This window comes from Fukomys damarensis, unplaced genomic scaffold (assembly GCF_012274545.1).
Source record: "Fukomys damarensis isolate Sample0158 unplaced genomic scaffold, DMR_v1.0_HiC HiC_scaffold_5, whole genome shotgun sequence".
Classification (NCBI taxonomy): domain Eukaryota; kingdom Metazoa; phylum Chordata; class Mammalia; order Rodentia; family Bathyergidae; genus Fukomys; species Fukomys damarensis.
In genome coordinates, this window is record NW_022900917.1 from 36,674,853 (window position 1) to 36,740,222 (window position 65,370).

The window sequence follows — 65,370 nt, forward strand, 5'->3', positions numbered from 1 at the left end:
TGAGAGGATAAGGAAGGTTAGGGAGCTCCCTCTCAAGTGGTACAAGTCCTGAGGATGTTAGGCAACTTGCTTTCTCTGCCCACCTCTCAGAAACTACCTATGCTTCATTTCCTTCATTCTGGAAATTTTAGTTGGAAGGAACTGGTCCTAAGAGGAATGGGGCTTTTTTATCTTGGCAGAAATGGAAGCCCCTTCTCCCTGAACTTTTAAGGATGCAATCTTAACAAACATCTCAACACTTTAACTTATGAAGTACTTAGTGAAGCCTACCACGAAGACGTCTGTCTACCTTTCAATCTCTAATCTCTAGAATCTGTGAACATGTTACCCATCACCAGCAATAGGAATGTAGTAGGCCTAGTATATTTCTTGCAGAATTATCTTGTAATAGTTTCTCCTCTCAAACTGGGTATACAGCTAAGGATGTTTTGCATTTTTATCATATTGCCATGTTTGGATTTAATTTGCTTAACTGAAAAGTTCTAAAATTCTAAGTTTTTTATTCTCAACACTTAAAACATATGAGACCCAAGACCTGTCATGTAAAGGTACAAGATCTCAATAATGAATGTAACTGTACTGTATACCTAGAATGTACCCATAAACTCAATGAGGAAAAATAAATAAATAAATAAAACTAATAAAAAACAACATATAATTATCCCTTTGATACCCATGTCCAGATGTGCTGCTGAAATCCATCTGAATCCTGCTCTTTTGTAGGTCTCTGAAACACTCAGAATTTTCCTTTTGACTCTGATATTCTTAAATTTCACTATAGTAAGCATAAATTTGCCACTCTTGCCTTTTGAACTTCCTTTTTTTTTTTTTGCAGTACTGAGCATTTTTACATTCACTTTTTTTATTTTGAAGATATTTATTTTATAATTTTATTTATCTCTTTCTGGAGCTTCTTATGGATTTATATGCTTCTATTTCTGATGTCACCATCTCTTAGCATTTCTTTCATGTTTTCTATAATATTATACAACCTTGTTTCTGGGGAAACTTCCTTAACTGAATCTCTCAACTCATTCTCCAATGCCACCCCTTCTATTGTTAGTGCTCAGGAATACATTGACTTCCTGGCTACTATATCTCAGGCCAAGATCTTTAACTCCTAACACCTCTGCCATTGCTCTTATTTTTTCTACATCTGTCCTGCCTACAGGACTCACCTACCCCATGGGTCTCCGTTCATTTTATGCCTTACTCTCTTACTCCTCATCTCTTCGTGTTGTATTCTGTCTTGCATAATCTTTCACATGATAACCCCCAGCAATTCAGAAAATATAAACCATTTTTTAAGTTTCAGAATTTATTTATTTACATTATCCATAACAAGAAGGTTTTAAAGTATTTATTACATCTGATTTTAGAAATTGCAGACAATAAAAATTAGTAGTTAGGTCACACAACTTTAGAAGGTAGTTTTATACTTTCACACCAGAGACACTGCATACAATGCTGATGGACACCTAAGCAGAGAATATAAACCTTTCATTGAACAATTGATATGTATGAAAAATGTATATATATGTCTTCTCTTATTTAACATCTTTATGGAAAATTTTGGATTAAAAGTTATCAGTATTTGATTTCTTCTTTCATAAGTGTTTAGACATCCACAGATATTGCAAGTGGAGTGGATTCTTTTATCCTTACACAAATTTAATTACCTGTATATGTTTTACCTATAGAAGTGGTTTGCTTAAAAATGGCTATAGGTCACAAAGTCTGAGAGTATTATTTTAAATATTTTAATATTTACCCGTAGCCATTTTCAATGGTCTTTGTGAAAATACACTTATCTTGCAAAGCACTTAATTCTTTGCTAGATATCATGACAATCCTCTTTCCAAAAATTAAAGATTTCATCTATTTTGAAAAATCACATATATATGTATGTAGAATAATAAATATTCCTTAAACTTTATTTATTGTAATTTTTGTTTTGTTTTAGTCATGGTATTCTTCGTAATTGTTATGTTTTTCTACATTATTACACTATAATTAAATGTTCTCAGTGCAGACAAATTTGAATACTTATTTTTCAATAAATATTTTTCTTTTCTATGACTATTGGGGTTAAAAAAATATGTATTCTCCAATATTACTTGAACCATTAAATCTTGTTAGTGTATCACTTTTTAACAAAGTTAAATAAGTTAACATGATTCTCAGTATAGAAACAAATGGAAATGATAGTATTCAATAATCTATAGACAACAGAAACATATCCTTTAAACTCTGGGTCAAAAACAAAACAATATGAACAAAGATGGCAAGCAAAGTGTTATGATTTCTCAGAAGTAAACCTTTGTCTTTTCCTTGCATTAAGAACTGTTTCTTCTAAGTATAAAGAATTTATAAGCAGTCTCTAATGATATTTTTATCTAAACACTTTCTTCATTGTTTTTCTTTGTTTGAAAAATCCGTGAGAGCAGGAGTTGGGGGTTATAAATCATTTATGAACAATTATCACTTCAGTTCATCTTTCTAAAAATCCATTCTTTTGCTATTTTTAAGGAAATGAATTCTTAAATCTTTTCTTCTTATTTTTTTCCTGAACTTTTCCATTCCTTCCCCTTCACCTAAGCTCAAGTTTTCACATCTGTATCTGTTTCTCCTTTCCAGTCAAGCACTCCAGCCAGTGGGTAAGCCTGCCAGTAAGCAAAGATTTACTCAGAGTGTGAAGACGTAGAGGAGTCCTTGGCTGGTGCATGCCCAGCTCAGCTTTCTCTGGCAGTGCTACACTGAAAGCTACTGTCCAACAAAACGTCAAGTTGACCAGAGGTGCTGGGGAAGAGCCATAGAACCAGCAAAAATTATCTGTGGTTTGTTCTACTTGTTTTTCCCTATGAAAGAATATTCCTTCTTTCCTTTTAGGATTGTTATATTTCTCTAATTGTCATAATAAAATGTGTAAATGGTTTAAACAAGGTAACTTGTATAAAATAGGAAAGACAATATAATATATGCAATAAAGTTTATATTTGGTATTACTTATTAATGAAGCACACAGAGGATTTCCTATTTCACATTCTACCTTCTTGCTGATCTGCATAATCCTCTTATTTATTCTATTACATACCATATAATACTGTAAGAGAATAGCATATGTGCAAATAAAAGGAAATAGTGTGTATATAACACTTTGATTTGGGTCTTAAATGTTCCACAAAAGCTTGTTCCCCAGGATGAGATTATTATAAGGTATTAGAAGCTTTAAGAGGTGGGCCCAGTAGGAGATACTCAGGTTACTAGGAAATGTCTGGTTAAGGGATTGCAAGGACCAGGTCTCTTGCCCTTCCTCTCTTTTTATTTCTTGGCCATGAATTATACAGTTTGGCTCCTCCACACATTCCCCATCACTGCTATCTGGCACCTCCATCAGAAGCCTGACAACATTGTATCTGCCTGACCATGGACTATAACCTCCAAAATCATAAACCACAATAAACCTTCTTTCTTCATAAGTTGATGACCTCAAGTATTTGTTACAGTAACAGTCTGACCAACACAAAAAATTGATACTGAGAGGTGGGGTTGTTGTTGACATACCTGAGATAATGTTTTGGGGAAGACTTTTGGAGCTGGTTTGCAGAAAGAGTTTGGAATAGTTTAGAGAACTAAGCTAGAGAAATCCTGGAATGCAGTAAATGGAGCTAAACAGGAGATTCTGGAAATAGCTCAGAAGCCTACAATGCTGATAGAATGTGGACAATATGTGGATGAGATTTCAGATGGAAATGAGGACCCACTTGGAAAGCAGACTAGAAGGCATTATTGTTACACTATGGCAAAGAATTTGGTTTCATTTTTCCACTCCTTGGACTTTATAAAAGCCTAATTTATAGATAATAAACTAGTTTATCTGGTGGAGGTAATTTCAGGCCAGCAAAGCACTTGGACTGCAACATGGGTGTTACTATTTCTAGTCAAATGTATAGTGATATTAAAGAGCCAAGAAGAAAAGAAAAATTTACAGCTTTGTATGAGAAAAAAATAACATTTATAAAGTATAAAGTTATAGTTAAAAAGTGTATGCTTATTAGCTCTGATGAAAATGAGTGCTTTGCACCAAGCCAATAGACAAGATGCTTCAGGAATCTCCTAGGCTATCCCACACATCAAAGGACCAAAGGTGTTCAAACCCAAATTTATGCTAAAGATTTTTTTCAGAATCTTTTGAAAGGAAAGTCTCAGGATGCCCTGCCCACCCAGGACCACTTAGGAAATCCTTTTCCTGAGACCCCCCACACCCCATATTTAAATGGCAAGGTACATTGAGGCCACTGCAGATGTGGTCCAAGTGTTTCGGTTATGGCTGGCTCTGGCAGTGGATCTTGGCATCTTCCACATGGTGCTTGCAGGATCCAAGAGTTAGGAAGCCATGGGAGCTTCTGCAGAAATTTCAAAGGAAAGCCCAAGAGGCCAGGCAGTGAGCTGCAGGATTGCACCCTTCAATGGGATGAAATGCAGTGAATCAATGGGAGTGATGCTGAGGCTGAAGCAGAGACCCCTGGAAGAAAGAGAAACCAGAACCTGGAGCACCTGACAAGAGAAATCTTGGGCAAGATGCAGAACCAGCTCAAGGTACTGGTGGGTGGGATGCAATCATCAAACTGTAGAGTTGGTGTTTCCCAAGCCTCCAAGCCCTTGGAAGCCCACATTGTACAATAGGCAACCCTGGGTGCTAAACATTAAGCATTTACCTTGCTGGGCTTTACGTGGCCTTAGACTGATCTCCTCCCCTCTTCATTTTGTAAGTGGAATGTGGACTCTGTCCAGCAATGTGTCTCAAAAGTACATGACTTTCTTATTTAATTTTTTTATAGGGGCTCAAAATGGAGTTTGCCTTAAATCTAAGAAGAAACTCTGAGCAATACTGCAACAGTTAGAACTTTGGTACTGTTAGAGAAGAACTAGATTCATTTTGCATTGTGAGATGGGCATGAACCTGTGGGGCCCGAGGCAGGAATAATAAGAATCATGAGTATCTTCTAAAAGCCTCTGTTTTAAAGGCTTGGCTCACAAGTCAGTCCTACTGGGAAATGATGGAAACATTAAGATGCGGAGCCTACTGTGAGGTTTTTAGGTTTCAAGTCACTGGGAATGTGCTCCTGGGAAACAACAGGATGAGCTGTGCCCTCTCTTTCTTTCTCTACTTCTTTTCTTCCTGGCCACAAGGTGAGTAGTTTTCTTGGCCACGGGATCCTGCCATGATGTGCTGCTTCACCTGTAAAAGCACTGGGATCAATCATCATGGACTGCAGTCTCCTAAATTCAAAGTGCTAATAATCCTTTTCTGCTTATAAGTCAATTATCTCAAGTATTATCTCTAATATTTGTTACACTAACATAAACCTAATACATCATTATTTTTTTCTGGTTCCAGGAATTAAACTCAGGACCTTGTGCTTCCCAGGCAGGCACAGCACCACTGAGCTACATCCCTGGCCCACTAATACAGTGCATATAAGAAATAAATTATCTGCCTTATGAGTACACATAAATGGTTCATGATACAGTTATCCCTCTATCCACAAGAAATTTGGGACAATATCCTGTGAGTAAAAATATTTTAAATTATTAAAATGACAGTAGCCAAAGAAACAATTAATAATGCAACACACTTTTTCAAGACTATAACAAAATTCAAAGTAGATCTTTGGTTTGTAATTGATCAACATTCATTTACATGACCTTAGTCAGATTCCATATCAGACCACATGGATTATTACCTCATTTTTGTTTAAAGCTTTTCAGTTGATTTATACAATTTTATCAAAAGCAAAGTATAGTGATAAATTTATAGGATGCATAATCACACTTTTATTGTATCTTTCATACAAGAGCCTCAAGGATAGACGTACCTACTAGATTTCTCTTTGATATTATAGACAAATCAACCTGTCCAAATTCAACTCTTTCATCATTTTAAGTGTTTTCATTTTCCTACTATGCTTATTTTGTTCTGTTAGCTTTAGATATTTTAGACTTGAGCCAAATTTGTCAAACAAGAACTAATTCACACCCTTTCACACATCTTGGATTCTCTTCATGCCCTAAACTATAGAAATTTTCAACTCTTAGATCATCAGCACATCTTCATGAGTAACTTGCTGATTTGGCCTTTAAATATCTGTCCTATATAGGTGCCTGCAATAGTTCAGTGTTTCAGTTTGACATCAACCAACCTGTAAGTATAGATCAGTATTTATAATAATATCTATTATAAATCAGTTAATTCTGAGTAGAACTGATTGTAAGTACTTTTCCCTCTTTACCTAAGTTGTCCTCTACTAAATTTTATCCACAGTTTTAAACACTTCTTTGTCAAATATATTTAACAGGTTTACTTTACACAATAAGTATAATATAAAATTTGAACTAGAAACTAATATATAACTTTATGACATAACACTTTTTAATACTAACATCAAGTCCAGAGATCTCCAATGTGAAGACGGCCATTGGACAAGTGCTTCAGCCCTAAGTTCTCAACATTCCACAGCGTTGAGCAAGCAGGGGGATGAAAGACAGTTCCAGACCTTCCCAGATGTGTCACATGGGGGATGTCTGAGAGCTCCTCTTAAACAAGTGTGAGGTTGCAGGAGAAATTTCTCCTCTGTATATAGAATCAACAAAAAGGTGAACAAGCTTGTAACAATAACTTGCAGCTGGATCCCTGATTGTGAGATGAGGAAATAGTCTACTAAAATAAGGGTATGTACTTGAATAAAATAAATGGCCCCTAAAAATTGGAAACTATAACATACACAATGAATAACTACTGGAATAGGTCCAGGGCTTTAGATCAATGGTGCCACCACCTGCCTTGCAAGCACAAGGATCCGAGTTAGATCCCCGGTACAAAAACAAAAACAATACAAACAAACAAGCAAACAAAAAACTACTGGTAGGATCAGAAATTACAGCTGGCAGCAAAATATAGTATAATTTTTAAAAAAGGACCAGGGATGATTACAGTTGTGAAGTCTGGTGGTCACCATCTACTAATGCTAGCATATAAGAAGGGAAAGGAAAAGTCTTAACTTTGAATGAAAATAAACCAGCATTTGTTTGACATCTTATGCCAAACACATTTTAGGTTTTCTTTCTGACGTTTTTGTTGTTTTATCCTTTAAGCAAGACCTTTTATTTCTGAAGACTGAGAAGAAAAAATAATGAAATTTTCCCATGTTCTGATTCAGAGATTGAGAAAGTTATCCAACTGAATACATTCTAAAGAAATGATTGTACAACAAGTTACATTTTAATTACATCTGTTTAACATGTTTAGGCATGTACTTATGTAAATGTATCACATTCAGTTTTATTCTTGATTCAATGTCTCCATCTCAAGATTTCCTGGATCTGCTCATATATAAGGACTTCCTTTGTATGAAATGTCACTTTTACATGGAAAAGGACAATACCATGAATAGTCTTGGTTACTTCCCTGTTAAATACTCCAGCAATCAATCATTCTAATATTTAGGATATAGAACAGCCATGCACCAGAACCATCAAGTGGTCAGTATCTTAATTTCAGCTACTGTATTCTAGCAAAAGAATATCCATTTGATTTCTTCTTGTAAATTCCAGTTTTCTGGTAAAATTCTTTTTGTCATGTATGTTTTTCAACATATTAGTTATTTTAAGTCTGTGTCAGATTATTCCACTGATTGGATCACGAACACATCTGTGTTTCATTATGTGTCTCTCTTTCCCTTTTCGTTCTGTTTCCTGTTATGCTTGGACCTTTTTTATGAGTGCCGGGCATTTTGTATTAAAATTGCAGAAGTTTTGCGTTATTGTTTCCCTTCAGTGAGAATTCACCATATTCTGTGGAAAGCATCAGAAAAATAGGTCACCTCAAACTAGTCTGGGACTGACCTGATTTAAGAATTTCTTAGTCTCTACTAGGTTCAGAATACCTCTGCTGTATCACCACTAACAGGATGGAGACTCCTACGGGCTTCTCATTTCCCTACAGCCATCATTATTGGCAGGCCCTGACTCTAAATTTTGTTTCTCTATCACTGTTTCATTGACAAAACCCTGTTTCTTTTTTTAGAGACTCAGTGCTTGGTTTCAAAGTCTATATAGCAAATGCCCTAACGTCAAGAAGGAAAACTGTTCAGGGCTTATTTCTTTCTTTCTTTCTTTCTTTTTGTTGAGGTATAAAGCCTCAGATTCAGGCTGCTTTAGTATCTCTACACTCAAAAATTTCTTTCTCTGGTTCCTTGAGCTTTCACAAAGCTTTGCTGGGTTTCTCTCACTTTTAACAGCCATTCTCTACCTGACTTTCCAAGTGTGAAACTAAGACCAAAATTGACAAGTGCTTTTTGCAAAAAGGAGCTTATATAAAGCAGGGTTTGCTGCAGTGGTTTTGTTTTGTTTTGTTTTGTTTTTAATTCTTGTGACCCATTAAGTCCTGGCTGCCTTCACGTTCACATGTGTCTCAAACAGATACATTTTTAATTGTTATTTTTTAGAAATGTTATGACTATTCTAATTCAAGGAAATATTTTGGTCTGACACATGTTTCACCCTTATAGGCAAAGTAGAAGTTCTTTATTGAATCATCAAGAGGAAATTGGGACTGGAAAACTGAAAAAGATAGAGGTAATATTACAGGAAGAAGGAATAGCATTACAGTAGCAAGGAGTGCACAGAAACTTATGTTTAGTGAGCATAGAGTTCCAAGAACAAAGGTAGCATAAGTTTGATTTGGGGTGAGATTAGAGAGATATGTTGTGTCTAAATAGGCAAATAACGTCTGGATTTAGCAAAATAACTTGAATTTTTGCTTATTGATATTGTGATCCCATTAATAGGGCTTTTTGGTAGGATATTACACAAGATACATGCAAAATGTAAAGCTGTAATGTAAAAATAATTCCTGTGATATTTTGAAGAATGAACTTGTAAGGACAAGACTGATAGATAAAACAATAAGGTGGACTGTTATTATAATTTAATCAGGGAAGCCTGAAGAATTAAAGTAAGATAGCCACAGTGACAAGGGAGATAAACTATCTGGATAAGAAAGGGTTAGTATGACTTGGTAATGGATCATGCATAATAATGTTCTATTCAGTTAGAACAGACAAAGCAAATATGCTAGTGGAGAGAATAATATACTGAAATGTTGACTTTAAGATGCCTTAGTGCACAATGATATATCATAGGCATCTGTACCAAGATGCTCAATACTACAGAGATATTGGCAGAAAGTTAAATTAGGGTGCTATTGTGAGCTGAGTGGTAGTTGTGAGAGGAAATAGGATCTCCCAGAGGCAATTCGTTCTTCATTTTCCACGAGCAATCTTGTTGAATCATAGCTTGATTACCTGTCCTTCTCTCTGAAATTAAGATAAACTCTAAGGAGAGCTTTTCTAGAAATTATTAGAAATTTGTTTGGATTATAAGACATTTTCACATTTGATAAAGTATTTTACATAAACTACCTGGTTTGGTAAATGCTTACAGTGCATAGATAATTGTGTGTTTTGAGGAAATATTATTCCTGTAAATATAGATGAGCGTAGGAGAAGAGTACTAAGAGAATATAGAAAACTTAAATTAAGCAGACTTTTCAAGGATATTTGCTCTGTTTTCTTCTTTTTCATAGGGGAAGTCATTACTGCAAAACAAAGGTTTTCATGCTAAGTAAAGAAATACATTGCTTGGAAGATATTTTTCTAGTGTATCAGAGATAATTATTATTGGCAAAAATATCCTTTCTCTGATATATGAATTTGTTTTATTATTTTACATACAGCTAAGTTATTAGAAATATTGTAGGCAGTCAGATATTGCTAGGCCTCAAAGAAGTCAGGTCAGCTCTTAAAATAATCACACCTAATGTATTTTGCCTTTTGATTTTGGGTTTTTTCCCCCCCTCTCCATTTTTTCCATTTCAGGATTAAAATATTTTGAGACCATTGTCATTCTTAGTTTATAACTTCACCTTCTTTGTACAGTGACATTGCTGATTATTCAGAGATCAAGATGTCCTGTTGAATACACTTTCTGTGTTCCTCCAAGCTCTAGTAAGCCTTCAACAAGCATTCTTGCCTTCTAATCAAATTTTTGGGGGGCCAAGGGTTTAGCTCAGGGGTTAGGTGGCCTGCCTCGCAAGCAAGGGCCCTTCTTGCCTTCTAATCAAATTTTTGGGGGGCCAAGGGTTTAGCTCAGGGGTTAGGTGGCCTGCCTCGCAAGCGCAAGGGCCCGTTACCAAAAAAAAAAACAAATTTTTGGATCTTATACCTTAGTGACTAACATTTGAGTGAAGCTGGAATGTACATACTTAAAAAACAAAATTGTGCATAATATTTTTAAAAGATAAAGTGGCTGCCATGACTTAAATATGTTAAGCTCATTGCAGTAAAAAGTAATGGGAGAAATTTTCTCTTGGATTGCATTTCTTTTAAGAATAACTAAAAGTTTCTGTTTCTTCACCATGACGGAATAACAGGGAACAGACTGCTCTTCCCACCTTAAGTGTATGAAAATAAGGAGAAAAATATATGTGACAACAGTTTTCATAAATCAGGAAACTCTTGCAGGGTCTGACAGAAGGGAAGCAAGGAAAGTGATCCCCGATGTCACCCTCCTCTGTGTTCTAAGAAGCATTCCACCTATCGCCCAGCAAGAAAATTTCCAAGCTGAACACCATAGTCCAAGTTAAGCAGACAGAATGGAGTTCAAGGAGGCTAACTTATAAAAGTTGCTGTTCTGGAAAAATGAGAGTGATGAAAGAAAGAGGCCCAGAAATTTTCATGGACTCATCTTCTGTTGCAAAATTACTCATGTATAATGTAAAACACGAAGTCACCAACAAAGAACAATCAGAGACAAAAACAAGGAACTGGAGCTCACCTAAACCAAGTGACAATTTAACTCTGACCAAGAAGAGTGGAGATTCTTTGCTTGGCATTTAGAAGAGTTAATAGAGACCTCAGATAAACTAGACCTTGTATGAAGCTAAACCATCTCTAGATGGTGATGAAAAGATAGTGTTGAGTTGCCGTTTTTTTTTTTTAAAAGAACTATTGTATAGAGAAAAACACACATAAGAATAACAGCATATGTCTTCTCACAAAATATATAAGCCAGAAGACAATGAAATGACATCCTTAAAGTGCTATAAATAAACCACTATCAACCTACAACTCTGTCCGGTGCAAATATTTCTAACAGATGAATATAAAATAAAAATTATTTTAAGAATATCTGTAATAACTATGTGAATTAATATATTTTTCTTATTTAAAATTTCTTTAAGATATATTTGGCTATTTAAAATAAGCATAGTAATATGTCATGTAATTTATAATATGTAGAAGTAAAATATGAGATATACAACAAAAAATTGGAAAGGGCAAAAGAAAGTGTTTTGCTATAAGAGCTTTACATTATATGCAAATAAAATAATAATCTTGCAGTAGAATAATAAACATTTTTATTTTTGTATATTTTATTATACACAAGTAGAATAACAATTTAAAGATGCATATAGTAAGCCCTAAATAAGCCACTAAAAAAATTTAAACAAAGACTTCTTGCAAATGTCTCAGCAAAAAAAAAAACAAATTGGAATGGTACATTAAAAATGTTCATTTATTCTAAAAGAAGACAAGGAAGAAATAATATATATCAGAAGTTAAAATGAAAACTAAATTGCAATCTGACTGATTTAAAACCTCACCCTATCAATAGTTGTATATAATGTAAATGACCTAAATTTCTAATTTAATAGAAAAAATGATCTGACTGGATAATAAAACAAAACCCAACTGTATGCTACCTACAAGAAAACTACATTAAATATAAAGAAATAGAGAAACTGAAAGTAAGTTTATAACTGTAATAACATCCATAGCTATCCCATATAAAAGCAATCTTAAGTTTTCTTTAACTAGTAATGAATAAATAATCTGGTATATCCACATAATGGAATGCTACTCAGCATAAGGATGAAACCAACTATTAGAGCAAACAAAAACATAAATGAATCTTAAATGTGTTATAGTAAGTAAAAGAAGCCAGTCCGAAAAAACTACATTGCTTCCATTTACATGAAATTCTGGAAAAAGTAAAATCAGTGCTAGAAAACAGAGTACTGACTGCAGGGACTCAGAATGGAAGACAAAACTAACTACATTAAAGGAGCATTAAGACTTTTTAGAATGGCTAGAATTATTATAATCTCAATTCTGTTGCTATACACAATTTGGTTCATTTTATTCAATGGCTATATACATTTGCTGTAAATCGGGGAATAGTACTGTAGAAGGCTGCTATGAGATGTGTCAAAGCCTGGGTATCTGAGGACATCAGAGAGTACTTGAGGACACAATCCTGTCATTTAGCACAGGTGCACAATGAAGCTTTGTTATAATAATGATGAATCAACATGGATGACCACACACAGCTGTGCATGGTCACATGGTTGTTTTGTCTTACTGGGTCTCAAAGAAAACTGACAACAGCCACTGTAAGTAGTATGTTGTAAAATTAAAATTTGGTTCCTGCTTTGTAATGCCTGCCCCGTGCATGTTCTTTTCTTTGAAAATCTCTCCTGTCCGATCAGTCCCCCTTCATCCTACCAGCCCAGACATGTGGGGTACTTGGCAGGATAGCCAGGTGAGTGTCCCCACTATGTTGTCTGTGAAGCAGTGCTGGACAGTGGGCAGGAACCATAGGGAGTTACTGCAATGCATCCCTGTGCCCCACTCTGGCTGCTGATAGCAACTTTACTGGCAAATCTCCAAGAACTGGAAGGCGGTTTGCTTGATGCTCGGAGCTGTTTTATAGGCCTTGGAAATTCTGGAGACACAAATTCCTCTCCCCCACAGTGAATCAGCAGGCCAGATGTCTTGGTTATGTTTTAGTCTCTTCTGCCATGTGAGACAGGCAGAAGATCTTGTCCAGCAGGTGAACCAGTTGCAGCAAACCAAAGAGAGCTTAGAGGAATGTGAGGCAGCTACAAAAGCCATGCTGAAGGAGGCAGGGAGTCCTACCTCCTCTTGGAGAGTAAGTCCTTTGCATCAGGAGAGCTCCCTGGTGTTCCATCCCAACCTGCAGTGCAGGACAGGGTGAGAGAGACAGTGTCTGCTTGGCTGCTATGGTTCTGTGATGGGCAAGAACAGCCCAAAAGAGGCAGACGCTTGGTCCCTTTAAGGTAAGCCAGTGCCACATCTGAGCATATCTGATACCAGCTGGCAGAGAAACAGAGAAGCTTGAGAGACATAGGCCTCTCCTCTCCCCAGGGAATGATTCAACAGACTCCTTGACAAGAGTAGCAGCCCTTTGAGGGTCACCCTCAGCAGTGAAACCTTGGCTCCATAAGAAATCGAACATGTAGAGTCCCATACCATACAAGCTATAGCACAGTGATGGCATTTGGATATGACACCCACAGAGGCAAGAGCAGCAGTGAAGGTGTGCCTGCAACACATTCAGCTGGCCTCTTGGAGGAGGAGAGTTCCCATGCAGTTGGATGCAATACCCCAGGCACCCAATGCAGGCCACCATTGTAAAGGGAAGTGACATTGTGGCTGTTTGGCCTATTCCCCTAAGGGTGATAGACCTAGCTCCAACTCCCTTGCCTCCAGCATCATCAGGGCCACAGGTCCGATACTCTAAACCAGGAGGTAAAATGATCCAGTCCACCACAATATTGCAGGATGAACATGTGGTCTGCATCCATCCTCCCCAAACAGCGAAACCTCCCTAAGATGGTTTCTCTTTCTGCTCTGTCCTTCTGACCTGGATGAGACAAGCTAACAGCATAGTCTTCTGGGCATGAACATTTCCTCGTGTGTCCAGAAATTCCACTGTTGAGTGGGCAATAAATTCCTGACAGACCCAGCTAAAGGCCATCTATGGAGAACTGCACCAGTGTCTCTGTGCAATTGAATAGACTGGAGACAACAGAACCAGTACCCTCTTGGGATCATTGACTCCAGGATGTTAAGACACTAATCCAGAACAAAAACACCCCACAAGGACTGGGTTCTATGATGCATAGTGGTTGGGGATAGATGGTAGAGAATCAAGTGATATTGTTAGATATTTCCCCACTGTGTATTAAACAGGTCAATGCGTCAGTGGGAAATTGCACAATGGGTTGTTATTCACTTATGTAACAACACATTATAGGTGAATGACAAATGCCTGGTGGGATGGCCATAAGCTTACAGGTACAGTGCCTAATGATTGGCCCAAGGTGGATGCCTTATGGTTCTGTGGCACTACAGGTTGGCTATACCTCCCTGAGCACTGGACAGAGCACTGAACCTAGGGTTTTCCCTATATTAAGGACACTATCAGGCCCACTCTGACAGACTCACCCCATAATTGGGACACTGTATGTCACAGATGGAACACCATCAAATGGGTGGTTTTGTCCTAGGGCAGTACTGGTACCAAGGGCAGAGACTGTAGACCTAAACTTCCAACTTGATGTTCTAGCTCAACACGTGGTGCAGGCCTTGAATATCATGCACCAGTCCCTGGCATTGCTCATGGATAAAATGTCCCAGACGAGAAAGGTGGTGTTACAGAACCATATGGCTCACGATTTGTTGACTGCAGCACAGAGAGGCAATTGTGCCTTCCTTCATGTAGAATGCTGTGTCCTTTATTCCTGATTACCAGGAGCAAGTACAAGAGGACTTACAAAAGATGGATTTGGAAGTGTCTGCCATTCAGGCCTTGCAACAAGACCCCCTGACCCAATGATAGGAAACTGTAGGATCAATCTGGTTCTGGGTGACTCTCAGTGGTGCAGCAATAGCATTGGGGTTGGTAGTTATATGTTGTTCCTTGCATTGCTTTTGTGGGCTCTGGACACAAGGGGCAGCTTTGTGTACCATTCACAAGAAGCAGCAGTCCCTTGATCTTTAAAAGGATGAGATGTAGGAGGCTGCTGTGGGATATGTCAAAGCCTGGGCATCTGATGACATCAGAGGGCACTTGACACAATTCCATTGTTTAGTGTAGGTACACAATAGGGTTTTGTTATAGTAATAGTAAATTAACATGGATGACCACACATGTCCTACATAGCTATTCAAGGTCACATGGCTGTTTTGTCTTATTGTGTCTTGGAAAAACTGATTACAGTCACAATAGGGAACTGGGAAGGGGACATTGCCAAAACCTCCTCCATGGGTCCTGGCCTTCTATGAGCCACCACAGCACAAGGCAAATTAAAGAAAAGACAGGAAGTGAGACTTAGAAGCTGAGTTTTGAGGCATGATCAGTACTGATGATGGCAGCAAAGACAAAGGCCCCCAAGTGCATCCAGTATTTACTGAATATAATCATGAGAAAGAATAAGGAGTGAGGTATGTTTAGAAGGCATCTAGTGAAATATTGCCAAACACGTGGCATGATGGCACCAGCCAGGGCTATTAGGGAGTAAGCACTGATTGTCTTGCTTAGTTAGAACAAACCAGTACTAGGACTGGGTGCATTTAGCAAGCAGCCTATGGGATCAGTGAGAAGCCATAATTCAGAGGAAAGGACTTTAATTGGGATCACACTGACCTCAGCTGCACATAATACAGCAGAGCCCTGACACCTCACGGACCAGGACTTAGGCCTCAGTGACAGCCATTAGCAAAGGAGCAAAACTAGCCTTATTCTGCTACTTGACATGCCCATTTGAGTCACATAAGGCTTTGATCTAACTCATAGTATAAAACAATACAGCCAAATCAAGGGAAGCAAGAAGCATGTGCCATTCACAGCCTGTGAGTACTGGGCAGGGATGTCTGCTGTAGGCCACTATAAATAGTATATTATAAAATTAAAGTTTGGTTTCAGGTGTGTTGAAGATTTTAAAATTTTGACTGACTGGGCCCCCTTTAGCCTACTGGCCATGACAAGTACACTAAAAATCAGGTAATGTATATTTTAACTAAGTGGATCAGTGAAAACCTATGTTTCAAGAGCTACTATAAATATCCTGAAGTGACAATATTAATAGCAAATAAATTAGTTTTCAGGACAAAATGATTACCAAATATTTTATAGAGATATGTTACAATAATATTTTGATACACCAGGTTAAATTAAATGTACTATTAAAATGAATTGAATTCTATTTTAGTAATAAAAATATTGGAAAAAATTAAGATAATATGTATGGCTCACATTAAATTTCTATCAAACAGTGCTAGAATAATGTAACCAGAAATAGACTTTTTTAGCACAGTCATCATGGTAATTCAATGGGAAAGAATGGTCTTTTCAAAAAATAGCACTTAAAAACAGAATAGCCATATGGAAAAAATAAATTTCCTACCTTAAAAATGTACAAAATGGAATCAGTAAGATTGTAGACAAAAATATAAAATATCTAGAAGAAAATACAGAAGACAATAATGCAACCCGATATGGGCAAAGATTTAACAGCTGTATTCTTTTACTTAATTTTTGTATTTCTGCTGTGAGGCAGTTATTGTCATTCTAGTATAACATACACACAATCAATGTCTAATATAACATGGTACTATGCAACTACAAAGAGGCAAAGCTGATATAGAAACATGAATTTTACTAGATAGTGTTATATCATAGCTTACATTTAATTTTGCTTGATAATCAATAGTATTCAGTTATCCTATATTTGGATGGCTATATACATTTTATACTTTTATCTTTAACAAAAAAATTCTGCAATGACTTCCACTTCTATAAAATTCCTACTTTTAGTCACATCCCAGCTTCTAAACTCACTTTTATTCTCATTTCGTAGTGTTACAAGGAAGATGTAATTCTTACCTTCTTTTATAAAATCTGGTACTTTTTAATTCTCTGATTATTTCTTTCCATACCAATTTGTTCTAGATTTATAATTATATTGTCTCCTAAATTCCCTTCCAGAATGTTAATGAAGGCCAGGGATGTAGCTCAGCAGTGAGCACCTGCCTGTCAAGCATAAAGAATGAAGTCAGGGAGGCCCCATGACGGGAAGAAAACAGAATCCTCGGTCTCTGTCTGTGGCTACACTGTAAATAAAAGCCCTCTTCCTACTGCAACCTTCACTGTGGGTGCTGAGCTGAGGCTCCGGGTGCTCTAATTAATCCTCACTATCATCCCCTCTACAGTTCATTTTCAGGACATCTATGAATATATTTGTCTTTCTCATTAGTTTCTGTTTTATAATTGGAGGAGAGGTACTAGTTCAGTTTATTGCCTTGAAAAAGTAGTTTACTAGTTTGAAATCTCTGGGACATAAACCTCATCTTTTCTGGTGTTCCCTGACCAAATATTCCTATGGAAGGCTAAATCCCTGTTCTCTTTTTACAGATCTTCTTACATCTAGCAAACTCATGGCATATTCAAGGATTATAAACTCTTATATAAGAGTATTTCTAAACCTGTTATGGGAGAGGTAGTACAGTTATTCATAGTCCTCATGAAAGCATCTAGCAGGGATCTAGAGGGAGGGCTTTGTACTTAGAGAACTGTAGATATAAATTATATTTTTCAAACTTGAGACTATAGACAATGTTGGATAACCTTTTAGAATCTGTTTAATAAGGATGAGCAATAATTGTGTCTCTCAAGTTATGAGAATCAAATAGCATATGAAATGTATAGCAACGTTACTAACATAAATCTGTTGCTCAGTAAATGTCAGGCCTTTGGCAGGTCATCTGCTTTTCATCTGTGTAAGCATGATCATGAATGTACTTGACAACTATTTTTTTAATTTAAAAATATTTACTAGAAATCATTGAAAAATTGCTTTCAAAAATATAGTGGTCTAGTTCAAGGATGTTCATAAAACTGTAACTGACAGTGTTGATAAAGATTTACGAACGAAGGGGAGCAGAAATAATGAAGAAAAATACAGGTAAAGTCACATACAGTATTTAATAAGATGATAAGGTCTTTTGTTTTTAGGATCCTAAACTTTATTTTTACATAATCCTTCGCTTATTAGCTATGGTCGTGTTATTATTTCTCCAAGATGAATGTGCTAAGGTATGTCCTGGAAAAATGTTTCCCCAAAATCTACTTTAAGATTTGAAATTTTTAATTTATAAAACATCAATTGTTTTATCACCTATATTTTGAACTACTTAACTGCCTCCATTTTAGTTTATTCATAATTTGCTTCCCAAAAGCTATTTGAGTCCCTCCTTTCTTTTCTTTCTTTTTGCATTATCCAACTCTCTTGGTTTCCCTGAACACTATATAAATATATCTCCCATTCACTAAACTAAAATTAAAGTGGATTAAAGATATAAATATTAAAACAGAAACACTAAACTTGCTGAGAGATAAATTAGGTAGAACTTTTGAAGATATTGGCATAGGAAAATCTTTATGAACAAATCCTCAGTAGCACGGGAACTAGCACAAAGAATCAACAATTGGGATCTCATCTTTTTAAAAAGTTTCTACACTGCCAGAGAAATCACAAGAGCTAAGAGAAAACCCACAATGTGGGAAAAAATTTTTACCAGTTGTTCCTCAGACAAAGGTCTACTATCTAGAATCTTTGAAGAATGCAAAAAAAAAAAAAAAATCAAACCCCCAAATATAAAGATCCAATTTGAAAATGGTTATCTGAAATGAACAGAGATTTCTCAGACGAAGTAAGAAGAGCAAATAAACATATGAAAAAATATTCAACATCACTGGTCATTTGAGAAATATAAATGAAAACAATGCTGAGATTCCACCTCACCCCACAAAGAATGGCTGCTATAGTGAAATAAACCAATAACAAATGCTGGCGAGGTTGTGGGGACATAGGAACCCTTCTCCATTGTTGGTGGGAGTGCAGACTGGTGCAACCACTGTGGAAATCAATATGGAGATACCTCAAACAACTAGGATTAGAAGTCCCATTTGACCCAGCTATCCCTCTGCTGGGTATCTTCCCAAAAGAATTAAAATAATCATACCACAGTGATATATGCTCACCCATGTTTATAGCGGCACAGTTTGTAATAGCTAAAACTTGGAAACAGCCCAATTGCCCATCAACTGGAGATTGGATAAAGATGATGTGTTTTTTCTTATAAAATAGATTACTACTCAGCCATAAAGAATGATAAACTAGAGATATTTATAGCTACATGGATGCACATTGAGGCCATATTCTAAGGTGAACTAAATAGGACACACATGTGTAAGTACCAAATAATTTCTTTGGTGTGAAAAAGTAAAAGTATAAAAAAGGATCAAAATGTATAATTTATATTGTGTGATAGGAAGAAAAGGTCTAAAAGAGTAGAGGAAATAGGAGGAGTAGGGGAAAGGGAAAAAGGGAAAAGAAAAAATATGTGAAAAGGAAAAACATGGAAATGTCTTTAACAGAAAAGGGTAGAGGGGCTGATGGCAGGGCTGGAAATGGGGAAAAATAAGAACAAAGATAAGTCAGATAGAGGTACAAGATCCCAATGATGAATGTAACTGCATTGTATACATAAAATGTACCAACAAACTTAATAAAGATTAAAAATTATCTCCCTTTTTTCTGCTCCCAAATACATGCTCATTCACTTTCTAAAAATACTTGAAGTATTTATTCTCATGCCAATTTTGTTATATTGATAAACCCTTCATATATTTCAGACATTTTTCTTCTTTATAATTTTATCACTCATTTTATTCAACTTTTCTGTTATAGCTCTTCTAAATGAATGTCTTCTCTTCCACATAAAAATAGCAAGTAATTTAAAGTTCTATTGGAAATGTATAAACTGAAAATGTAAAAAGAGCTAAGTAATTAGGTTAACTTTGCAGACTTCTACTATTAAGTATGATATCTATACTAGTGTCAAATTTACAAAGCATGTCAATTGTGCTAATTTACCTTACCACAACCTCTAAGTCAAAGTAAGCATGCAAATGGAGCTGAAAATAAGACTTCAAAAACATTATTGATTTTAATATGTTTATAGGAAATGAATAAATTCACTAGCAAAGTACAGATTTTTAGTCTCAAAGCATAATACATTTTTCATAGAAACAAATATATCACTACCATAGGCACCATATATGGCAATATTTATACACAAGGCCATTCACCATTATGAAAATCAGTGGCAGTGGCAATAGTAATGCAATACATTAGTTTGTCTTTGTTAGACATTTTGCTATTATACTTCCTGGCCTGCAGGAGTATTTGCCAGGAATGTGTGACCTCAATTTTAACAATATATTGAAACTCTGGCTGCTCATACTTAATCCTATATTTGCTATATGATCATTAACAGTGTCTTCATACCACACTTTGACTTTATTCCATTCCCAAGAAATCAAACATTTTAAAAGTTTCTTTTGGATATTAAGAGATTATTTTATATAAAATAATGTAATATCAAGACAATATCCTATATACCTAAATGTAGAGGAAAAAACTGTGCTGGTACTAAGTGAAAAACAACTTGAGATTTAAAGTATGTAATAACATACTTTGGACTGGAGAAAATATGATAAAAATGTTTCTTTCAGTTTTAGAGTTCATTGTTTTAAAATGTACCAGATAATTTTTGAAAGTCATTCACATTCAATATTTCGATTCTTTTTATTAGTGGCATATACAAAGCACCATATAATAAAATATATGAACTGTAGAACAATCATGACTATGTAATTAACTGTAGAAATAACTGCTAAGAAAATATAGCAATATTTAACACAGGATTTCTAAAACCATTACATATTCATTATTTTCTCAAAGTTAATGTCCCATGTTTTATTTTATAGACTTTGTCTATCAAGATTTATATGCATCTGGCACTTGGGTGGGGCTGAAAATAGTTTCTACCTTCTGTACAGTAATGTTACAGTTTTATACAAACTTTCAGAAATATGGCATTTGGAATAGACTTTATGATCCCCTTCCAAGTGTTCCATTTCACACAACAGCAAACACTCTGAATGCTTTTCCTCCTGGAGGATTCTGTAAACTGCAAAAAATACAAAAAAAAAAAAATATATATATAAATATATATATTGCTGTCACTTCCACATATAATCCTTCTAATAAATCATAGTGTCTTATGACAGTCAAGAAAGCACCTCTGTGAATCCAGATGGTCAAAGTTCTTGGACTACTATAATTTATAGTTACTGGAAAGCTCAAGGGAGGATGACATAATCCTTAAAATTTTGGTTGTATGCTGAAGTAGTTTACTAAATAAATCTAAGATTATAGGAAAAATAAGCATCTCTATAGAACTTCACAGATTCTAAATCATGCCTTAGTATATTATTTCATTGCAATCTAATAAAGCAGAGTTATTCCATTTCATTGGAGGATACTGAGTCAGGTTCACAAGTGACCTGGATAGTTAAAATTAACTATGACTTTTTAAAATGGCTGGTATCTAAGAAATGCTCTAGGAAATGCTTATTATCATTTCCTAAGTCTGAAAAAAGTTTAATTATATTTTCAGATTAATATTGATTAATATTTAACATTTACAATTTTAAGAAATATGTTATTAAAGAAATTTAATGGTCAAATATGAAAGGACATACCACCTTCACATAATCCACAGAACACTCTCATTCTTGGAGTTACTTTTAAAACTAAATTTAAAAAGTAATGCAGAACTATGCATTTTAGTTGTTATTGTTTATTTTGACAACATCAAATGAGTTATATTTGCTTAATGTCTAAAAGTTAAAGTAGACTGATGTTAGTCATTAATTTCATCAACTGCACAAGCTTTTTAAATTTTTACATTTTTGCATTAAGTAAATTTTCTTAATAATGAAAAAAGACTTCAAGGTCAACACATTAAGTGCTAAGAAAGACAGAGTATAATTGTGTTAGAGAATTATTCAAATGAGGGAATTTTAGAGTGAGAAAAATATAACGACATACAAATACACGCACATACACACACACACACACACCAGGTTTCTCATACAAATATATGGCCAATCTAAAGCTATTTGTATTTATTCATATTTACAGACTAAGAGACCTAGCAGGTGGGGTGTTTGGTGTTTATTTGTACATAGTGATACGCTGGAAAAATGTTTATCTTTAAGCTCAAGACCTAGTGCTGAACCTGAATTTCAGGACTGTTACATGACCTTAGGCACATAAATTATTTAATGAGTTTGACTCAGTTAACACAAATACAAATTAGTATTTGTAGAATCAAAATTATATGAGCTAATATACTTAAAGAGTCCAGGAGAGTCTAGTGTTTATAATATTCACAGTAGCTACTCAAAAATAATGATTGTTTTCATCTTTCTTAGAATATTGGCTACCATTTTGTGGTTTTAAAATACACACAGAAAATATCAGAGGTAAATGAACTCACAACACTCAGTTTAGATTATAAAAGGGTACATGGGATTTGTGATTTGAGAATCTATTTATCTGACATATCTGCATAGTTCAGGAGCGAGGTTAAAGGGAAGTCACCTTTTCAACAATAGTTTCTTGATATAATCTTACCTGAAAACAGATACTAAATGCAGATCTGTCTTTGTATGAAGATGATACACAAATAATTAAGATAGATACCTTGCATCCTTTACTGTTATTCAGAGAAACTACCATATATAGAGAGATAGATAGATACAGATAGATAGATAGATAGATAGATAGATTCCCATATATATAGAGATAGATAGATAGATAGATAGATAGATATCTTTCATTGGCAATTTTGAAGAATTAAGCAAACATTTAAGAGGAATTCTTTTGCATCTATATAAATAAATGGGACTTAATATTACATCCATACATACCAATAATTTTTAAAAATCATTGAAAGCTCATTTCTTATAATGTTTACTAATATTTGATAAAGTGAGTCACATGAATTTTCTCATATTACTAAAATATATAACATTTAAGGAGTTAAATAGCATGAGATGACCTAAAAGGCTTCATTTGCATCATACTAGGCATCCAATTTTCAATCAAAAAGAGAATTTGGTTTTAGGGAAAAATCAGACACATTGTTTTTGTCAAATACTTTGTCAGGTAACTAGGTTAGAGAAATATTCCATGCCTTGCTCACTTAAAAGAATGAAATATAAAAAAAATCTAGAAAACCCAAAAGAGGATCAAAGAAATCTCCTAATTATAAGATCAATTAACAAAAGAGTGGTTCTGACTCATAATCTGATTTTCACGATGAATTTTATAAGCCTGCAGGTGACAAGCCCCTCTGGTACTACAGCGTCTCCCATCTCTGGAAGAATAGCTGTTACACAAGGGTATAAAGGAAATGCATTGGTTTAGCTTCTATCCCAGCCTAAAGTGGGTCCATTCTAAAACAATCCTAAATGATAAGATAGATGGCATATCAGAAATACGTATAACATGCTTTATTTTTACCTTTCTGAGAAGATTCCATTCTGAAAAGAAGCAGTGTAAGTCTTCCTCTTGTCCATAGGCATAACATCAACATAACCACCATGATTTCGAACGACCCCAGCATGTACCGCTGCCCTACAGATACTGGACAGCTGAAAAAGCAAGCAAAGAACTTGCTGTCATTAGGAAATTTCTCCTGAACTACCCAATCTACTCTTCTATTGGACTGAAGTCCCTCATTTCTGTCTGTCTAGCCAGTGAGCAGCTACTGGGTGATATTCTGCACATAAAGGAATGTTTGAAAAGTCATAGTGTCAAAGTCAATTAACTGATCAAGTCTGCAGGCAAACGCTATGGACGGTTTCCATAGTAAGACACCTACACCATTTAACCTAGCAAACACTTGTCTCACCCAAACAGCAAGCTTTATTAGTCAAAGCAATAAAGAGAAAACTGACTCCTTTTAACTCTTCAAGGGCCTGTCATTTTAATTTTAGCCTTTGCTGGTGTATATTGAATCAGTGTGACCAAATACAGGCTGGGCGATCTGTTCATTTTTGTTCATTTATGTTCAGTTTTGACTCATGTGCAACTCAACCATGGTTCTCATGTAATAATCCATTTGCTAAGATATAGGTATTTATTAAGAGGGGATTTTTTTTTCCTATTAAATAATATAATCTATGTACAGATATTTGCCTGAAAGAATAATTCCAAGAAGAAAAACATAAAGAATAATCATAACTTCCACCGAGAGTTGCAAAGCTTTTCACCCAGGTTTGAAGGGTCTGATACAGATCCTAGGAAAATTCAATGTTTATAATACATCAGTTATAAAAGCTGAATTGGATATGATTTTCTAAGGAGGAGAAAAGTATTGTTTTAGTTAGAGTACTTTCAAATTTTTAAAACTACTGATTTCTAAAATAATTTTTTTCAGAGCATGTGTGTATTGCCTACTTTTTAACACTGGCTTTAATCCAAATGTTCTACCAAAATTTGTGGATAGCAGAGTTTAGCCTGAGAAAGTCCCACAAAGGAAATACTTGAAACGTTTCAGTGTACAGCAATCCATCTCACAGCTGCGCTGGTCTTCCTCAGCGCCATTTTTGTCTTCCCGTCTCTGCGCACAGGCAGTGATTTAATATGCTTTTAAAAGTTAAGTTCAGCATGTGTATCTTACATGACTTTGCTTTGTTACTGTGCTCTGAACTCTAGGACATCAGTCAGTACTTATTAGTTAAAAGATCCTGAAGGTCCAGCTGTTTAGTTCTTCTCATGCTTTTGCTATTTCACAAAGTACCATACATCTAAAACCTGTGTCCTTCTGCTGAGGTGGCATTCTACTCACCATTTAAAGCCCGACCCTGAATTCTTAACTCCTTGGAATTTATAACAAATGGAATTAAAATAATTCTGGACACATTTCAGCATTTATCCTCTTCCTTTAAAAGGGTATTACCAGCATTTTCCCCTCAAGGCAACAAAAGTGCTTAGATATAACATTCACTAAATCCAACCACTTACGACGTCTGAGATTTTCTTTTTTTGCTGACAGTTATGTAGTCCTACTGAGTACAAAGTTCAGTAATTTTTTCTCATATGTATACCTTATGAGAATGTATACTTTTTAAAAGAAAACTTATGTTATCTATAAATACAGTCGAATTTTTAATGTGTACAAGTTTCCAAAGTATAATAAACTAAAACTGAAAGTTCAAAACAGTAGAATGTACATTTTCTAGCTCTATAAATGGAAAGAAAAAGGGAAGAGGAAGAGGGAGTCACACAGAAGAAGAGAACTTGGTTCATTCTCACCTTTTCATATCAACCTTATTTGAAAAGATAATTGATTTTGTAGGAGCTGGCAATTAATGATTTAATTTCTTTTTCTCCCTTTACCATGTGTTAATAATCTTTATATCTCCAATTTACTCTTAAAAAAGTGACATAATACATATTACCTACCCATTTTATTGAGACAAGAAGATAAAATGATCTCAGTATAAAGATTCTAACCAAACCATAACATCAGAGAGATGTCCTGAAGGTATAGAAATGTGTAGGATATTCGGAAAGAATTTCTTTTAGTCAGAAATCATTGAAACTAAAGGTTCTCGTGCTTAAAAGGAAAACTTGGAGACACGGATTTCTTTGGAAACCAGATATGCCCATTCCTGAACATATCTTAATTTATTCTTTTCAACAGATATTTATGTGTAACGTGCTTGCTTAGTGCCTGATGTCACTCACGGTGTGCTCTAAATTCTGCTAAGGCAAGAACAAACCCATCTGGTATATTACGGCAGACATCAAATTAAGTGATGAAAAAATGCATACTTAAGCGGCTGCATTCAAGGAACTTACAAATGTAAAAGAGACAAGGTAGCAGCAATCATATTGCTTCATGAAATAGTCTACATGCTAAAAGGAAAAAAAGCAATAATAGCTGAAACAAGAATGACTTCAGCCTTGGTATAGGAAAGCCAACAATACAACTCACAGGGATAATTTAGGATGTAAAGATCAGCCATACTTTTGATAGAAAATTTTAAGAAAGTACGTATTTCAGAGAAATGAATATAAGCACAAATCTGACAATGAGCAAAATCAAGGTACCTGCAGTACATTTAAATTTCAGATAAAAATTACACATATCTGGAGTATGAGACAAACAGAATCAGAGAATGATTTCTAAGGTAAAGCTGAATTGGAAAAAAATGTTGGACCTAAATGAACTTGATGAGAGAAATAAGGTGGTAGTGTGCTTATCTTAGGCCTCCTTTAACAAATTCCTGTAGTACTCCAATGAATGTGTGCATCAAGAAGATAATGCCCAGATGCCTTTTTGTGACTCAGTCTTGGAAATCTCTAATGGTTACTAAACACACTTCTCAGATCAAATCTACATGTTTCAAGAGTGCATTCCCCTCTCTCAGACTAATTTGACTGCTGCCCTTTTTAGCTCCAATTCTCAGAAGCTCCGAAATGAACAAAGCTCTTTGCTATGCCCAATAAAGCACACTTACTCTCATCTGTCCCACCCAGAATATGTTCCCTAGTCCTCTTACTAGCAACTTAAGTAAGTACTTACCCAAACTGAGGCCATCACAAATAATATTCCTCATCCAATCCCATTAATGTCATAGATTACAATATGCCTAAAACTAGTTCCTTTTTGTAGGAAGTATGATTAAAAACTAATACGGTAAGTGTTTCATTTAAAAATATTACAGTAAAAGACACATTGACATTATAATTCCCTTCACAATACTCCACTATTTATTTTAAAGGATTATCTATTTTTTAAAACTGTGCTATTTTTCAAATGTTCTTTGGCAGTGAAATATTGTTTATATATTTGACAAATTCTTAATTTTCTAGTTCATACTAAAAAAACTGTAGAACACTTATAAATAAGAAGAGGCAGAGGGGTTGAAGGACAGGCAGGGGAGTGGGTAAAAAAATAAGAACCATGACATATCATATAAAGGTACAAGATTCCAATGATTAATGCCACTATGGTGTATACCTAAAATGCACCAATAAACTTAATGAATTAAAAAAGAAAGCAAAACATATTTTCCTTTCCAACACTGCCTTGAGAGTATTTCTTTTAAATGTCTGGCATAAGATATATGTGGAAGAAAAAATTGAGTCAAAGTACATGACCATATATTTACGTTTTCGCAGTGCAAATCTGAGAACATCTATATCTGTACAAAAACTATTCCCTTGCTCTGGGTATAAAGGCAGATAAGTATATTCCTATGTATACTTGAACACCAGGAACTGTAGCAATTAGTTTACTTACATCAGAATAAACTCGAGATCCAATTACACGAGCATAATGTGGATTCGCCTGCATACAGTTACGAGGACAGTATACTCTGAAAAAAAATATATATATAAAGTAAGCTGGTCACTTCAGTCTTTCTTATTAAAGAAATGATGTCTTCAAATACAGAATTAAATTCAACATCATAAACCCCATTCATCCTTTTCTCTCTCAAAATAGGCCAATTAATTGTACAGGGAATATAGTCAGCACAATTGCTTTTTTTTATCCATTTAGAGGTTATAGCATTAATGTGATTTTTAAAGATTTAGTCAGGAAGCCTTCTAACTTGGAGATTTAAAGCATAAAAAAACAAGCATTATCTCCATGTATCTGAGAATGCGATATTCAGTGTGTCTATGAAACAGAAAACAGATGACTTGGAAGTCTTTACTCACTGTCTCATGACACCTCCAAATTTCCATAAATTCACATTGTTACCTAATCCAATTCATGGTTTTAATTGTCATTTATAAATAACTGATTTCCAAATCTTCTCTTATTCTAAATTTGTATATCCTACTGCTTATTTAATACCTCCACTTATATCAATATGTATCTCAAATTCATTTGAAATGAAATAAAATTCTTAATCTTCTCTCATTAATAGATCTGGGTCTTCTGTAAGCCTCCCATCACAATACGTGGCAAGTCCACTGTGATAGAGGCTCAGAAAAAAAACCCTATCCTACCCCTGATCCTTCTCTTTGTCTCATACCTTTCATTCAAGACAGGAGCAATTTCTACCTGCTGTACATTAAAATATACCCAAGTGTAGGCAAGCACCATGACCACAGTAACTATGGAATGTATCATGTATCATCTAACTTACAGCAACAGGCTCTCCTGTGATCTCTCTTTGTTTCTGATTGGCCCTCTCCACAATGTATGTCCACACACTTAAAATGAAATACACAAGCCCACATATGTCATTTTTCTGTTCCAAATACTCTGGTGACTTCCCATCTCATTCAGAAAAAATGAAAAGATCCTTAGAATGAATATCCTTAGAATGCATATCCATTACCCCCAATTCCCCCATTACAGCTTCTCTTCCACTTTTTTATTCTGCAGTGGGTACACTGGCCTCAAGTCTATTCCTCAGACATACACATGACAGGCTCTGCTTCAAGGTATTTGCACTCATCTTCCTCTTTGCATGGAATGCTTGTCCTCTAGACATCCTATTGCTTTACTGATATATGACAAGTTTAGCTTGTCTAAAAGAAATTTCAAAATGCTTTATTATTTCAACATAGCCCTATTACTTTTTAATTTAAAAAAATGTAATCCACACCCACAGTTCCAGACACGATCAAATAGAACACTTTTCACATCATCTCTTGTTCATTCATTCTCTCTCTCTCACACACACACATTCATGCACTAAAAAAAGACAAATTGAAGCTAGAAAAAACATAATTCATTATGCATAGTAAACGAGAATTTCAGCTATGTGAAAATCACTCACTGGTAGATGATGATATCAATAATTTTTCTAAGAGTATTCCAAAAACATTCAACTCAAACTACTTTTGCCTTTTGAGGCAGATGTCCTTTAGATACCTATAGATCTTACTTAAAATGTGTATTATACTGTATGAAATATATATATACTCTATAAAATATGCAAACCAGATCTATTTAAATGTAAATAAGAAATGAAGTTTTTATAACTGAATTAAATCGTTGACTATTACAAGACACACTGGCAGGGGTTTCAGCAAGATGAAGGCTTCTCCCACTGACTGGAAAATGATCTCACTTCATTTGAGAAATACCCACCCTGTGGTTGTAAAAACACCTACTCTGGACTTGAGACCATGTTGTGTGAACTCTGCTGGCTTGTCTGGCTTCTTGACTTGAGGAAGGCCAAGGTCAGTAGCTCCAAGATTAGTTAGGTTTTACTTATTGAAGTTTTTTGTTGTTGTTGTTGTTTTGTTTGTTTTGTTTTTTTTTTTTGTACCAGGGATAGAATTTGGGACCTTGTGCTTGCGAGGCAGGCAGTGGCACCACTGAGCTAAATCCCCGACATGTTTATGTCTTTTTGAGATTCTCACAGTCTCCACCACCCTCCAAGACATCTGATATTTTCTCCAATTATAAAGTCCCTGTTGATTTAGGATTATGGCCATCCTCTGAGTCATCTGTTACTACCTACGAACCCAATAAACCACGGCAAGTTCGAGGTGTCTTGTATTTGCTACCCAGAGCAATACCGTTCCAGAACTCCGCCTCCTCTCTAAGTCTCATTTCCTGTCTTTTCCTCTTTAACTTGCCTTGTGCTGTCGTGGCTCACAGGAGGTCAGGACTCATTGCAGAAATTCTGATAATGTCCTCTTTCTCTGTTCCCTACAGATCTATAATTAAAATGTATTACAGACAACCCATTTGAAGTAGAATGGGAAAAAGGTATGGGATGAATTTCAAACAGCAAGGGACCCTCAAATCATTCTACATACTTTGTAATCGAATTTCAGTAAACATATGTTAATTTAGAAATTCTCACATCAGCGTGCAGCAAGTTAAACAAAAACATTAACATAGTGATCTTTTGTTAGAGACAAAAAAATCTGTTTTCAAAAGGAAACGAGTTAGCTATTTTATGTGAAGGAACTGATGGTTTATCTGTAATTGAGAAACTCCCTACTATCAGAAAATGAAGTACTCATTTCTTCTATAAGCATCAGTCTTGCGTTACCTTTTGAACAACCAATCTCATTCTTTAAGTGAAACATTGCTTTCCTTTTAAAAGGGTAGTTAATGAAGCTCTTCCAAAATAAATAAACCTTGCCATAAAAATTAGGCTCCCTAAATTTTTTGACAAATATAGTTTTTCAAATTAAAATTATATCTCTAAGTCTTATTACTAGTTTTTGGAAGGAGGGTGGGTACTGACATTAATAGAAGTAGTGTGGTAGCATTAAGGCTGGATATGTAGGGACAGATTTTACAGTTCCTGTATACTGATTATGGCTTATGGCCATAATAGTTTTAACAATTTTCATCTTAGCTTTCCCAAGAGAAGGCCATTTTAAAATTGGTTTATAGTAGATAAACTCCATTGTAATTTTTAAAAATGTGTATATAAAAAATGAAATAAATGCTGAAACGTGCAATTTTCATCAATTTTAATTATTTTAATTTAAGAACATCATACAATTTTTTTGTTTTAATTAACTATGTTATGAGCCAGGCACATGCTTGTAATCCCAACACTCAGGCTGAGGCAAAAAGATCGTCAGAAGTTTGAGGCCAGCACGGGCTACATAGTGTGTTCAAAGCCAGCTTGAATTAGAGAGCAAGACCCTATCTCAAAAAAGCAAAATAAAACAAAACAAAAATGTCATTTTGGTTTCTATCAGAAGAACTTGCTATGGAATGAATACTTTTGTTCATCCAAAATTCATATGTTGGAATCCTAACCCCCAGTGTGACTATTTTTAGAGGCAAATTCTTTATGGGGGTAATTAAGTTAAATGAGGAGATAAGAATGAAGCCCTTATCCAGTAGGATTAGTGTTCATATAGGAAGAGATACAAAGGAGGGAACCACAAGAGGACACAAAAATAACTTGGCTATCCACAAGCTACACAGAGAATCCAAGTCAGGAACCACATCAGCTGGCACTCTGACCTTGGACTCCCCACTTCCACAACTGTAAGAAATCATTCATGTTGTTTATGCTAACCAGTCTGTCATGTTTTGTTATAATAGCCCGAGCAGACTAAGACAGATCTCTCTGTAGCACATAGGAACACACAGATCATATGCACAAGCCCTGCTATTGTGGAATAGCAGAAAGCATTTTTGCATTTGGAGAAAGTAGACTAGGAGTGTCTGAAGTGCGTATAGTTTATGATGTCCCATTAATTCCTCATATACAACTGCGAATCTCAGGTAAAAACAGATACCACAAGAATAAAGCCACATATATGTATGTATATCTATAAATATGTATATATAGATTCCACCAAATATGTATATATCAGGAAAAAAAATATTTTAAATATTTTAACAATAAATGTGAGACATCATGATATTAATACAACTTACCTTCGACCTCTACAATTTTAAGTGGTGTTCAGAGTTAACTTCCAGACATTTATTAGTGCAGTAAATTGTTGAAGTCTGTACACATTTTTTGGCAGACTCTGTACAATTTACGTGTATATATATATTATATATATTCATTTAGTACCTTGGGCAATGTGAAGCAGGCTTATGAAATGGACAGAGCTGTTCCACAGTAGTTTCACAAGTCACAGCCTGAACTGAAAAATTAAAGCAAAAAGCAGTAAGTGGATCCTTAAAAGCAAAAAATACTACACTGTAGCAAGAAAATGAGATTTAAAACATGCTAACCTGTTACTTTAGAGACTGTGAAGGAATTAGCAGACTGATATTTTCTGAAGATAAAAAATAGACATGTCAGTCATTAGCTTGTAGGCATTATGATCAACATAATTCATCTTATCTTTCAGATCTATGCATACTTTATCTTTTTAAACATTTTTATTAGAATACCTACACAAGACTATGTTATATTTTGTTCTAAGTCTCTGCTATCTTCACTTTTAAACCAAAAGAGTATGATTCCTAACATTAAGATCTAGTTTTTTATTATTAATCTTAACATTTACAGAAAAGCAGTGCATATATCTTCATATTTGTTTCTTATCTAAATTCAAAATACTAATTATCTGTCTCCACAGAGCCAACCTATTTAATCCTTCACAATAGTAAATAAGGCATTTTGTAAAAAGACTATAAAATAATAAGTCCCTTTAAAGGACTGTGCAATATTCATTTTTGTTTACCCTAGTATGTAGAAAAATGTTTATAGTAAGTGAATGAAACTTTTCTCAGTATATTGTGTTATTTAAAATAGTAACAGAAGATAAGGCATACCATTATATATAAAAATTTTAATTAGTTCATATATACTCAGATTTTGAGAAATACACCTACTGCAAAAGATAGGGTTTATTTTTAATGGTATTTTAACATAGTACACTTTCTGAATACTTTAAGTCAAAACTGAAGGTATAAAATCTCAAACTCATTTATATCACTTTCAAATGTGATATGTGGATTCATCATCTGTAAAAATAGCACTGTTTGAGGTACAAATATATAATCTATTAAATGTAGCACATTTCATATTTTAAGAGAATTTTTATAACAGGTAATGAAAAAAATTTAAGAGAGAAAAAAGTAAATAGAGTAAATGTTCTTTAATACAATATCAAGTATTTGGCTTACTAAAGCTAATAATTATTATTATTTTTTAGTTGTAATTAATTAATACTTGCTGAATGAATAACCTAATAAATGTTTCTGTGGATATTTTACTAAAAGGTATTGCTAATGGATAAATAACACACATCAAGCCTTTGAAAAAACTGCATACACAGGTCACTACACAAATTTGCAAAGCTTTTTCAATAAATTCTTTTTTATAATTATAAATTCCAATTTAAATCAACTGTGGAGTTTCATTAAATTGGCAGGTACAAAAAAGAAGGGACTGTCATATTTCCTAAGACAAGTATTCTATATGAAATTGAACCATGTTTATTTATACAAAGGTACTACATAAAGATAATTCAGAAGCCTGCATTCTTCTATTTAATGCTTTAAAATAAAGCAATTAGTATACTTAATATGAGAAATATTTAAAAGTTAATGGATGCTTTTTATTTTGTGTTAAATGCTTTTTATTTTGTGTGCATTTAAGTGGACAAAAAACACAGCATATTATATATTTAGAAAACTGTTCAAAACTCTTACCTAATAATCTACTTTACTTTATTGATTAAGTTACTGATACATGTAGTAAATCATTTTTCCTAAACAGGGCAGAGAAAGTACATGTATTAATTAGCTTCCTCTAGGGTACATTTTATCAGAGCTGAAAATTTTACTATTTTACATGAAGAATTAACCGAAAATTTATACATTCTTAATGAAACTCTCAAATAATCAGAGTTCTGGCACACCCTTTCTGAACAAGTGTTTAACTTTTCATTTGGATTATTCTTTCTTTTTATCTATGGAATTCATGTAACTAACAAGAACCTTGAAAATTACCAACTTCTCTCTTCATAAATTAAATTCTTCTATGTTTTGCTCTATAATATGTGACGGTTGAGTGTTACAATTTAAAATCATCCAGTCCAAATGATCATTTGGGTACTTACCTAATTGTTTGCACACCATTTCTATTGGATTTGATGAAATAATGTTTTCTTCCTTGTCTAGTTACATCTACCCAGCCTCCTTCATTGTCTATTATACCATAATGAATTGCAGCTCTACAGATGCTGGATTGCTTGAAGAAAAAGAGGAGACACAAGCACATTAAAACATCTAAGCTCTGCTTGAAATACAACCACTTTCTACTTATGAGTTATGTAAACATTTGAGAAAAATATTTATATTTAATATAAGTTGTCATTCCCTATATTAAATAGTTAAATATTTCTGTACAGAACCTATTACTAAATAATTACATTTTTTATGCTTACCATTTCATAATGTACACTGCCAATAACTTTGGCTTTACTATCCAAACAGCCAGCAGGGCATTCATATCTAGAGGAAAGTATTTTAGAATAAAATTCAGTTTTTTTAAATGTTAATATGAAATGAAAATATTTCTCTTTTGTCTTTTGATTATGAGAATAATAGTCTCTATTACCTATTGCAGGTTGTCCCTTTGCACTGGTCTCGTAATCTTACTTCACAAGAAACAATTTGGGCTAAAGGTTAAAAAAAAAAGGCATAATTCTGATAATGTGAATGTTTGTATAATTCTTTATACATAATGTAATAACAAGTTTTATTTTTCCCATTTTAAAAATGTCAAAATAAGTAAAATATAGATGTATATGCCAACTGGGGAAAACTGTAACGTTTTTATAAGTAGTTCGGAGGTCTTACACATTTGTTGTGTGCTTATGACTTCATTTCTATTGCTATCATCCGATCTTGTTCGAACGCGAGTATCATGAACTTGGGCCTGCTGACGTTCAATTTCATTTGTTTCTTCTTCTCGCGGAGGATAATATCTGTCTGAACCTTCTGTTACAGAGAATGAATTTAATGAATATAAATCTAATTTTGTATGGGCATAAATTATTAAATAACAAAATGCTTTTATATACCTGTTTAATATTTGAAACTAGAAAAATCAGTACTTTTGTTGGCCGAGGTTTTGGTTTAACGTCACTATCTTAGGTACTACACTGAAGCAAATTAAGTACACATGTAAGCCTTTGATTCATTTATGTTAGCATTTAGCTAATATTCAATGGAGTCATTTCTAAACACTGTCTATAATTCAAAGTGTCATCAGTGTTTGGTTTGCATAATGACATCAGTAAATCTACATAATAATGTAATAAATTTGAAGCCTAGGGAAATTTGAACTTGTTTCCCCAAGTGGAATCATTTTCCCAGTATTTTCAGAAGAAAACATTTTGAATTCCCCAAATGGAAATGTGGCATTAGGTAGGAATAACATGCCTTTGTTATTTCTACATCAGCCATTTCCATAGAAAGATATTTTTTCTTTTATTTTTATTTATTTACTTATTTATTGATTGATTTTTGGTACCGGGGATTGAACTCAGGTCCTTGCGCTTGCAAGGCAGGCCACTGAACCACTGAGTTAAATCCCCAGCCCTATATTATTTTCTTTTAGAAGATACTTCAACATGCAAAACTGTAAAAATGGCAGAAGATAACAGTTTCAAGCTTTGAATTTAATTTTTTTCCCAAACTGGCCTATATCAAGAGCTCATAAATGGCACATTCTGGGAATATGCCATTATTTTCATCTCAAGAATTTATAATCTAGGAAAAAGAGATTATAAAGTCAGAGAAAGAAATATGGTGGTCACTGTGAGACAGGGAGGTTGTAGGTTTGGGGGTAGAGAATAAACACGCACACACACACACACAATGAAAAGAGGCATACCTGCTCCCAGGAATTTAGAAATGACTTATATACAGTAACAGGTCGGCATAAATGGGTATTTCTTTTCTGTTCATTACAGCCAACAATCATTCAGTCATTAAAGGAAAACATGAAATATCTCTTTATGAGCACTAAAAAATGACTGCATTTATTCAAATCTTTTCTAACTCACTTAAATCTACATATATCTTCATTTAATCACCAATAGGAAAAAAAGAGCAAGACAGCATGAATTTTCACAAAGCATTGTCACAAACATTTTGTCTTCACCATAGCAAAAAAGTTACACCATATTTATCCTTACTTTTTAAGGTTTCAAATGCATTTGAGATTACTAATTATATAACAGTTTTATAGTACTATTATTTTTTTGTTACTTTGGCATAAAGAATCATCTAGTCTGTAGCAAGAAGTGAAGAATCAATATAATTCATCTAGCACTATGGGTCAGTAAGATATACGAAATGCATTTTTGTCAAAACACGCAAAGTGCTTAAAACAAATTATGTTAAACTGCTAAAAATTATGACAGCTATGGAAATACTTCTAGTTAATATTAACAATGGCCCTTAGGAATATATATTATCCCTCTAGAGTGACTTCAAAGTAGAATTAGAAGTGATTATCTGGTAAACTCATGTCACTCCCCTTTGAGTACACATTGATATAATTCACTTATTATAATAATTGTAATTTAAAAACAAATTACAAATTATATGTATTTTAGTAACTTCTTCAAAGTACTTGAAATAGAATTCTGAAAACTTTTTATGTAATAATAAAGTGTTCTTTTGGATTTCGGCATGTGTATGTGCTGCTGAGGATAGAACCTAGGGACTTGTGCCTGCCAGCAAGCACTGTACCCTGAGTTACTCTGTTAGCACTACTTTTGAAATGTTTTTAACACAAGTTAATAGAGAGCTGCATTAAAATATAAATCAAAGTGAGTATTACAATAAAACAGTACTTACCTTTGTAACACAGATTTTCTCTACAGCCCCCTCCAAAACTAGGTGGACAAGCAGAACAGGGTCGTCCATGCTTATAAGGGGCATGCCCCCACCAGTTTCCCCTTAAAGAGATGTACAGTAAGAGGTAGTGTAACGTCATGATTTACAGCACACTGTAAAACACCACTATGTGAATCCTCTAGGTAATGACCTTTATGTGTTAGACTTAGAATACAGACCTATTTTAGCATAGAATCCTTTTGGTTACTAGATTTGCATGTAGATTACTGTCTCATTCTTTTCAAAGTAATCTGCTATTTAAAAGTCTAGCTTTTAAAGAATGCTAAATTCTATTATGGGATATTCACCCATATCTCATGTTTTAATAAATACAGACCATAAATTTAAATCTGACCCTAAGAATTGGTTCTCTAAAATTTGTAGCACATTCAAATGTTCTATGCACAGATGCAAATAAATTCCTCAATTATCTTTACCTAGTAATTTCTAATCAAATTACTCAATGTATATGGAATATAATAGCTCAATGAGTAAAACTGCATATACAATATGATTCCTGTCTTCCTAAAGATTGTATTTTTAATTTTCATATCCCTTTAGCACTGACTTTATGAAGTAAGCAACTATAATTATTACCATATTAAATAAATTGAATAAAAACATTAAACATTGCTCAATACATATATTGAAAATGAGACAATATCAGAATCTAAATTTAATTTCATGCTGCTCAGAAAAATTTAAACCTGGAAGCAATGTTTCATCTACTCACTTTGGGGAATAATTGCACACCAAGTAGACAGCTTTGGGCCAAATCTGCCCCCAGATATTCATGTTATGGCACAAATTAATGGCACAGCCTATTCTGCTACTTGTTGCCCACACCACCTACAGTAGAGAAAAGACGAACTCAGGACTAGCAAGTTGAGATGAAGGAAGACAACATATCTGAGAGAAAAATGGATAAAAATTGATCTTGAAAAACTAATATAAAAAATACTTTTTCCCGAGGCTTTGTATCATGCTTAATTCTTTTTTTTTTTTTTTTTTTTTTTTTTTTTTTTTTTTTTTTTTTTTTTTTTACCGGGGATCGAACTCTGGTCCTTGTGCTTGCAAGGCAGGCGGCGAAACCACGGAGCTAAATCCCCGGCCCCTAATTCAATTTTAAAGAGGTCAATATGGCAAATAGCTCTATCTGGTCAGAAATGTCAGAATTTTCAGAATACTAACTTCCTGAATAATTCAAATGTTACATTTTCACAAACTTACATGTCCTATGAACATTTTTTATAACAAAAGAACAAAATTTTTAAAAAGGAAATATTCAGACAAAAATGTAAGTATTTGAATGTCCTAAATGTTAAGTACTTACATTTTTTATACAACATAGTCTTTTTCCTGTGCCACTAGTAGTTAAATGCTGATCTTAATCTTATCACATGCAAGGGTATACAGAACAATTAGACTCACTGATAATAGGTTACAAAAATGTTAGAAACTGACGACTGGAGAGCTGAATCTGTGAACTTGTTTTCATTGTAAACTTAGACATTTAAAACATTCAATACCAAATATGAACATTAAATATAAATATACATGCAATACATATATAACTAAACATAAATGTATATAACTGTGTTATAAATATATTTATAAATATATTTAACACTAAGTAATATATACTGCACACATGTAAATGCTGAATGTTATCAGTAACTAAGTTTTTTTTTTTTTACTCTTTGGAGTAAAACTTTGCTTTCAAAGATAGTAAATTACTCCACCCTCATATATGTTTATTAACTAATACTTTTAAGTAAATATTTGATCTTTTTCATGATAAAATTAATTTGTTAATAAAAATCTGTAAGACTATTTCATGTGAGCAATGTGCTTTTTATATAACTATACCAAATAATATAAGACATATATTCAGTACTTTATATTCTCCCATAGTTTTACTATCTCAATTTAGAGGAATGGAGTATAAAATACCCAAAACATACCTGTGTGTAATGAGTGCATACAGGGCCAGAACATCTAAATGGACAATAAGGGTTGCATTCATGTTCATATGGGTAGCTAAAATCTTTCACCTCATCATACCATGCTTGTACGTGAAACGTTGGAGGTCTATATCTATTAAAAGAAAATCATCACAGAGAACAAATAAGAGAAAATGTAAAACAAAATATTACAGAAAAGATTAACAAAACTTTAAGCAGGTATTTTTGTGCAAATAATAAATATTAAATCCTTATGTCCATTACATTCCGAACACATCAATGATTTAAAACAAAAAATCATATGGGGTTGGGAAAGACAGGAAGGTGGGGATGGGTATTAAAAATGATGAAGGCGCACTATATATGGTTGTCAACTTCCCAGGATGAATGTAATTTTCATGCATAGCAAACATATACTAATTTTTTAAAACTATAAAATACATGCATCTATGTTGCTGATTTTACTAGTATGCATGATATTTGGTTTTTGTTACTTATTTTGTGATTAGTTGTTCTTCTCTCAAGCAACAGCCTTTGAAACTTTGCAATAGTGAATTAAGCATTTCATTTTAAACACACATTTTCAGAAGCAAAACGTTTCATTTTAAACTACCTTCCCCAATGCGCTCCTAAATTCTGTCCAATGGATGGAAGCAGGCTTGCAGGTCCATGTTCCCACAAACAACTTTCAGCCCAGGATTCTGCAGATCTTTCCAGCTCTATATCCCATATCTACAGTTTAAACAAAAGGAAATTAAAGATGAAGATATACAATATGAACGTAAAGAGTTTGGGCATTATTTTTAGAATTTAAATTTATTCAGTGCTTATGTTTACTCTCTGTGTATTTGGCTTGGATTCCCATATCGCCTAGATTTTTGCAATAGCATTTTTTTTGTTTTGTTTTGTTTTGTTTTTTGAGATAGAGTCTCACCACCATGTAGTTGAGACTGAACTGGAACTCATTATGTAGCCCAGGCTGCTCTTGGACTCACAGCGATTCTCCTGCCTCGGCTTGGGATTACAGGCATGCACTACCATGACTGCCTTGCAATAGCCTTTTTGACTTTCAATCTTCCCTACAAATGTTTAGTACAAAGTAATCATGAACACATTTAAGTGATTCTTTGATTCTTCTGCCTGAATACATTCCATAAATCTCCATTCACAAAAAGTCCAAGGTCCTTGTTTCTTATCATAAAACAGACTGTTTCTTGTTGGCATTGTTTCCTGTACCTGGACATCCTTTTCCAGTCATCAGGCGGACCCCTACTCTTAATTTACCACTCAGCTTTACATAACCCAGTCTCTGTGATACCTTTTCAGTTCTCTTTGGTGTAAATTATGTCATCCTTGGCCCCCTGTAGTTTTGTTACACTCCATTGTTTAGCAACTATTGCACTGCAATATTGATATTTGTTCACATGACTCTTTCATGAGACTGTGAGTCGAATGGGGCAAGCATTTAATTCCTGCTTGTATCCATTAGACTATTTTCTGTGTTCACTGTATAGACAATAAATGTTTGTTTAATACATGATAAATAGTAAGTCTGACTCCTACAAAAATACACATTTTATATGTATAAAATTCAAGGAGGGTGACTGGCTTATTTTATTTTATTTTGGTACTGGTGATCGAACTTGGGTCCTTGTACTTGTGAGGCAGGCAGTGGAACCACTAAGCTAAATCTCCAGCTACTGACTCACTTTAAAATAAGGTATAAAAAAAATTAAAATTACAGAATGATTACTGAAATAACTTTTCAAGTTCTGAATTTAGAATTCAACTTTTCCTTCTTTTGTAAAAGAGTCATATTACTAAGTATGGTAGTAAAAGCAAAGCATGGTCAAGTAGAACTGAGTTCAGTCTAGAGACTACCACTGCAGGGCTCTCGGCATCTCCCAAGGAGAGGAAAACAGGAATGGAACTTCAGAACAACTCAAAGGGCAGCACTGAGGCTGCAGAAGGGAGACAAGTTGAAATGATACTTAGAAATTAAAACTTCTAGAAGTTGAGAGATGACTGATACAGGGAGAAAGAAAAATACGGGAAAAGAAACAGATTATTGCAATTGTATATTCCTCAGGTGGAATTTCAATGATCAATGGAATGAGGGCAATATATAGGCCAAGCAGAGAGCAGGAATATATGATTGGAGTTCTGGAGACAAAAATATGTGCTCTGAAGATACGAATTCTGCAGAGATTAATTTCTTCAGCAAAATAGAGATGAGTAATGAAAAACTCCATGACTATCAAAACTAAAGGTGGAAAAAAGTGAGATACTAAAGAAAGTAGGAAAATGAGATTAAAAAGGTAAAGGATTAAATTTTAGAAATGATCAAACAGGAGATTTCAAGAGTTGCGTCAGTAACAAGGTCAAATGCCACAGACATCAAGAAATGAGGTTTGCTAAGTATTAACTTATGATGAAGAGCAATTTCAGAACAATGATAGGTGGCGAAGTCAGACCACAGAAGGTTAATAACTGAATGATATAAGAAATTAGAGAAAAAGCAAGTACAGGTGATTTTCTTAATACTTTAGAGAAGAGAAAGAGAGATGGAGTAAGAGGTCAAAAAAGGTAAAGATGTAGGGATCTAAGGAAAACGTGTTTGCTTACTTTGATTTTAAAAGATGAAAGGACTCTAATGTGATTATAGGCCAGAAGTAAAAGATAGCAAGAAGGACACCAGGGAAAAAAAAAAACATATGCATATGTGCATGCATGTGGGTGCACACACACACACACACACACACACACACGAACTTTCTTCATTTGGTCATACGATTTGTCTTAAAAGAATATTCCCTCCCATTTGACTGTGAATCTGAAATACAGAAAATCATGCTTTCAAAGTCAGTGAGATAAAATTTATACAAAATTAAATAAGTACCTTTCTTTAATCTTTATTATCTAGAAAAATACAAAAAGTATATTTGTGCAATTAAAAATGTAGGAGCAGTAAGAGTAGTTGATTTTTTTTTCTTTTTTTTTTTTATTGAGTTTATTGGTACATTTAGGGATACAGTACAGTTACATTCATTGTTGGGATCATGTACCTTTACATAGCAAGTCTTGATTCTCATTTTTTTCCCCTTACCTCTGCCCTCCCTTCACCCCCTCCTCCCCTCCCCATCTACAAACACTTTATTTTCATCTTTTCATTCTCTCACATTTTTTTCTTTTCCCTTTTTGTTCTTCCCCTACGTATCACACCTTCCCTACACCTTTAGCTCCTTTCCTCCCATTTCTAAATATCAGTAATCTTATTAGAATCTTATGCATTGTTGCAGAATATTCACACCAGGGAAACTATTTGGTATTTACACATGTGGGACTTATTTATTTCACTTAGGAGTATATCTTCAATATGTATCCATTTTCCTATGAATGAATCTATTCTCTCGCTCTTTATGGCTGAGTAATATTCCATTTTATAGAAAAACCACAACTTCTTTATCCAGTTTCCAACGGATGGGCAAATAGGTTGTTTCCAAGATTTAGCTATTACAAACTGTGCCGCTATAAACATGGGTGCACATACTTCTCTGTGATATGATTCTTTTAGTTCTCTTGGAAAGATACCCAACAGAGGGATGGCTGGGTCAAATGGAACCTCCAGTCCAAGCTCTTTGAGGTATCTCCATATTGATTTCCACAGTGGTTGATTTTTATAAAAACTTTACTTTTACTCTAAACTAATGTCAAATATTCATCCTGACCCATCTCCTGATATAATACCTGAAACATGCTACAAACTAGTATTTACAAGGAAAGCTCTTTATTTGCTAAATGGTATGATCTTAACTTTATTATTTGTTTGACTCAATTTTATAATTACATATTTTATTATACAAAGATATAATTCAAGTTGTTGTTATCTGACCAAACAAAATTAAGGTAACAAACAATTAATTTGAATAAAATCCCCAAATTTAGATAATAATTTGAATGAAGTCCCAGAAAATGGGAAAAATGTTGATTTCTGCTTGTATTTAGTAAATTGGAGAAATAATCATTCCCTGAAAAGCAATCAAGTTTCTAGGTACAGCTGCCTGGAGAGTAAGTTGTCCTTAAAAGGCAACTTTGTCTTGGCTTGATTTTGTCTAGAAATCAGGTTCTTGCAAAGTGCTTTATATTGCAAAACTGTATTTATTCATAGTTTTTCCATCTAGCCACCTCAGGTTCCAACGCCAAGCAGAGGAAAATCATAATGAGATCCTATTTGGTTTTAAAAAATGCTTAGAGGGCTGGAGATTTAGCTCAGTGGTTCCTCTGCCTGCCTTGCAAGTACAAGGTCCAGAGTTCAATCACAGGCGTGTCAGGGGGGAGCCTAGAAACCATTGTGATGGTTTTGATATGCTCTTCTCATGAAAATAGCCCATTGCTGTTCAATCTCAGCTGAATAATGATTACTACAGTCACAAACCAAATGAGGCACAAGATGCCTAAGGCTATGTTAGGAAATAAAGCTTCTATCTTGTATTTTCTCTTTTAAGACAGATCATGACTAATCTAGGCCAATAAATTAGGAGTACAGCCAAAGGAAAGAGGTAGCTAGAAAGACAATGTGGACACAGCACACAGAGACAGAGATTTCCCAACCCAGGCATGGGAGCTGTAAGTGTGCATGCCTTTAGCAGACTGTAGCCCAGGTCACCATATGAGAGAGACCCTTTATTATGGACCATCCAGGTAGCCTAATGAAGAGTCCTGAGGGTCTTCACTGAGGGTCAATATAATAATGTTTTACACATTGTATTGGACAGCTTTCCAATTGCTGGGACAAAATATTTGACAACTATAATTTAAAGAAGGGATTTATTTTAGCTCATGGTTTCAATGGTTTCAATCTATAATTAGCTGGCTCCAAAACGGAAACATTATAGGCAAAGGAAAGATATTCAACTCCAGTATTGGAGAATCAGAGCATGGGAAGAGCTCAAGAAGGGGCCAGGGATCTAAAGTCACTGCCCCTTGACCCAGTTCTTTCAACTAGACTCTCATTCAGCTTTTGATGAGTTTAGGGTCCTCACATCCAATGACCTTTTTAGGATTCTATTAATCCAATCAAATTAGGGTCATATAAACTGGCACATACAGGATTCTGCAATCATAGATGTCAATTTTCTGTCAAAACTGAAGATAGATCCTTTTTAGAGAAGATATATCACGATTTCCAAACTCACAAATCTATTTCATTTGTTTATATATTTGTTAAATAGAAATTGGAATAAAATAAAAAACATACAACTGTTTTTAAAGTATGACATAAGTTTTTTAAAAAAGCTTTTTTTTTTAGGGGCTTTTTGAGGGGGGTCTTTTTTTTTTTTCACTTTTCTTTCTTGGTACCGGGAATCAAACCCAGGGCCTCATGCTTGCCAGGCAGGCAGGAAATGCACTGCTAGCTACATCCCTGGCCCAATATGACTTAAGTTTTAAGTTTAACCCATTGAAAACAGAGAAGGAAGCATATCGAATAAACTATAATGTTGCTACAACATGAACATATATTAATAGATAACGGAAATAGAGGGGACATTCCACTAAATCCAATTCTTTATCAATATTTAATGAATATAAATTGTTGATCATTTAAAAGTTGTCATCTATTTAAAGAATTTAATCAAGCATAAATGTGTTGGTCAAATTCAATAATACAAATCAAAAGGATTCTTAAAAAAACACAGCACTAAAACATAGCTGCCTGGAAGAAATATCAAAATATGACAGCAGCATGGCATGTGTATTTTTATTCTACAACATGATATTTCAGGTTTTAGGACCAACAATAATTCATATCCACCCTATTTAAATGTAGATTGGGCTCTATGAATTTTTTATTTAAATTCAGGTTTGTAAATTAAGCCACGGTGGCCAAAGGACCTTCTCTTTTTTCTTTCCCTCTGAACTACTCTTCCGGTACTAATTTAAAGTCAAAGCACACTAAAATTACTTTTTCTTTAAAAAATGGGAGTTTGACATGTGCAACAAATGAAGTATCTCTATTTTTCAACAAATGAAGTATCTCTATTTTTCAACATCTTTAAGTTGTTTCTTCTTAGAGCATAAAAATGTCTTCAATTAGGTTTTATTACCAAAAGAAACATTGAAATTACCAGATGTTCTTTATTTCCAATGATACTTTCAGGCAATCCAATAGAGAGGCTTTTATATTTCATGTGTATGTGTGAAAATATAAATCCTCACAAAGGACTTTCAAAAGCAAACATAGAAATAGGTAATGATTTTAGTATAAAGATTTGAATTTGTAGAAATTGGGGATTAAGTATTGTAATTATGTAGAGACACATGGAAATTTAATTGACTGTCATCCTTATATATATATATATGTATAATTCAGATTCCTACCAGCACACTCATTACCCCACTCTAGTGAAATAAAAAATCAGTAACAGTTAGAAGGTATTCCAAAAACTATATAGTTTTCAATAGAATATTACTAGCCTACCAGTAAGTTCTATTATTGTGTATGAGGAAAAATATAATATTTTTTCTTTCTCTTTATTACAGAAAAGTTTTTTGCTCTTAAAATTGGCTATTTTCAAATTCATCTTCATGACCATAGCAAATTCATAACTCTCTACAGATTTACTGTACATTTTTTTTTTTTTTTTTTTGTACCAGGGATTGAACTCTGCACTTTGCGCTTGTGAGACAAGCAGCAGCACCACTGAGCTAAATCCCGGGCCCTATTTTACATGATTTGAAAACTCATGTTTTGGTAACTATTACTTTTACTTTCTCCAGGACTGGGGATTGAGCCAAGGGTTTTCACAATGAGCTCCATTCTGTATTTTTTTTATTTTGAGTTAGGGTTTCAATAAATTGCTAAAATGCCCAGGCTGGACTCAACCTTGTAGTCCTCCTCCATCAACCCCCGAGTGCAGAGTGCTGGGATGGGATTACAGGTGTGCGTGGAGGAACTATTTATTCTTCACAGCTTCAAAATTAGTACTGCAGTACATGAACCAAGAGTTAAAAGCAATGTCAATTAGTCATTAAGAATTTGTCTGCAAATGAGCATTTTCTGATAACTGAGGCTTGCTGCAATGGGTTGAATATGGGTAGGATTCCCCCAAGGCCTATATGCAGACTAGATCCTGGTGTGGCCTTGTTGGGAAGTACTACGAAACTTTCCAGAAGTGGAGCCTTACGGGAGATCCTTAGGTGACCAGAGGGCACGTTCTCAAAGGGATGTGAAACCGTGCTATGTTCTCTGCTTCCAGGCTTCAGATGCAACCACTCCCTGTTCTCCCTTCATTCCCCTCCACTATCCTTACCAGTGGCCCCAAGCAATAGGGCAACCTGGGCTTAAACCTCTGGGACTATAAATTAAGTAAAACTTTTGTTGTTATATAATTAATTACCTCAGGTATTTTGTAGTAATATGCAGAGCTGACTAATACCATAGTAAAAAAGTAAGGTGGAAGGTGGGTCATTCTTCATATAAAATCAAACATTAAATTAACACGATATTTGTTATAGTTGATTATCAAAAAATTCTAAATAATGCAAATATAGAAAAGGCCTAATTTGTTATATCTTTTTGCAAAGTTGATATGTCTATAATGGATTTCCAAGATAAATGCAAAACAACAACAATAAAAAATCCTGACTGGTTTTTACGAATCATACTATTAGGGCCAGTCATGGTAGCACATGCCTATAATCTCAGTACTGGGGAGGCTGAGGCAGAAGGGTTGCTGAGAGTTCAAGGCCAGTCTGAACTACCTAGTGAGATCTTGCCTCAAAAAAAAAAAAAATCACCATATTATTAGGTAGCCTATTTAAATGACAAACACCAGTCCACAATATAATCTGCATTTCAGAGTAGACATTTAAAACAAGCATCTGTTTCTGACAAAATAATAATGTAAGCATGGTAGCACTGGAAAAAACTATTTATGCTGGAAGTCTAGATCTGGGTCAAGGCTGCTGCCTTTACTTGTTGCTTGCTGTTCTTGCTGCCTCCTGCCTCCTCCATTCCACACTATGAACTGTTTTTTCTCCTCCATGATGTGCCTCTGCCACGCCACCATGCCTTAGACTGAAATCTCTATAAATTGGGAGCCAAATAAACCTTTCCTCCTTTAACTTTAGGTGTTGGGTATTTTGTCTCAGCAATGAGAAAGTAACTAAGTCATACACAGTGTTATATTTTTCTAAATATCATCCTTACCAAATTATCCTTACTTTGCCACCGTTTCTAGAAAATCTGGTTTAGAAATTATCCATCTTAATTAAAAATTAAATTCCTCCCCAACCATTTGTGTTTTCCTATTTAAATAAAAAGATGCAATTTTAAAAATCTAATGAAGTAAGTTGCCATTTGATTCTCTGTCTAGTAAAAACCTGACCTCAAACAATTCCAATAATCTATTATTCTATGAAAATAACATACTGGATAGTACAATTCTTCATTATCAAATCTTTAAAGCCATTTTCTTTTCTCTCAAATAGATACCAGTGGGATAATAAGTAAATAATTCTGTGCTAACATAGTGAGCGTTGTTTGTGTGACTAAATCACCTAGTATAGAAAATTACCATGGAAAAGAGCTGTAATACATTCCTAACAACTAGGAGATTACCTCAAGTACTTATGCTTCACCTGTTCTGAAAAGACTTTGCAGTTATAGGGAAAATGTACAAGGCTCAGATTTCAAAGGAAGCACTTATGTTACCAGGCACTGAAGTGCTGCCAGCTACTGGAAAAGCAGAATTATCTCAAGGCAATGTACATATTATGGGCTCTCCTAGAAATTACAGATTTAAGAGGCATGTGAGGCAGTGTTTCACTTAAAATCTACTTTCAAACAAACCTTTTCTTTTAAGTAGCAAAATTTAAATCTTTTCAAAAAGTAGTAACCTATTTAGAGATGTTACATTTTATTAAAATATGCAAGAATTAAGACATGTTATGCACATGCACCAACTTCCCATGATAATAAATGTTATCATTATGCACTGCAAACATAGAGAGGAGAAATTCATCACACACACAAAAAATGAGAAGCATACAAGGCATTCTAACATCTGTAATGGCCAGTGAGCTTGGCAAGATTACACAAGCATCAAAAACTCATGGCAAGTTGGGCATGGTGGGTCATTCCTGTAGTCTGGGCATTCTGGGATGCTGAGGCAGCAATGCAAGTTTGAGCCCAGTATGAGTAACTTAGCAACTTGGCAAGAGCCAGGGTCAAAATTCAGAAATTTCTAAAAAGGGCTAGAAATGTAGTTCAGTGCAATAGTCAGGTCCTGGGTTCAATCGCTAGTGAAAAAAAAAAAAAAAAAAAAGAAACCAAGGCAAGGCATACGGAATAACAAAATAATGAAATAATGACATTCTTGTGAGATAGTACTGCTTTTTATTGTTCAAGTCGCTTATAGCACTCTTAATTAAACAACCCTCTCAACCTGTGCTTCCCATTCAAGAGATCTGATACTCTTAACCCATCTTCAGTCAAGAGCAGTCCTTCCCCGCAGTGCTTTCATCATTGTTCTGGATATGTAATCTTAGTCAGTCATTTAGTATTCAAGATATGAATTGTTTGGGGCAACTATAGATTTTACATCTTACTGCCAGCATCTTTAGTGGTCTGTCCAGAGTGTTGGCGGTTCCTTTGTACTGTATGAGTTGCAAAACCAAATAGGGGACATTATGTCCATAACAGCAACCCCCATGTTCATTCGTTCCCTGGCCTCACCTATGAGCTGATTGGCTTATTACCAAGTTGCAACCCCTCCATCCATACTTGTCCACTCTGAAGTCCTCCTCCCTTCCTGTTTACTCATATGGCCTATAAAGTTTACGCTGTCATTCACTGCACTACACATTTTACTGTCCAGGAGAATTATGCTATTAAGTTGATATTTCATTTTCTATACCTCCATCAAATATAATAATTTATTTTTTGTTTGTTTTTTTGACACAGGGTCTCACTATGTAGTTGAGACTGACCTGGAACTCACTATGTAGCCCAGGCTGATCTCGAATTCACAGCAATCCTCCTGTTTTAGCCTCCCGAGTGCTGGGATTAAAAGCGTGCATCACCACATCCAGCTAATAATTTAAACTGTAGGCCTTGGGGCAACTCACTGGTCAAACTCTTGAATCTCTCTGGATTCTAAGTATTTCTCAAAATGGAGAAAAAAGGGGATTCCATTTTCTTTCATTAATAGTTATAGTTGTTACCTTATAAACAGAATAAAAAGAAAAAGCAGAATTCTTAAGTCAACTATCCACATCTCCATTTAAATCTAGCTTAGTCTAGGAGGTGTCTGTTGTCTTTTCCTCAGTAAACTATATGCAAGCAGTTAATCTAATTGCACCTTGTTGATGAATCTGTTAACTAGTTGAAAGGGAAAGAAAAAGAAAGAGAGAGAGAGAAAGAAAGAAAGAAAGAAAGAAAGAAAGAAAGAAAGAAAGAAAGAAAGAAAGAAAAGAAAGAAAATAGATTTATAACATTAGTGAGATCATAGGGTTATCTAGGTTATTTGGTCAGTATACTAACCTACTAATACAAATTATACATTTGAATAAATAGTTCCACAAATTCATTTTTAGAGTTCCTATACAACTATATATTTTCATTCAATTTACAGCGTAAACCTCAATATTATATGGCCAGCATCTTGATGTATACTATCTAATATTGAATACTTTAAAAATTGATCCTCTACTGATGCCTTTATCTCTTTCATATCTGCAGGAGTTGCCTAGTCAACCATCTCCAGTGGTCAAGATGGTGACACCATGTGCAATGTCCAACCAAAAAAGGCATTAATGCTTAATGCTTAACATTTCTCTGACTTTTTGGAAATAATTTAACAGACTAGTAAGCTTCTCCCATATTTATTAGACTTCTGACTTTAAAACAATGTGAAATAAGTACACTCAAATTACCTTAAAACTTTATATATATATTTGACTATCAAGATTACATAGGAATCTCCACAATTACTATTTCATAATGTCCTATCCTCAGACTCATTTCCTTCTTACCCACTCAGTTTCAGCTGATGATTTGGTTTCATAGTTCACTGGGAAAAAGAGAAGCACCTGAATAAAAATTCCCTTCTGTTTTAATTATCAAATATAGCAAACTTCCTCCTTCTATGGCCATACCCTCTTACTTTCCTGTGAGAATAAATGAACTTATTTTGCATTTATATTTTCTCCTTTCTATCATTAACTTATAAGCATGCTCACTAAAAAATGTAGAGTTTTCCCTATTCCCTTCTAGCTGTCCTTTACTTTTCCAGTGTCCTTCATAACAATGTCATCTTGGGAAGTTAAGTCATTTCACCACTTGCTCACCCTCAATTCTCTCCTTGCCTCTTCAGTAGGACTTCAGAACATACTTCCCTGCTGAAATTACTCTTATGAAGTTTACCAATGAAGTCAATATTGATAAAACCATTACTGACCTTTCTGGTTCTTGTGCAACTTTTCAGCAACACTGAAAAAAGGTGACCTTTCCTTTGTTGATTTTGTGGTTTCATCTAGAATGTCCCCTGAAACTCTCATGTGCTCAGAGGTGGGGCTTTTGGGAAGTGATTGGATCTCTTTTTGGGAAGCGACTGGATAAGTGTAGGGTGCTATATTTATCAGTGGAGTCATGCCACCCACTAATGAGTAGAGTAGCTGAATGTGCTGATAGGAGTTGAACTGTTTGGAAGAAGTGGGTCACTGGGGTGTTACTGGAAGAGTAGATCTCCCTCCCTGCATCCTGGCCACCATGATGTGAGCAGCTTTCCTCCATCAGACCCTTCCACCATGCACTTCCTGTCTTCGAGCCAGCCAATTATGGACTGAATCCTCTTAAATTAACCACTTCTTTAAATTGTGGATCCTGAATAAACAAGTGACTAAAACAGTTGATCTTTCTTCTTGTAAGCTTCTGGTACACCACACAATTTTGTCTTCTCCTGCAATCTTGATGGCCACTTGCTCTCAGCTTCTTGGTAAGCATCTCCTTTTTGCTTAGTACTGTCTTCCAGGGCTCAGTCTAAAGCATTCAACATTCACCCATTAAAAAAAAACCCCTTTAAAGGATGCTGCTTAGCCAGTTCAGTTCAGATTCCTCTTAAAAACATCTTGATTTCCACATTTTCAAGTCCCATTTCTTCATTAACCATTAAATGTAATTGAGTGTGTCATGACACCTAAACTCCTGAATTTATCTTCGCCTTCTCCAGTTTCTCCTCCTATTTCAGCAAATGCTTCAACATTTCACAAAAGGGCCTATAGAAATAGGAACTTTCAAAATTCCTCCTTAACGTTCATTCTTCACACTAAACCTTTCAAAAATACCAGCCAGCAATATTATTTAAAAAATTCATGGAGACTACCCACCTCTCTTCATCCTTATCAGTCTCACCCTGGTCTATGTCACCATCATCCCTCACCCAGAATAAAGCAATGGATTCCTTAACTTTCTACTTTCAGTCTCAGCCATCTTTCAGACCACTTTCTATATAAGAGACAGAGTAATTTTTGACATTGGAAATAAGATCACATCTCTCCTCATAATTTTACCACCTCTGCTAATGAACTCTAACTTTATGTTTGAGATTGGACAATATAACCACATAACTGCATACTTGTCAAATTCACTTGTGTAGCTCAGCTGAACCTAAGGTTAACATGTTCCAAAGTTGAACAGCTGCATTCTCTACCAAAAGCTGCTGTATCTCCATCATTCCTCACTTTAGCAATTGGGAACTCTGATGCTTCAGGTTCCTCAAGCAAAAGCTGAACAGTCATATCTCACATTCAAAATCTTCAAAAATGAAATGCTACTACTTCAAAAATGAAATAAGGTGATAAACCCCCAAGACACTACAACAGCAATTAGACAAAAGTAATTGTCTTGTTCAGCATTTCACAATAAAATTGTCATCTTTTATTATGGAAGAAGTGAAGTAGTATGCTGTGTTTGGGGGATAGGAGAGCAGAATGAGCAAGAAAAGAGCAGGAATCTATATCCTGGGAAATAAGAAGGTTGGATTCAGGTTCTACCTACGTTAAGCTCTTGGGATAAAATGTGTGCTAAGTAACTAGTGATTTCTGGAATCTCTGTAACCATTCTGGAATCCCCTGTAAGTTGAAGGATCTGGAGTCTTCTCTGTTGGTATTTAAACCAGAATAGAAACTGCCACCAGTATTTAAAAACTTATACCCAAGGATTGGATCTGTTTAAATCTTGCTCTAGATGCAGAAAATCCCAGCCTACTGGCTGCTTGCTGCCAAGTCAATTTTATTAACTTTGCAACAGACTTCCTTGAATTTGTCAAGATTAGAGGTATTAGAGCAAGGTTCATATTCATAGTGTTTTACTTCTCACCAGCTCCATGGCTGTCACCCTACTTCTAGCTTCCATCAACCAGATTACTATTTGCCTTTCTATGCTCACACACTTGCTTCTCCTTCCACAACTTAGTCTATTTCCCACAAAGCTGTAACACTCCTAAGTATAACACGCTACTTTGCTGTTCTAATATTCAAATGGCTTTTTATTACTGACTAAACATGAGAGTCTCTACAACAACTTATATCTGTCTTCCCCAAATACATTCTGATCTCTTTTTCTATAGACTTCCCAGGCTTCCTCTGTCATCCATGGAACCATTTGTGGAGCCTAAAGATTCAGAACTTCACACCTCTTCCATGCAAGAGAACTTGTTGTGTTCACCGCTGAATCTGAGACTGGCAGGTGGTAAAGACCCAAGATACAGTGAATGAAGAAATCAATAGCAGTACACATCTAAAATCTTGTGGCACTTTTCATATTCTGGAGATTCATTTACCTATTGCGATGATATCTCTTGTGTTACCTTTCTAAAGCCTTGTTTATGTAACCTCTTTTTAAGGGAGAATCTTTAATGTCCCAGAATTCCAGGGACTTCCTAAGGGGTAGTTATTACATTCCATAGAGTTAGGCTATAATGTCACTTTCTTCCCTGTAAATACTGCCATCTACATGCAATTTTAAATTAAGGTTTTGTGAACTTTAAAGTTTTGTAGAAAAAGATATTTGAAGTGTAACTGTATTATTGCTAAATAATACTATTGTATAAAATAACACATTAGGAAAATTAAATAAGCTATTTTAAATTTAGAGTAAGTTATATTAACTTTAAATAAATAGATGATATTCTATGAACCAACAAAGAAATTTTGTGTACTTTTAAGTGTATATAGATACTCGATTTCAAAGCTGAAAATATTTAATATTTAATTTAATTATAGTCAAGCACCAGTACAGAAGAAAAAAACTGTCTTATGAATGTTGCAATAAAAAAACTTAATTATAATGGATTCCTGACACATTTAGCAAGATTAAGAAATGTGTAACTAGACATGGTGGTACATCCCTATAATATCAGCTGCTTGGGAGACCCAGGCAGAAGAACTGCAAGTTCAAGACCAGCCTGGAAAACTTAGGAATACCCTATCTCAAAATAAAATAAAATAAAAGGGACCAAAGGTATAGCTCAGTAGCAAGCACTTGCCTAAAATACACAAGGACCTGTATTTAATCTCCAGAACCAAACAAACAAAAGAAATCTGTAGACACTAAGTTATGCCTAAATGAATTATGAAACTACCATCTTTTTAGCTGCATTTATTTTGGATATAAGTTGCAAATAGCAAAAACAAAAAATACAAAACATGAATTTATGAATGTAAACAGACCAACTCACAAACTAAAGATAACTTTTCATATTTCAGATTAACAATAGCCTGTTCAATAAACAGCTGGCCCATGATCAGTGTCTAGAATTATGTGCTATCCTGAAGCACAGAGGAAAAACCCTTAAACCCTTATTTTCAATTTTAAGCATGATCTTAGAAAGAATGTAGGTGACAAACTGGAACCAAGCCATTACTTGCTGCAATGTGTACCACAGACTGAAAATACCACCCAGCTCAGAGCCTCTGGCTATTTAGCAAGAGGAAAGGTTTTCAAATGTATTTTGTTCCACATCTGGCAAAACACTATGCCAAGGTTCTCCCCAGATCCTCACCCACATGTAAGGTGAGAGTAAACACGGGAAGCCATCAACTCTCCAAGAAAAGTGCGAATAGTTCTCAAAAGACATGGAAATAGTAGCAACATCAGGAAATGGTTTATGTAATTGTCCCATATGTCCTGTTTATTTCAGTTGCTAACTACATTGCTAAACTACATTCTAGATATGGGTATGCCTTGTATAATACTAAACATTTTTGTATTTTAGTCAATCTATAATGTTTTAAGAGAACCTATATTAAAATTTGTGAGAAGAGATGAATACTCATTAATTTATTATATATTGAAAATATTTGAGTGCCTTCCTATTACCTTTGTAGTCCAGGGCAACTTTTAGTACCCTATAATATCTGAAAACTTATAAAAAACACATTGGGCCGGGGATTTAGCTCAGTGTTTCGGTGGCCTGCCTTGCAAGCGCAAGGACCCGAGTTTAATCCCCAGTATGAAAAAAAAAAAACAAAAAAAAACACATGTACTTAAGTTTTTGTAGTACTAAAATGTCTCCAATTTCCCCTGTCTGATGTCTTACTTCTAAATCAATACTATTACTTTAATAATTTTAACTCCTTTCTCATAAACTATTTTCAACACATGTCTAAGACACAATCTTACCTATTCTTCCATCCATCCCTTCATTGAACACATATTTGTTTATCATTCAAACATAATCAATAAACATTTACTGAATACTTCACCTTTTATATGTACCGGCCACTGGAGAGTAGAGCTAAGTCAAACCTGCTCCTAACTCTTTTAGGAATTAAAAGTCATGGAAAGGGAAACAGACCTGTAATTACTTCATTGCAACAAAACAATACAGTAAATAGGTGACAATAAAGTATTTTAGTAATAGAGCAGGGAAAAGAGAAGAAAGCTTCACTGGAAAGGCTATATTTGAACTTAGTCTTGAGATATAATAGGAGTTTGTTAGGAGGAGACAGAGCACAAGCATCCAGGCCCAGAGGACACTGGACGAGCAGAGGTTCAGAGACATGAGGAAGCACACCTATCATCAAGAACAGCAAGAAGATCAATGTGAACACAGGTACAAGCAAGGTAAGGGTTACGAGGCAGATTGAACCATACCTGCTTCCTTTTCTAAGCTAACCATGGAAGGCTTCAACAGATAAGCCTCCTAGGAATCAACACAAGTTTGGTTCTGTTGAGTGACCACAGATCTGATTGACGAACAAAGCACCCATAGTATCTACCAGTGAGGAGGTTGGAGTAAATTAGAAATAAAGTAGGAATAGATTGGTGTAGCCAGGTTGTTGGGAAGCTGTGGAATCAATGTAGATATGAAATAAAGAGCAAAGATGAGGATGAAATAGAAGAAATGGATTCAAAATACATCCCTGAGACAAACCCTACAAAATTTGGCAGGCCATTCTGTATTTGTTTATGTGTATGGAAATATAAGACAAGAGTTGTCAATGTGTCAAATTATTTCTTTGAATGTGTCCTAGAAAGGAAGAGCAATGTGGATGATACTCTCTGAAAAAGAACCCAGGAAGGAAAGCAGGCAGAGAGAGTGGAGGAAAAGGATATGATATTCCATTTTCCTTTTAGACATTTTCTGCCTGAAGTTACTGCAGAATAAAATTTCCCAGAATGATCCAAAAAACACTCCAAATTATAAGAAGTGCACAGAGAAGGCTGTTGGATGGAGACACAGAGTATGAAGCCATAAATATATGGTGACATTTAAAGTCAGAGAAGTAGATAAGGCCTTGCAGAGAGGGAAAAGGATGACAGTAAAAATTTGGAGAACAAATTTTAAGAGATGAGCAAGAAATAAAGATAATAGGGAACAGCAAGGCAAGTGATGGGGTTTGAAACCCCAAGGAAGGAAAGGCTTTAAAATTGTGAATCTTTTCCACAGTGTTGAGCATCTCATCTCATTACAAGCTGTGGTGTTTATATTTTAATACTGATGTTAGCAGTGAGAGAACCATTGCCAATGTGTGCAGCTGTCGGGGTTCATATACCACCAAGCAGCAAAGACAAAGTGTGTACCAGCTACTATCTATACCCAGAGCAAGCATTTTTTTCCCCCTCTAAAATCTACTGCCCCTTAACATCAACTTCATCTGATGACTTGCAGGCTTCTTTCTCAGTTTATGCTAAACTAGATGTGGATAATTTTTCTCCTTAGAATTACTGGTTCCTGTCATTACTCATCCACCCCCAGTGTACTACAGGTATGGACTTTCAACAGTTTAATCTGTTTTTAGTTCTCTCCCACCAGCCTGAGAATTCTTGCTACTTTGCATCTGCTTGTTCTCATTTCTTTAGCTGATTTATGCTCTCCTGTCTTACAATTCATGGTGCAGACCACCTTCAAGAAACAACATATATCTGTGGTCCCCACTTATTAGCTCTCACAACTAGGAATATTGCATTATTTTGTACTCCACTGGCATAATTCATATATGTGGAAGAAAAATTCTGTTTCCTTGCTTAACAGAAAAATTGCAAACACATCAGTACTTTCTTCTCAATTATCCTATAAGCTCTTCAAGGGAAGACATTGTCTTCCAGAGTTGCTTTTTAACCCTACAAATAAAATGAGGCTGAGAATAGGGGCAAGGATGTGACATTAATGAGTATGGATGAGGCTTGGCCACAAAGCTAAAATAAGCACCAACTGTAAATGAGGCAGCTGCCTGTTCAATCATGTAATTGGAAGTGACATCTGGGGTATAAGTTGCCAAAAGTGGTGGCACCTATCATAGGACACTGCAGATTTTCCAGGAACCAGTTCATTGGCTAGTTTTTAAATTCTATTTTCTCAGAATATATTTTAAGTAATAATTTGAATAAATTGTATTTCACAAGATTGATCAACATCTGTGCTTATATTGCTATAAAATGCATAAATCAAAAGTATTTCCAAGAAGTAGGTTTAAAAAAAAAAACTTCCACCTTAAACTGTGTGTTCTAAAAAGTGTGTTCCAGCATTACAGAGGGGCATTGAACTCCTCCACAGCATGGTGAATGTCCAAGACACAGTTCCAGGGCTAATAGTATCTAAGGGCAACACAACATAAACCCTGGCTGGTTTCTGAATCTACATTTCAAGGACAGAACGAAACCAGTGAAACTAAAAAGAAAACCCATATAAACATCCCAGACCAGACATCATACAATAGGCGGTGGGGGGGGGCACAAGGAATCACAGAATTATTCTTCCATGATTTTCATATTACTTGAATCACACACAAATATTCTCATATTTCCTTTTGTGGGTTTGAACTCCCAAGTTCTTCTTTTAAATAAAAGGTAAGTGAAGCCCCATCCACGAGGAGTAAGTATACAGTGGCTGATTTGGAAACCTTCCATCATTGACACTGTTTAAAGGCTTGCAGAAGAAGAAGCCAAAATTTTTCACTTTAAAATGCACAAAAAGGGGGGAAAAAAGGAGACTTAAAGATATAATATCCTGCACAGAATTTGGAGAAGAAATAATAATTTCTTGGTAAATTGTAGTTAACCAAAATGAGAAGACTTAAAACTATTTATGTAGGTCCTAGTAATATTTACTGAGACCTTGTAATACACTTGTTAATGAGCTAAACTTTCCACAGGTTATCTCACTTTGTGTCCACAAAAACCCTCTGAGGTGAGCACATGCCCCAGACATGAGGAAGCCAAAGTAGAGAGAAAGTGGTAAATGCCCAGTGTCACCAAGCCTGCCGTGTCTGTCAGTGCTAGGATTTAAACCCAGGAAGTATTATTTCCTGATCCAAGTCTAAATCTCTGAGTTTTCTTGATTACTGCCCACTACCTTTGGGGTAAAAATATTTTTGAGCAAAAATTAAAATAATATAAAGTTTGTAATGGGTAATTAAAATTTAAAACATCATGGATCTTGAAAGTTATCTAAATGGAGAATACCCAGCACAAATTATTGTAGATGCAGAATAAAAGAAAAACAATGCACTAAAATTAACTGCACCCTTCAATGCACCCAAAGGAGAAATATAATTTCTGGTGTTGCTTAAATAGGCTTTGCCATCCCCAACCACTTTTCATTATCAGGCTTTGCTAATGTGTTCCTAATTCATAGAAATGATACTCAGATTTTTTTAAAGTTTTCTAAATATGCAGAATATGCCAATAGAAAGAAGTTTGTTTCTCAAACTTGTTATGTTGAGTAAGGCTAAGTTGAATATTACTTTTACTTAATCTTTTGACCAGCCTTATTTTCATACTTAAAAATTGACAAATAATTTGGAGCACTCTAACATAAATCAACAGGAATCCATCCTTTCAAATATCATGGCATCATTTACATATTTGTGGGAAATAAAGGCCCTTGAATATATATTATATATAATACATATTATAAAGTACATAGAATATAATAAACGCATATATATTCAGAAAGTTTCTTCAAATTCTTAGTCTCTAAATTTTTCATATCCACCATTGATAAGAAGGTTCTATCAAGCATTAGTATGGAACTCTTCTACTAGGTCATTTAAAAGTATTTTCAGTACAGCAGCCTTCCCCATAAGTGCAGAATTTAAAACGCTTAGTAGGATCACTGTATCTGAAGATATTTAATTCTACACCAAAATTCAAAGAGCTCTTAGAAAAAAGAGAAACATTAATAAAAGAATGTGCAGAAGAAGATATCTTGAAGATTTTTTTTTTATTTCACACAGGACAAATGGTAAGGGATTAAAGAATAGCATGAAGTTATTTCATCAGGGTAGCTGAAATTATCAGTAAACATTTCTGTTGTATATTCCACTTGAAAAATGTCCTTACCATATACTCCATATTAGAAGCTGTTGGATACACCTGACTTCGTAACTTATTATGAAGATCCAAGATACTCTGCATGTCATTGTCTGTGATGGCCCTTTTTCCTCTCTGCTTGGCTGTCCACCACTCACCGTCCTCATCCATGTATTTTTCCAAAAGTTTTTCCAATAGAGTGGCATTAGGAACCACCATGGCTGGAATTGCTCTCGCCATGAATAGCACTGTGGTTACTCTGAGCCACTCCTGCGCGGTACACTTCATAATGAATGATCTCAGGATTTCCCTAGGAAAATGTCCAAGACAGGCTCTTCCACTCCTTTTAGCTAAAATGACATGTCACATGATTAAGGTGAAAATACTTGCAGATATTAGTTTTCTAGTAACAAAAGCAACACAAAAGTTAAAGGAGTGTGCCAGTGTGATCTGCCTATGTAATGCCAGCAAGTGGTCAACCACTTTTCAAAATAACTTAATCCGACCTGTTGCTTTCTTCCAGAACACTTTATATCATGCAATGTCTCCTCAAAATAGAGAACTATATTTTCAATGATGCCCTTGAGGCAAAAAATTCATAGCAAAAGTAGCCTAGGAAATTCGAAGTTTGAAAATAATTTCTGAATTACAAGAATTGAAATGGCTATACATTACACATAGCCTGCAAAGCCTACTTCCTACTTAGGATGTTTACTTGTCATATGATCTACAAGTTCACATTTCTCTACAGAGTTTTAAGATTTTTTTTTTTATGCCACTGTTTTATTCTGATGTCCCTTTTCTGGGTAACAGACATTCACAATGTCCATAAACATTCCAAACTTGAAGGTGAATGTTTTTAAAGAAGTAGAAAATTGCTATTCATACATGTATCCATGAGTACATAGAGAGGGTCCGGGGACGGATCACTGGGAGACTTCTTTTTTCCAGGCAAAAGTCAGTAACTCATTGTTTCTGGAAAGTTTCTGCCTACCCTGTGGCTCTCACGGGAGACAGCCAGCAGCCCCGCGGCAACTTACTTGTGCTCCCAGACACAGCAGGCCACTTAGTCCCGAAAGAGGGCGCAAGTTCGAGGGAGGAACTGAGCCGCTCACAAGAACAAGCTCCAGCTCATCTCCCTAGCCTCCGCTTTCCCAGTATCCCCCCTACCCTTCGTGCCCACCATTTTCTAAAGTTAGTTGTTCTTTATTTTCCCTTTAAGTAACGTTCAAAAGGAAAAGGGGGGCTAAGAAAAGGTGGCAGCCTGACCCCCCGCCCCAGCGACGCATTTTAGAAAAACTCTTACCTCTGCAGTGTAGTCCCCTAGGACAGCAGAGCGCAGCGGGACGCCCGCCTCTGCAGCCGCCTCCAGCCTTCACCAGCGACTGCAAACCCGCAGCCCTGTTAAAAGGGCCCGGAGCGGCGGGTCTCTGCGGGGAAAGCGGGTGATGAGGAGGACGCGAGCCTCTGCCTCCTCCGCTCCTTTCCAACCTGCAAGCGGCAGGCAACGCGCACCAAAGTTAGATCGGGGAGTTGAGGCAGAAAGGGAGCATCCTCCTTAGCTTGCTAGGTGGTCGATCGGACGACTCTGAGCTTTCTCTGTAGGGTGAGGGGCGGGGACAAGAGCTGAGATCGGCGGCGACCTAGCGCTCCAGCAGGGTGCAGACTCCGCGCGCAGAGCCCGGCGCCAAGCGCTTCCGCCGCTTCCTAACGCTCGCAGACATTTATTGCGGTCCCCGCCAGCGCACGTCACCGGGCGCCCCTCCTCGCCCACCCCACCTCCACCTCCACCCTGCGCTGGCCGGAGGCCTGGGGAACGTCAGAGCAGCTCCCCGGCGCCGAGAAGCCTGGGCGCTGGGCTTTTGTGGGGGTTCTTTGGGATGCAGAGAAATGGGCAGGGGACCCTGCGGGAGGTGTGTGTAAGGAAGGCCTGAACTGCTTCCTTTCCGCTACCTGCTTTGAAAAGTCCTCCTCCCAGTTCCTCTCTGATGAGACGCTAAAATGCCTCTAACAACCCGGACAAGAAGGAGCTGCGGGTGATGCAGGGATGTGCCCTGCATCTTCAGTCTTGGAGACTCAGGGCTGTCTAGAAGGTATCTAGAATGGAGATGTTCTCTGGCTCCATGAATCCTTGAAGAGGGCCAGCTGAGGAAGGAGTTTCATAGATCTCTGGAGAGGCCTGACAGTTGAGAGTTGCTTTACACTCAAAATAGAACACACGGTCTTCCCAGGGTGATCACAGCACATTTTCCTTCTATCGATACATACATTTATGGAGTAATATATGAAGTCTACCTCAATTTATCAATGATAAGCTGACAGAAATTCAAACCTCCCCTCTAGACTACTCAGTGGAAGGACAACATGATGTCCGGGGTGGACATGCATTCTGGAATTTACTAATTGTACTAAATATTACTAATGTTAGACCCACAAAGGTAAACCCTACAAAGGGTTTACCAAGGTAAAACCAAACCTGTAGTGCTGCTTCTAGAGGAACATTTAATCTATGGGATTTTTTACTTTGACAGCAGTTGTTTCGCTGATTTACCTTTGCTTCCCATCTATAGTGAGTCACAACCTTCATTCTCTTTAGGTTGAAATGTTGTAGTCTAACATAAGATCAAACAAAGTAAAACATTTTGGTAGTAACTATCACCAAATCTCTATCTGCCTCCTCCTATCTGACTACACTAAAAAACAAAGAGAATGAGACCTGGAAACCTCAGCTCTAAGTTTCAAGTGAACATCAGACGGTGCTTCTCACAAACAAGGAAAGGGAGACACCACTTACCCAAAGGAGGCAGAAGGTATAATGTTCTCGAGAACAGAAAATGTTCATAGGTGAAATTTCATGAGTTTATAGCAGCATAAGCACAAAAGAACTGTTAAATCTGTCCTTTTCAAGTATTTATGCTTAATTCTCAGGTACAGGGTTCAGAAAACTGACTTTCCTAGTAACTTGTAAAACCCACAAAGATAGTGGTAAAGAACAGTTGTTTGTAAAGGCAGTTGAAGAACTGTTTCCGTATTGCAATGCTTACGTGATATTTAAAAGTTTACTACCGAATAAAAAAATGTTCAAAGTAATGACATTACTTGAAACATTTTTAAAGAAAACATATTGGGAAGAAGGGAAATTAACTTAAATGCACTGATTACTTGAATGTTTTAGTTAGAAACCTTTCTATGCAATGTACGAATCTAACATACAAACACATTAAAGAAAATAAAATTTGGTTTTAATTCTAAGACTTTCTCCAGGCAAGAAAAAATGTATCTCTATTAACTCAGTGTTTTGATTGGCTTCAATCTGGGTAATGCAGGTCATATTTTAATATAAAGAAATGATTTAAAAATTCAGCATGTTAAACATTAACATTTCAATAATACATTGTGTCATTCCTGATTCAGTTACATATACCATTTTGAAAAATAAAAGTAAACATGATATTCTTGAATACTCAAAGGGAATACTGTTCAAATTTTTATTTATTGTTGAGAAATCTGTCTGTAGATGGAAGAAAATGAAGACTCACACAGAATTCATGTAAAAGCAGCACTTTGGTTTGTGGCTATGGCTGTTACTTGTAAAGCCTTGGTTGCTTTAGTAATACTATTTTCTTGTGGCAGACACTGTTGGTTGCCTATCCAACAACAAACCTTCCACCCCTTTCTTCCTTCCAATTACTGAAAGGTGCTCATCTTCGCTCATGCTGTCAAGATGACCTTCTCAGGAGGTCCATGTTGATTAACAAAAGCCTGATGTCACAATCTGCCTGATACCCATGACTGCTGTAGCATGCACATGGCATGAATTCTGGCTGATGAAAAAAGACATCTACTTGGGAATTAGAAAGGAACACATCTATCTGGGAGTGACAAAGAAGTTGGTTAAGGTTTTATTTTGTGATAAAATGAGATGCAAAAAAAGAAAGGAGTAAAGTGTAAGTTTGTGAAAATTAGAAATATATTTGTTATGCAAAGAAAAGAGACAAGCCTGAAGACAAAGACCTATCACCCTGGTTAGTCTCCCTGCCGTTCACTAATCATTGGTACATTTTCTCTCCAGTGTGTGTGTGTGTGTGTGTGTGTGTGTGTGTGTGTGTGTGTGTGTGTGCTGTAAGAGCTAATGAATATATTAAGTCACATTGACTTCATTATTCAATCATTTGCAGCCCAAACCATTCTAAAATACATTTCTGCAAAGATAATTTCCTCCTCTGTCAATGTCCTATTTGTTCCATGATGCTATTATTTTCTCCTTATGTGCATAGTTAGGAGTTACTGGTCACATATGTTTTTTCTATCCATGCACTATTCTAGGTATTTCATTCATTGTATATTTTCATAACCCCATGATTCTTCTGTCACTCTATTGTTGGTAAGTATATTAGTCAGCCTTTCCTTTGCTGGTCACAATTCCCAACATCTACAATTTAAAGGAGAGATTTAATTTGGGTCACAGTTTCAGTAGATTCAGTTCATGGTAAGCTGGCTCCAAGGGAGAAACATCCTGGTAGAAGTTTGGTGGAACAGAGATGCTTAGTAGATTGTGGCTGAGAAGCAGAACAGGGGATCAGTACCAAAGAGGAAGGTGAGAAGAACCAGACATGGATTCTAAGGCCATGCTTCCATGACACACCTAGACACATACAAAGGTGTGCTCTACCCTGCTGGATCCCAAACCCAGTCAAGATGATGATCTTAACCACCACAGTAAGTTTAATCACCACAGTAAGTCCATCTCTATTGGAGATGTGTGTAATGGTTAAGCTTGTCAGCCTGAGTGGATTAAGAGACTCCTGGGAAGATGACTGATCATAGGGGCACTATATCCATTAGTGAGCTAATTTACTGATATTTATAAGTGAATGTCCTTTTAAGAGGTAGGGCCCAGTTGGATGTGGGTCACTGAGGGTATGCATTTGAAAGATTTGTCTTCAATGGAACTCTTTCCCTGTGCCCTATTGTGCACACCGTAAAGTAAGCGGCTTTTCTCCACCAAGTCTCCACCATGTTGTTTCTGGCTCGAGCCAACTTACCACGGACTGAATCCTCTCAAACCATGAGCCAAATTAAATTTCTTCTTTAAGTTGTGGGTATAGGGTATTTTGTATCAGCAATGGGAAAACTGACTAATATATTTACTAATATATAGATGTGTAAGAATAGAATTCCTGTGGTTGGTGTTTTGGAAGATGGGCATCAGTGTGGCACAATGTTTTATGATGCAGAATTTATGTTAAGCTACAGTCATGAAGAATCACTAGTCCTTGGACCTTGAATTTGCTCTTTGGCTTCTGTGAGCCCTAGATCCTTCCTTTAAAGGGAAATAATGCTAGTCCTCTCACAATGTCACTTTGTGTATTAGGATGAGTTAATACTTAAAGCAGTAACATAAGGAGAAAGTATTAAAAAATACTTAGATATTATTACCATACTAACTAGAGTATTCATATTTGCTATTTCATAAAGTTAATGAGGTTCAATAATGATACTGTACAATATAATAATAAGCTTTTAAATAGAAACACTTGGCTATCCACATGATGAAAACAATCCATGATATTTTGGCAGTTTCTTCTTCTCACAGTTAAAATAGTACTTAATTCTGTTTACCATAGGACGCAATTTTTATTCTTATGCAAAGCAGCCATTTGAAGACATATAATCTCTTCCTGGTCTTTTGGCTAAGATAAAGTGAAGACATAGGGAAATATTTGCATATATATTTAAATTATGTAGTATTTCAGAATGTTCTATTTTCAGTACTGTTTAATATATCTATATTACATGACAAAATTTCAATGAATAACACAGTCTTTCTATTCTAATTATAAGTATGTATTGAAATGCAACATACATGCATTAAAGTTCAAAAATCATGTCCTTACCTAGCATGCAAAAGCCCTGAGTTTGATCTTCAGCACCAAAAGAAGAAGAAGAAAGAAAAATAGGGCCAGGGATTTAGTCAAGTGGAGCCATACCTGCCTCTAAACCACAAGGTCCTGAATTTGATGCCAGATACTGGAAAAAAAGAAAGAAAAAGAAAGAAAGAAAATCTAAGCATCAGAAACAAAATTTTCCAAGTTAACATAACTGTGTGAAAACTACTCAGCTATCGTAGAGAACATAATCATTCCTCTAAAATCCTCCTTTGTGCCTGCAACCTCCCCATAGATAACTAATATTTGGATTTCTTTTCTAAAACCTGCTTTTGATTCCATTGTCTGATTTCTGTGTGTAGATTCTTTCACTCAATATGTCTGTGAGATCCATTCATCTTGTTGTATATAGCAGTAATTTATTTTTCTTTGAAACCATACCACAATTTATGTATGCATTATGTTGTCAGTTTAGGATGATTAAAAATAATGCTGCTAAGAACACTGTTATACATGTCTTTTTGTGCACACATTTATATTCTCTATTTGTAATAGCTAGAAATAGAACTGCTGGTTCTAAGGTATGCTTGTTAGGAGTTGAGTGGATAAACTGGGATATATATACAATTTTCTTGCTGATTTGTAGGAATTGTTTGTATACAGTATTTATCTTATTCCTCTCCCTTCTTTGCATTTCTGTTCTCATAATTATGTTTTTAATGAACATATTGTCTTGATTTTAATTAACTGCTGTTTCTCAACCTTTTCCTTTATACTTAGTGCCATGTGGGACCTGTCAGAGAAAATATTTGCCCAACACAAAATCACAAAGAGAAGTCTGCTATTTTGTGTTCTAGCTTTATTGTTTTTCATTTTGCAGTCAGATATTTAATCCACCCAGAATGAATTTTTGTAGTACAGAGAAGAAATAATTTAAGATTATAATAATTATATAAAAACCTGCATTTTCTGTAGTCATCACTGTAAAATTTCTCATGAATTTGCTGTGTGTAAAGGTCAAATTTTAGAATTAAGAGACAGAAACGTCATTGCTGTTGGAATCTACAATACTTTAATTGAATTATTTAAAAATATAAGTCCTGAGAGTCATATTAATGCTATAAGCTGGAAACTCCATAAATCTATTTCTTCATGTGTAGGGAAGAAAATTTTAAATTTATTTTTAGATTTAAATAAAACCTATTTTTGAATAGGTTTTGAAAACCAAAAAAGGTTTTGAAAACCCTTTTTGAAGTTTGACTGATAAATGTAATGTTTCATTTGCCAGACATGCTGCCATCTATGTATTTTTCCAAAAAATGTAATATCTATATGTGCTTCTGTCCCTTTCTTGCTAATGTTTCCACAGCTTGAGGTTTTTTTTAATTCATTCTTTTCTCTCTACACCCAAACCATTCTCCTTTCCAAATACTGTCATTAATCCAGCTAGCCTGTATTTTCACTTTCTTCTACATCTTATCATTCTCTATTTTAAAAAATTACTCTTACTCATATACAATATTTGA

The 65,370-nt window shown here is 35.2% G+C and overlaps 1 protein-coding gene across 2 annotated transcripts; it reads right to left on the bottom strand.

Moving 5' to 3' along the window:
* Positions 1-20,744: 20,744 nt before the first annotated feature.
* On the bottom strand, positions 20,745-59,932 carry Crispld1 (cysteine rich secretory protein LCCL domain containing 1). 2 transcript variants are annotated; one of them, XM_010611259.3, is made up of 16 exons: positions 59,910-59,932; positions 59,263-59,447; positions 57,987-58,306; positions 38,754-38,872; positions 38,141-38,273; positions 36,910-37,025; positions 36,138-36,238; positions 34,128-34,268; positions 33,886-33,946; positions 33,713-33,779; positions 33,386-33,516; positions 31,548-31,591; positions 31,384-31,456; positions 27,159-27,234; positions 23,366-23,496; positions 20,745-20,963 (listed from the first exon to the last, which is right to left on the bottom strand). In XM_010611259.3, exons 3-16 carry the CDS (start codon positions 58,242-58,244, stop codon positions 20,912-20,914), a joined length of 1,503 nt encoding a protein of 500 aa, XP_010609561.1. In that variant the 5' UTR covers positions 58,245-58,306; positions 59,263-59,447; positions 59,910-59,932; the 3' UTR covers positions 20,745-20,911. The 2 variants fall into 2 exon arrangements, with proteins under 2 accessions (XP_010609561.1, XP_010609562.1); XM_010611260.2 differs by lacking the exons at positions 36,910-37,025; positions 38,754-38,872; positions 57,987-58,306; positions 59,263-59,447; positions 59,910-59,932 and having other exon boundaries at positions 38,141-38,208.
* Between the last annotated feature and the right edge of the window lie 5,438 nt (positions 59,933-65,370).

Excerpts from the sequence above, each read along its gene's own strand:
- Crispld1 (XM_010611259.3), bottom strand. The coding sequence starts at position 58,244 with ATGAAGTGTACCGCGCAGGAGTGGCTCAGAGTAACCACAGTGCTATTC. Across the intron at positions 36,239-36,909 it reads GTGTGCAATTATTCCCCAAA|GGGAAACTGGTGGGGGCATG; the intron begins GTGAGTAGATGA and ends CATCTCTTTAAG. Across the intron at positions 27,235-31,383 it reads CCTGCTTCACATTGCCCAAG|AGTATACTGTCCTCGTAACT; the intron begins GTACTAAATGAA and ends ATTTTTTTTCAG.